Source organism: Puntigrus tetrazona, chromosome 20 (genome assembly GCF_018831695.1).
Source record: "Puntigrus tetrazona isolate hp1 chromosome 20, ASM1883169v1, whole genome shotgun sequence".
NCBI classification, from domain to species: Eukaryota; Metazoa; Chordata; class Actinopteri; order Cypriniformes; family Cyprinidae; genus Puntigrus; species Puntigrus tetrazona.
In genome coordinates this window covers 8,560,349-8,626,658 of record NC_056718.1, presented here as the reverse complement: position 1 = coordinate 8,626,658, position 66,310 = coordinate 8,560,349, and the positions used below count along the sequence as shown (strand labels likewise).

Below are 66,310 nucleotides of genomic sequence, written 5' to 3'. Positions count from 1 at the left end.
TATATTTGATGTTTCAATTACAGTTATGTAGATTCTGAACTAATACCAATTTCCACGTTTGCCTTAGCTACATCTAATAATGCTGTGAAATAGAAAATATAGAAAAATTGCATTTACAGTTTTATAAGGCCAAGAGGTTTGGTTAGTGTAATAAAATGTCTTCTTTTACACCTTACTTCTTCTTACTTTTCCCCTCAGGTGGTGGACACGAGGAGCATGAACCCTCATATTGCCAGTCAAAGGACATCCCCACTTTTGATGGTGGGAAGAAAGTGATGGAAGTAGAAAGAAGAAGAAGTAAGAACACACTCACAGGCTGCGCGTGTTCATCAGTGAATCAGGCTGCCTCAAGTGTTTCAGCCCCACCTGCATCAATGCTCTCTCCACAGCACTTCCTTGGACACACTTCTGCTTGATTCCTAGAGCCCGTTTCTTTCCTTTTGGACATTCTTCTATCATCCTTCACATTGCTTTTTCTTTGCTTATAATACATTTATTTGTGTGTGTGTGTGTATTAGCCAGTGTGGCTGTGTGTGTGTGTGTGTGTGTGTGTGTGTGTGTGTGTGTGTGTGTTTTTCACGTACACATTTGTCAGTTCAGATGGTAGAGCTCAGTCACGCTACCTTTGAGGCCTGCACACGTGTAAGCTGCTGTAATGGATTGTGGTACAGCTACAAATGTAACTAGACTAGAAAGCTCATGCTCCATTAGCTAGACAATTTTTTCCATCTGGCTAAAGTATATTGAGTAGGCCTTATGCGTCATTAATTGCATCATGAAATACACAATAAAACTAGGGCTCTCAAGAAACAACTCTCAAATAATTTAGGTTCATCTAAAACATATAATACATGAATCAAAAAGACTGAAACTGGAGATTTGGATCTAGATTTCCTTAATATTTAGGTCAGGTCAGTGCTATTACACCAGCCTGGGCTGCTTGACCTAGAACTTTCTCGAAAAAACAAATTGCGAAATCAAATCTAGGAAATGGAAATATCTCTGCTCTGTATTTATAGCTGCAATGTTGAGAGTGTGTTTTTCAGGTTGTTTTGCCAGCTAGTAATCAACTGGCTAATGAATAGCTTTTTCTCCTCAAAAGGTCTTCCACGCTAAAGGTCATGACAGCAGCTGTTGATGGTTAAAATGCAGCATCTGTACAGACAAATTAGTACGCCGTACTATGTGCATGTACATAAAGAGATAAGTTATTCTTTATTTGTCAGTGCTGTAGTTGACAGGTAAGACAAGCCAAACTGCACTTTACGCAGCACCTTCATACCTATATACCAGGTAAGCCCAGTCCAAAGGCGTGAAAAATTGGGCTAGTGATATATGTATGCGATGTTAATGTTAGTTTCAGGTCAGTCTCTGCACACTTCATCTGGCAGCCCTCATCCAGTCAAAAAGGTCAAGAATTTCAAGAATAACTACGCTTCTATCGAATGTGGGGTGAATCTCTCGTGGCCAACAATGGGCCAAAGATGAAAACGCCAGAACAGCATATGGGCGAATAGAAGATAAAAGAAAGAAGGAATCTTTTTCACAATAAATGGGAGCAATCGTTTAATTCTTTCGTTACGTTTCTGCATCTGCAGTATTGTGGTCGTTTGAGATCGGCAATTATCCACTGTTGCAGCTTGTCTTTGTTTGTTTTCAGAGGCACATCTGCCATCCACAGTGGAGAATAACAGATCTAACAGCTACTGAACCCCTGCAGTACCAAGATCTGGTAGTCACTGCAAGATAAAAGAGGAAAGAACTGCAGCAACTGCTCGAGACAATGAAAAGTGCATTTACACTAGTTATCAATGCTATTTGACAAAAGTACTATTAGTATGTTGGAAACTGACCTGTGGTGACCTATTTTTAAACAGCATTTTGTTAGTTTTTATAATTGTTTTGCCTCTTAATAATGAGAGAATTACAGATTGGCTCACATGATTATTTAACATTTGCTAATCATAGTTGTGCTTCTATCAATTAGCGTAATCACCTGTTATATTATAACTATCTGCTGAGATAGTTTAAAACAAATAAAAAGTGTCATACAGCCAGTCCTGTAGTCATTAAATAAAGCTGTAAGAATGCAGAACAGAGAATCTCAATTATAATTTAAGAAATTGCTGGCTCCTGAATAAATGCATATACATTTAAATATACTGTTTCAGCTCTTATCCTTAAAGATTTTGCCATTTCCATAATTTAGAGTGTGTTGATGTATATGAGCTGATGTATCATTCCATTTCTCAGTGTGTGATAAATGATCTTGATTGCATGTATAATTGGCCACAATAAGACTTGCATGTAATAATAATATGAGTTGGATTGCAAAACACAAAATTAACAAGTGTAGAGTAAAAAAAAAAAAAAAAAAGTACTTTCAAAACCTTAAAAAGAAATGTTATTTGCATCTAGAATATATTTGTAAAGTAGTTTTTTCCTATTGCCTTTGTTTGTCTTTTTGTATTTACTTTTGTTTCTTAATATGAAAATAACTTGCCATTTGTTTTCTTCTATCTTTTTCTTTCAAATATAGGTTTGTTGTGAGCTCTGACCAATCCAGGTGGTACAACTGGATGTTACAGAATTCGAGTTATTCTCCTCTACACAAAAGATTTCCCTTGTGTCCATAAGTGACAGGTAACATCACTCCACATAGCGCCTCAAGTATTCCTCCTGATCAGGCACTGTCACGGTATGTTGACTGGTCTCCAAAGCAGAAGTTAGTTTTGTCCCGGCCAGCCGCCCAGCGCATCTCACTGGTTGCGAGTGAAATCTGAGGCCTCACTAAATCTCATTTGTCCAAAATACCAATACCGCGATAAATCTGAGACATATAAGTTGAATCCGTTGCCATTCCATCTTCACGATTATGTGTGCCTGGATTTGGGAGACTACGTTATATAAACTACAAACTTAACCTTTTCTTTAAAAATTGTTTCTCAAATTCAGGTATCAAATAATACGTGGATCAGAGCTGGGCACCTTTCATGCCCGTGATGAAGCGCACCCGTGGAAAACTTCCCTGCAAGACTGACAACTCTCATAAATATGTCAAGATAAAAGTAGTGCCAGTCACTGCGATTTAAATAAAGCTACTTAGAGTGAAATTTCATGAAGTGGAAATTTTACAGAAAGGCGTTCATCACCGTGTTGCAAGACAGTGCACGAGTGCAGTATTTTTTCCCATAAGAAGCCAGGTTGCTTGATGAGCAGATAAGTTGATAAATGGCTGGTTAGCTGAGAAAAAAAAAAAGGTTGTTTATTAGACTGGGAAAAGAATGCCGGGGATAAGGCATTTTTGCGTTAAGCATTAAATACTTAATAGCATCAAAGTATTAAACAGAACTGTAGTATCATTAAAAACATGTCTCTATAATCTGCAGCGTCTGAGCACATCAGGAAAGAATCCACACACCCACGATTGTTTCTGTCACCTGTGAGTACAAATAGCAAGCATTATATTAACAAAGTGCTGTTTTTAAGAGGACGAATAGAGGCAGGCAGAGAGGGAGCAAAGATTAAGACATATGAGGAAGCGTGCCTTCCCTCCAGGGCCGAGAGTCTCGCGGCTATGGTATCTCTGTGTAATGTACTGCACCCTTCACACATTCCCGCAGCCTTTTAGAGATTTGCATGCAAGGTTGGTTTATCTGTGCTTGAGTTGAAGCAGCGTCGGCAGAGCTCACATTCGCTTTGACATTGCTAAGACAAACTGCGAAAATAGTGCATTATTACCACGTGACACACATGCCGGAGTTGCCAGTGATTTATTGGGAGTCACGATGCCGCCATGCTGCCTTAAACCTGTTCTGCACCATGCTTTTGTGCTGTTTATTATTTGTGTTTTGTTACTTATTTTCCTCCTTATCTTCCCACTTTGTACTCCTAGTACAGCCTTTGTAAGCTCTATTTAGCTTTCTGCTACGTGGTACTGCTACTTTCAGTACAGGCAGAACAAACAAGACCGGTTCAAAATACTGCCACAGCATAGATAAAGTCATATATACTGATCTTCCCTCTCTGTTTTCTTTGTTCCTGCTTTCTCTGTCTTCTCCTCCTGCATGTAGTCTTCATCAAATACATAAAAGTTAAGCGCTCTTCTCTCTTAGTTCCACGGTGCTGCCCGGGTGGCAGCTCTACTTCACTGTAAAGCGTGCGAAAACAAATGCATATTTTCTCCCACACTCCACCACCCAGAAACATCATACTTTATATACTTCAGCACTGTTTGATAATGTTTGACATTGTTAGGACATCACTAAACTAGACATTTGACTAAAATAAGCCTTTGTTTTGTGTATGGATTTGTTTGGAAGAGTGTGTTCATACGATTATTTCATTGTATTTTTGTGAGTTGAGCCTACTCTCCACTTTGAAAACTAGACATGTAAATCAGCTCTCAGCCTGATCAGAGTATGTTTAATTCATATTAATTGAAAGAATGGGAATGACCTACAGACATGACCTTCCAGCGTCATTATTTCAAAGGGACAAAAATGGTACTCCTGATTGATGTTTAAAGGATATGTGGTACAGTACCATTTCAAAAATACACATTTAGGAGGTTTTTGAGTGTCTCTTGCACTCCAGCATTACAAATCTTATCTTGATCAAAAATGCAATTTAAAACCTAAATAAATAAAATAACTTGAAAATGCAACCAGAGTGGTGAAGCTAATTTCATCAACTGATCATAAATATTATCAGCATTGAAAATAGTTGTTTGCCTAATAGTTTTACAATATGTAGCGCATTTGTTTAAGAACAGGCGTTTATTTACAGTTCAGAAGTTCATAGCGTCATAAATGTCTTATCAGTTGTCATCAATTTATTGTGAAAATTCTATTTTGAATGGGATTATATGTACAACAGAGCGTTTGCATACCCATGAGGTATATTTTTGGTCTAATGCATTTTTGTTGCAGCTTCATGATATAAATTATCTCTTTATATAAAAACACAAAAAATGGATATACAGAGACAAAAATTCTACTCCTGCCTCAGGCTCATATCAGACCCGTTGCGTTGGCAGGAGATTTAATCTTGATTAGAGCCCATAAAGGGAGCTGGCAGGCTCTAGCTCTATGAGAGGCATACTGTCACTGTAAAGGAAATTACTGTATGTACACAGGAAGGCAAACGAACCTACAGCCAGATATAAATGAAAAATAAAAATCCTTTTGCTGCGCTTGTATAAACAGGTACATTAGCTTTCCCTTCTAGCTGTAACAAATTCAAACTGAGAATCTAAGTAGCGACTCTCTGGTCGTGTGTCATGATACTTAAATTGTATTATAAGGTATCATGCTTGGCAGCCTTAATGAATCTGCAGGTAACATATATTCAAATTCCTAACTTCCCCTCTGATCTGAAGTCTGCTCATTTCACTGGAGCATCTCTGGTGTTCTTTTTCTTCGCTGCCATTGCTCCTCCTCCACGTCACGTGGCCCTTGAGGATTGAAGGGCCTATAAACATCTTTTTAAGGCCCCCACTAACTTCGGGCAAAGACGGAGTGATTATAGTAGTTCTGTATAGTGGCAGAGATAAGTTTGTGCTGATGATAAAGTAAACTGTATGTGCCTTTCTGGCCGTCTCCTGTCTTTAGAGAGTCTGTTTGTTCTTCACGATAATACAGGAACACGCTCTTGTTACATAAACACTCCCTCCATGTTTTTTAATCCTTTTTTTAATACTTGAATTTTTGTATTTGCTCATGTGCATCTTTTGTGTATTTCAGGGTGTTTGGCACCAGTATGGTAGAGGAAGTGTGATAGAATAGCCGACTCTCAGTGCGTCAGAAAGGCAGTATCTGGATGAGGAGCCTACGGTGAGACCATCTCTCCTAACGATAGCTCTGAAAGCTTAAAAGTGCTGTTTAATGATAAATAGATACCTGTGGCAGAACAGTCAGACCTAGGGCAGGTTTTTGTTTCTGTTTGGCAATTGCATCGTTATGTGTATCCATTGGCTAACGCTGTTATCTTAATTCCCAGGCGTCTTTGGATTACCCACTGGCTACCTGCCCTCAGAGGACAAGACGCCGAAGAATCTGCTGGGCTCCGCCACTAGTATGTACTGTTCCTCCGTATTTCCACGAATATTTTGTCTGTAGATGCCCACGGGCGTCGGCTTTCAGTCCTGGTTTAAAGAAGCTAAACTCACGAGCAGAAGAGGATAGCAGACGTTAGAAGTTCAGTTTATTGTTGCGTTGCACAGATTAAAGCCGCTCGGCAATCCCGTTGGTTTATATTCCGGTTTGTTCAAAGCTGATTGGCAAAAATGCCAGTAACTTCATAGATTTCTAAAGAGGAAGTGGCGTGCCTCTGCCTGCATCAGATCCGTGTTTTGAAAATCCATGATAAGGTTGTGAAGTCAAAAATGTACTCGTCCACACACCCTCTTGATAAATCCCTTTTTCCTAGTTGGAGGCTAAGCTTGGAAGTATGTGGGTGTGGTTAATGCGCTTCAGTTGCCAGTGGGAATGCTAATGCTAATCAGTAGCGAGTATTCATAGCAGGATTTAATGATGATAATAAGAAAAATAACCATATGGCATTTGCAAAGATAGGATTCTTCTGCCCCTAGTTGTACATAATAAGCATACTGGTGGATTATCTTTAATAATTCAGAAGCTCATCATTTTGTGACAGTCATTTGTATTTTTCAAACATTGTGTTGGTTTACGTAAGTTCAGAAAACAATTTATGTAATATTGACACTGTGTGTTGACTGTTTTTAAAAAACTCCTCTGGCTTCTTTTAGACGCCATCCTGAACATAGTAAGCTCAACATTTGCAGCAAACGTGCTTGGAAAGCGGACCTGGAGGACGGAGAGCTGAGAAATGGAAGAGTCTGTGGACCTGATCTCTGCTTTGTTCTTGGATATTAAAACAACCCTGTCCTGAGTCTTTACTAAGAAATTACTCCACTTATTTGCTCCTCTTGCTTGGCCAGCTGTTTCTCTGTGACTAGTGAGGGCTGTAACCAGCTAACAACAGTGCATGGAACTGTGAGTCCTTGATGAAAAAGCATGTCTTTGATAGGTTCTGCAGCTGCACTTGCAGCATCAGACTCTCCAGGGTGTGTGTGTGTGTGTGTGTGTGTGTGTGTGTGTGCGCACCTTGGAGGCCCCAGAAAGGCACTACAAAATGCTGTTTGGCACATGTAACTCCTAAAAGCAGAAGTGAAGTTTAAAACACCCTGCTTCACTGTCATTACCATAAACAGTCTGACTTGCAGTCTAAGAAAATCTGTTTAACAAGATATTTTTACCATGTAGCGCCAGAGGATTGCAGTGATTGGATGGCTGAGAGTATATATTAAGTTTTTTTTTTTTTATCCTAGTATTTTTAGATTGTAGTTGAAGTTTTTTTTATTTTATTTTTATTAATGTATTTATTATTATGCTCCAATACTGATATCTAGACAAAAATAGTGATTGATAACTGATGTAATACCAAACATTTCAAAATGAAGCCCCTCACGGTTTATACCAAATTTATACCAATAAATGAACTGTTATTTCGCTGTGATGGAACATGCAGGTTTGTCTTAGACCTTCGTATCAACATGCACTTTATCGAATTTAACAGTAATTTTTTTAGCCAGCTATTACATTTTAATAGCTTTGAAAGGTTTTTAGTTGTTTAATTGAAGAAATCGCAGTTAGTAATAATAATTACCTGCACCTTTCAGAAAACTAGGTGGGATAAAATGATCATCCCTATTTAACCATGAAATAAAACCGACTAATAAAGTTACAGGTGTCCTTCTAATCTTTAAGATGATTTTCTACTTCCCTCACTATTTATAGGTTTGCCAACATGCATAATGAAGTAACTTCCATTTTTATTCACATTTTCTAGATAATGTAATCTTTACTGTCTCAAAGACAGAGAATTTAGAAATGCCATTGTTTTTTTTTTTATGCCCTTTTGTGGTCTGGATAAACTACGACCATTCCCAAGCATTATATAATTTCCTTGCTCTCAGATCATCACCTGTTGTAGTTAAGAGCACATTTTTGTTTGTGTATTTAATCTTGAGTGCACTACTCGAACAATAGCCCTCTTTGTGTTGAGACGGCATTATGGAAACCAGTGTTCATATGCTCCTTTTCCTTTTCTCACTGTCAAAATTTGTTTCTTTCTCTCATCTTATTCAGGAAACGTTTCCTCTGGGACAGAAAATGTCACCCAGCGTCAACAGAAACCACACTCTTCTGCAGAACCTACAGAACAGCCCCTCTACGTGGAAGTCTCATTCATTATACACACACACACACACACACACACACACTGCTCCTCCATCATATTAAAACCCCAACTGCTTGCTCAATACTGAGCTGGCTAATCAGCGTGTTAGCACAGATGGTTTGAATTGTTTGCTTACCAAATCAACCACTGAATCAGCTGCTAATGCAGTACAAACATAAACTTTACAATTAACTGTAGCTGCGCGCAACCGGGCTTAGAGTCGACTCAGTCTGCTGAATTATGTAGAGAGCATTTAAACATAGTAAAATGTTCAATTGTAGCTAAAATCTTGATCAAATTGGGATGTTAGTTCTCTCATTTTAGTAGATCTCTTACACCCTTACGCAACACATAATTTTTTTTTTTGGTTCTTCTAAATTCAGTAATGTACATTTTGCATGTAGGTTTCTGGGAGTATCTTTAAGACATGCTTGGATTCTTACTGCATTTAGTCTGTTTTAACCTAACTACATGTCCTTTCAGACAGACTGACTGGCCTATTTGTGAATATTTAGAAATGTAAACTAATGTTTTCATTTACTGCCAAAGAGAAATAACTGACTGAAACCATGGTAAAATACTAGTGATATTTGCCACCACTATGAGAGTCTTTTTCCTGTTGGGCCTTTTTCATGACCTATTCCTATCTGAGTCCATATTTTGTTTAAATCTCCTTTGCTTATTTTGTCCAATTATACACACATTCCCATTAATATTCCTTGTCATGAGTCATATCTTATTTGTTCTTTAGTCATATACTGGGAATTGGATTAGATAATTGAAACCAAAACACAGAGCTAGCATTTTAAAAGAAAATCAACATGCAAGCAGTTGAGTTGTGAGAGGTGTTCAGTTCTGCAGTAAATGAAGAGCTTCGTTATTAAATGCTCATAACTAATGCAATCATCAGGCAGCTTTGTTTGAAAATGAAACAAGAGATTTGAGAACTTAACATTCTCTGCCGTTATCTTCAGGCTGGATGTTCTTGAGCTGGATCACTGTAATCAAGGGGACTTGAGGTTCCTGTTTCTGAGGCTTCTTCAGAGACCTCCCCTGAGGGAGAACCGTATCGTCATCCTCATCGGGAGGAGGAAGGGCCACCCACCAACAGGTGACCTGCTGGAGGGCGAGAGGAGGAGAAAGGGCTAGAGGAGGTGGGGCGGGGCGTCGCATACTGCATGACCACCTCTCCACTTTGTCACCTGTTTGGCATCTTTGCCACAGACACTTCTGCCTACCACTGCTCAGCAGCACTAGCACTCTAGCGCCAGCGTGGGACCCGCCCGTCATAAAGCTACAGCACCCTTTTTACGATGCAGATATAGACACTTACATGGTCCCTCGACACCACCTAGCAGAGCCCCCTCACGGCCTCGAGAACTTCCAGAAACAGGCAACCATCTCAGGCACAAGCGAGAAGTTTCTCCCACCGGCAGTGGCTTCTCCGCCTCAGTCCCTCCTAGTGGCGGAGTCTGTTGTCACCAGAACAGAACTCCACCTGAAGACCATTCTGTGGGGCCAGCGTGCCTCCACCGCCCCCACACAATACCTCCGGCTTCCACCAAACATCCAGAGCCTCTGCGGGTGAGCCGTGGACCAGCGTCCTCGTTGCCTGGTGGACATCCCAGAAACCCATCGGCGCCAGCAGCGCCAGCCTTATCCTCTCTCCCCAGTGCGTCTCCTCTCTCCCAGTGCTCTCCTCCACCACCTACCTGAACCCCACAGCCCCAGAAACCAGGCTTCCCAAACTACGACTCCCATCGCACAAAACAAGTAGTTCAACCGTGCCCCACCCACACTCGCCCATGATACTCCACCTCCTGCTGAACTTCCTGTTGCTGCTGCCGGAGTCGGTCTCGTCAAGACTGAAGATCCTCACCACAGGGCTGTGGCTTCCCAGCCAGAGCTTTCTGAATCGCCTCTGCTCTCAACAAGAGAGACCACGTTAATGACATCCTGCTGCACGCGCTCTGGAGGGTTTCTGCGGAGCAGCAGCATTGGAAATGGGCCACGAAGATGGAAAGCTGGCAATGGAATCAGGTGCTATGGATCAGCAGAAGAATCGGTGTTCATGAGTTGAACAACAGGATTACGCACTGGAAATGAACATGTCCCTCAGATACCTGGAGGAGCTCAGCCAAGAATTCACAAACACACAGATGCATGCCACCATACCTAAAATTACCGTTGCCGACACTTATTGTTCGATTGATGGTTCTGCTGTTACTCAGTATAAGTAAACAGATGGGGAGATGCAGCGGGCTTTCAACAAGACCATATCAAACTGCAGAGCCTCCAGAATGCGAAGAGGCAGGTTATTATCTGATCCCACTCAACAGAGGCGACTGTTAACATTTATTGAAGATATTTTCTTTTATCTATCAAATATCCATCTAACACTTACACTTTATGCTGTAAAAAGTATGCTTAACACCTTCTATTCAAAAACTGCCGTCTTTAGGAACCAGCTGTAACATTCTGATGTTTTTTACAGAGATAATGTGGTAACTATTTATGCTTGGTGTGTGTGTGCGTATTTAGGACCAAGAAACAGACAGAGTCTACTGGCTGTTGCCAGGAGCCAGCTGGAGAGCCGCTACCAGGATCCTTAACTTTGAACCTGTCTGTCACTGTTAACCAGCTATGTTTGAGAAGTCTGCAAACATGCATTTTATCATCTCATTCGGCCGTCAGTTATCACCCGATAATGTATATTCATGATTAAAGCTGCGTGAAGTATACTGGCAAGCGACATGGGTATCAATGGGCAGGTTACCTGGTGCCATCTCTGATCCTGTGTCTGGCGCTGGGTCTGCTGCTGTGCATAGTTGCAGGAACTCGCCAGTCACAACACCAGTTCAACTTCATTTCCCACGAGCAACCCTGCAGCCTAAGAGAGTTGGTTTGCTTACCACTACATGTGCACAACTCCTAACAATACAAGAACATCTACAAAGCAGCCATTTTTCCAATACTTGATAATAAAGTTCTTCAAATTGGCATATTACAATTGTTTTTGTGGATAATCTGACACCATAGAATGGAGTAATGATTCCTGTGAAATTCAGCTTTGCAGTACAGGAAGAGTACCGTTTCTGGTGATATATTCAAAATATAAGCGTTTTTTTTTTTGTCACGTGTTATTTTTATATATATTGTACAAACATTCCTGCAGTACATTTGTTCATCTGTATTTTGTACTTGCATAAGTATATTTCAGCATCGTCCTTTTCATTTCTCAGTGTTTCCTCATGATGAGTCACAAACGGAGAGTTTCTTGTCTCGTTCGTTCAAGTCATTTCAGCTACACATCAGAAGAGTAGAGTCACCTTTGACCCGAGAGCAGTGATGCCGAGCTCTCTCTGTCTATTTCTCTTTCTCTATCTCCTCCCCTTCTCTCATATGGTGTTCACATTGTTTAACAAGCTCCTGGTTCATGTGCTGTCCTGTCTTTTCGAAATTGAACTCTCATTTCGGATAATGCCCTTCGCATCCACCTTCCCGCCCAACATGTAAATAGTTGTTTAACTTTCATTTTGGCTGCTGCTCTCAGAAAAATCATGCCTTTTGTATTAAATACCACACAGATCCGCATTACAGCTTAGTCTAGTTTTGGGTCCAGCTGTCACTAGTTCCCACAGTGCCTGGCGATAATTCAATATCAATTATTGGCCTATAACTGAAACTTAAAGTGTGATTTATGATTGGATGTCACAGGTAAATTACTCATATGTCTGGCACAAACGGTCTGATCAGATATGAGTGGTAATAAGCAAAAAATTGCTTTTCAAACCAAAAACAAAATTTAAGCGTTTAATTGGGTGTAATTTATTTTAAGAAAGTATGATTAATGGTATTTAAATATTTTTAATAATATTGCAATGCATTACAATGGCTTTTCATATTAATAATAATTATTATTTAACCTAACCATATTTAATATAATATGTAATAAATGTGTAATATTTAAAAAAAAATCAATTTTAAGTCATTGTAGAAATCGTCTGTTAGATGACAAATTTAATTTTATATAAATATATTAATACCAAAAAAATAGGAAAAGTTATGATAACTACATTGTTTATTTTTGAGAATTTCAATTTATTTATAGAAGTGATGTATGCAGTAATTGAAAATGCCCAGTTAAAAAGACCAACTAATATGAAAAACATGCTAATTCAGCCAGATAAACTCAACCATCTTCACAGCGTCAAGTGCAGAATCCTCCTGTACTTCTTGTTCCATTTTTCCCCGCTATATATTTTTACTCTCACATTTTGCTGCAGCATTTTGTGTGTGTGTGGAGTGCGTAGGCCTCATCACTGGTTAGTGTTCACTTAAGGCAGAGGTTGGATATTTTTAGCACATGATACTTTTATTTGGCACATGTTGGACATCTGCAAGTAGTAACAGTGGAAAAATGTAGGTTTATTAGGTTACAAATATTTCAACTACAGATTATCATTGCAAATCAAACTTGATGCTCAAGCGCCATTATGGCGACAGCATTATGCAGACAATTGGTCTTGCCGCCAGCCCGTTATTGCCACAAAGCGGTCTTTGTTGTGGCGAAGGCAGATTACAGTTAAAGAACAGTTGCACCCGTGAGGGCTGTCTGTTTGTAGCTGGTGCTACTACTTGCAAGTGCTTTTCATGCGTGTGACGCCATACCATTCGTTAACCTGCACCTCTCTCCCTCTTTAGTAGGTCCACAGTGACTTGTACATTGTAGAACCTTTGGAGTTTTCTCCAGAAAAGGTGTGGAGTTTGTTTGGCGCTGTGTGTTCATGGCCAGTGAGTGGGACTGAGGACAGGTTCAGAACCACTCACCAACATTTAGCAGATCTAAATAGCTTTTTCCAATTTTCCAGTTAGGTTACTAATCTGCAAAACTTACTATCAATTGCATAAAGCTTTTTATTAGTAAGTGTTGAGAAAAGCAGTGGAAGTGTTTTAGAGCGCGAGCTCTCTCAGTTGAGTCTGTCTGCTTGAGCCGTGAAGCTAATCGTTTCTCTGCTGACTGAGGATTTAGATTCTATTTTAACAACCCACGTTTAACTCCTATACTCCAAAAACAACAAACAAAAACTGATTTTTAATGCCACCATTATTTACACTACATTTTTTTTTGCACGCACCCAATCAGTAATCGCTGATCTCAATTAAGTACAAAATTAAGTAGTTCATTTCTGAATTTAATGTATGCTAACAATGAAAGAGTCTATAGGTCTATTTAGCCATATGTTAATTCAGAACCAATATCACATAGGTTTCAAGACTGGTTTATCTGCTGACCCAGTTTTATTAGAAATAATTACTTAAGTTGGGGTTTTTGGTAGGGGAGTTTAGCTTGTTAAGCTGAAGAATAACGCATAACCTTTAACTTTGGATCAATAATGATGTATATTTCTGTCCAATGCCTTTACAGTGTTTTACTTGGCAGCGTGTTTTGTATGCACAGTTTGTCTGTTTATACCAATGCAAAAAACAAAAATTGAAATTACTGCAACTGCTAAAAGTTAAATGGTATTTTGTATTTCATTAACCCGTTCAGATTCTTTTACTCTGTTGTGATGTGTTTTCTCTATATCAGTTTTCTTTTAAATACAATTAATATATTATTATAGTTTTTGTTTAATTTTGTAGTATTTATTTTTCCACCTTAATTATTTAACGTACTTTTAATAAATAAAAATGTTATACTAAATAGACATGAGAATTATATATATATATATATATATATATATATATATATATATATATATATATATATATAATTATTTTTTTATTTCAAATCACTTGCCACTTATGGTTTTATTTTTAGTGAATTAAATTATTTTCCTCAAAACAGATAAAGTTAAATGAAGACTAAATGATTGGGAACAATGACATTTGTTGCTGTCACTTCAGCCAAAAATCAGCATTTGGACCAATAAAGCTGAGTCCTGGTTGCCAGGTTATGTTGCCCACTGTGATGGAAAGAAGTTTAAAGCCTTTCGCCTCATAATAAAGATTGTGCAGGCTGCATGCATTTGCAGAGATTACGTTCAAGTGCTCCAGAAACACCACTTATGTTGGTGAACAGGCCTCAACTTTTCCACAAAGCAGTCCCTCGATTGTCCTCCACACCCTCATAGGTATCATCACGGTCACATAGTGATTGTAGTGTTTATAATTTCTTGATTTCTATTCAGTGTCTGCTAAAGTGTTTTCCACACACACACACACACACATGTATGTATGTTATACTCTCACTCAGCAGGCAGTTGCGTAGCTTTGCACAGGTGTTCGTAATGCCACTCAGAGCATCATTTCAGACATTCAATAATTTCCCCGTTTGCTCTTTCAGAGAAAGCGTTGCAAGACAAAGGAGGCGAGTAGAGGCAGCTCGGGCCTCAGTCCCTTCCAGTGAGCGGGTAATGCTGGGCCAGATTACCAGCGGTGAAACAACATCATCATCATGCCTTTCTCTTCCAGTTCCTGCCGTCAGCGTGCAGCGCTACGCTTCCACCTCTTTCGTCAGGGACTACTTTCGGAGGGCAGCTCGGGAGAGCTCGCCGGCAGCTGTCGAGAGTCCCCTTCAGCAAGCGCCCCTCCACGTGAAGGCAGACACGGCCCACCACCTGTGGCGAGCGAGCGGCCAGAAGCAAGATGGAGAAGGAATACGAAGCCGCGCAAGTCAAGCGCGCCGAGCAGGAGAGCCGGGCCACGTGGGAGACTGCTGCGCTTCCTGCCCGGCCGTCATGCCCGTGCTAGAAGGCTCATCAGGAAAGCGGACCTGGCGCTAGCCGCGGGAAGGGCGGCTGTAACCGGGCCGGGTTTGAGTTTTCACGCGCCCGTCTTTTTTTCTTATTTCCGCTACGTTTAGAGTTTTTGTGCAGCGCTGATCCTGGCGCCATCTTCCATACATCTCCAATTCCTCTGAACTTTGGTTACGATGCCTTTTTTTGTATACCCATTCAGGATCGTTTGTTGTTATTTCCTTTAAGTTTTTTTATACTTCTGAGAAGCTCTGGCTTGATGAACATATTGTCAAGTATAGGCAGGAAAGCTTGGCTTGATGTAAGTAGGCGCACCCGTGACCAGAGAGTTTGGAGCCGATTCCAGATAGAGGGCCCGGCATTCATGCACCGTGTTCCTTTGCGCTAACATGACCCTCAGGTCTCCGTCTTTTTAATGCTCTCACTCACTCTTTTACGTTTCACTTCCTCGTTGAGATGTGGTGGCTATGCATGCGTGTGTGTGAAGCTGCACACTCAGTCAGTGTCTGTGATTGGTTTGTAGGACCAGTGATGTCTGCTAGCACAGGACTTCCAGTCCAGTGAACAAGAGCCTGAATGAAGAACAGATCCAGTCTATGCTGAATTAAACTTTTTCTTTCTCTGCTATTCAGATCGTAATCTAGTTTGACCATTGAGTCAGGCTGGAGCCTGAGCACACACACACACACACACACACACACACACACACACACACACACACACACTTTATACGATACATTTTATCAACTCACCCAACATCTCTTCAGTATATCTTTACAGCTCATCATCTTCATGTTCAATGGAGCAGTATTAGTAAGACTTGTTTCAAGCACACTTATGTACGGGGAGTTTGTAAGGAGACATTTCTATTATTCCTGATGGTAATTATTTGTATTTATTTATTTATTCGTATGACCAGGGCTCTATGAGATCCACGGTCATGTGATATCTCCAAATACAGCGACCCCTCAAACCTCCATATTACAGATACACACAGTAGATGTCGGACATCAACTTCTGTTCTTATGTTATTTGGAAAAGCTGATTCCACTTTTGCCTTCTTTCTTTTTTTTTTTAAAATCAAGCGCGCATCAGATAAACCTGTTGCGATACTCTGCCATGTGATCGTAAAGAGATGTACCGCTTCTGGCCGCTCTTCCCTCACTGCTGGATCTGTTGGGCCGAGCTTTGGGTTACTGGATTGGGTGGAAGTGTAAAAGCGGCCGGGCTCTCGTTGTTGTGCAAATATTGTGCATGGGTCAGCAAAGCAACCGTCTGGTCTGTCCTCACCTGCTCATGTACCTGTAAAAGATTGTATGTGGTGTGTGTGTGTGTCCAGCATCTTTTCTTCCACCTCCATGTCCCTCTTAACACACTTTCCGTGTCACGTGCGTGTGTGTGTTCGCTGCTTTCTTAAGTTGTATTTAATGCACCCAAGAGACCGTTCCCGACATCAGTGGGGGATTTCTCTGTGTATTTTGTAAGATTATAGTATTTTCTTTCATGCAGCGTCGCGTCATTGACCTTTAATGGGACTAGTGGTATAGGGTAGGTGAGTTAGAAGAATGTGAATTCCACATCACTAATTTCAAAAAAAAAAAAAAAAAAAAGAAAGATCAGGATGGTGTGCCTGTGGACCGTCTCCGTGGATTTCCATAGACCATATTTCCCTCTTTTTCCTTTTGAATGGTAGCCAATGCCTCCTTGTGGAGTTAGTGGATGGCGGCATACTCATCCAGTGTAGCATGTGATGACTCTCAGTACCAGAGACTGCTGCAGTGTCTCTCCTGGCCACTTTTTGAGAGAGCTCCCATGCCTTTGTTTTTTTCTACACCACACGCCAGCCACCCAGAGTGCTTTTTCACTTGACCATTAGTGACGGCGCCCTCTGGCCTGCGGATGCCTGGTTATTTAAACGCGTCCGCTGGTGGCGCCCAAGTAAAAATCTCTTCGTAATCTGTGAGGACAGACACGCACAGTGTTGATTTTTGTTTTTCCCAGTTATAACTTCTGGCAGTGCAAAGTACCAGCTAAAGCTATGAATTTATAAATAAAACCTTTTATTACTCTTTGTGGGTGCATTATTACTGCCACTATAGTGTTTGTGTTTTGTGCTGTATGTGTGTGTGTCCTGCATTGGATCATCTCAGAGAAATGCCTAAATATTAGAACTATTAATGTCTTTTATTTGATTTAGATTTTACTTGAAAAAGCGGCTTCTTTCAATACACAAAATGCTAAACTTTGACAAAAATGTAATTTCTCCGCCAGTATTGTTTGATTTCATGATATGCTAGACTATGAATCCCAACAAAAAAGTTGTTCAAAGGAATATCTCACTAGTTTGAATCAAATATCAAACAGTGAACCTCTACCCAGCCCATCTACTGGTAAAAAGTTATTTTATTATTTTGAATTTACACTACACCATCTTATATTTTATTAAAGGATGTAAGGAAATGTAGGTCTTTTAGCATGTTGCATTTTCTTTTGTATAAAATAACCTATGTAAAAAATTATTTATATACATTTTAAAAACTATGATAAGTCCTCCTAGTATAAATCCTCCCCCACCCACCCTTTGGATTATTAATTTTGTTTTGTGAAACTTTTTGTAAGAATGGATTACTTGTAAGTTTTTAAAAGATTTTAAAAGTTTCTTTGTATTTTGACTGGAGCTTTCAATGTTGTTACGGAAAGAATGAATCTGATTGGTTGGAGGTCTTGTCATGACCCGCGGTTATCTCAGCAGCATTCTAGAAAAGTTAGTGTTTTATCAGAGTATTTTTTGGCAAAAGACCTTCATTTAACATTGCATAAGAATCAAAGCATGCAGCTGTCTTACAGCTCCAGAAATGAAACAAAATGCCCATGTATGGGTTTTTATTTTTATATTCATTACACTAACAATATGCTTCTTCAGAGCAACCAACAGTGTGTCTGTTCCTTGAATGAATCTATTTTGAAAGAATCAGGTGATCCAGTGAATCAACCCGTCCATTCAGATGAACTTATTCACTGCACTTCAATTTATAGTGCCTGCTACTCCACCCTCCTTAAAAGTATTTTCAAGAGCTACTAATATTACTTTAGTATTCCAAGATGGATAACGCGTGCACACTGGGACCACAGGGCGCTTGTTTCATTATAACTGAAACTGATTCATTTTAGACAGATCTTTTTTGATTCAGAAAGGATTCAATATGTTTTTATTAAAACAGGAGAAGCACTGCCACATGCTGGCAGTTTTGTTTTATTGCCATTTTGTTTATCCATGCCAGAGCTAAACCAGCCAAAAATACATGAGCAAAATATTCTTTTTTTCATCAGTATTGCCCCAATTCCTTTATTTCAAGCTTTGCAGAAAAAACAAACACCTAAAATGAACTCACCGATAATATTTCTTTTAATACACCATTACATATCATTTAAAAAAATGACACTTATTTTTGTAATCAGTGTATAAAATTAGTCACAAGGATCCATTCAATAATATCGGTCGAAAGTGGGGCGAGGACCTTTGCATTACCAACGAGTGTGTTCAGCAGCCAGGTTGATCGTTCGCATCCTTGTTCTCTTCCCCGCCTCTCACAGATCAAGCTCACTGGAGTCGGCAGTCGCGCTGGCGGGAGGACTTTATTTTTGAAGCGTGTGCCGCGGCAGGTTGATCAGTCTCAGCCCTGCCTCTCCACGAACTCGCTGACCGATCTGGAGCTTATTAAGGGTATGTATACTTCATCAAATACACTCCGAACGTGCGCTGAAGACTGTTAAAGTAGCACCTTTAAAAGCCAAGTGAAGTGTGCACCTGGATGTCACGCGTTAATTTTAACGCACGGATTTTGTGCATGTTTAGATTGACGATCCGTTATCAGACGCAGGCCATCGATAGACTATCAGATCTTAAAATCTAAAACGACGCGTTCAGGGGCTGTTTAAAGCAGCTTGATTGGAGTTGTGCACCTGAGAAGATCCAGGCTGAAGAATCGGTGAAATGGGAGTCAGGCGATAAGAGACTTAACACCCAGTAATCCTCAAGCACTCCTGTCAGCGCAGGACGTTTAACGACAGCACGCTCGGCTCTGTCTCTCGACGGACCTTCACTTCATCCAGCGCTTTTAGCTTTTAGTAATATTCAGGTTTATATATTTTATGTATGTATTATTATTATTGTATATATTCATACACTCATCATCATCATCATCATCATCATTATTATTATTATTATTATTATTATTAATAATTTTAAGAAGCACTTTGACTCAACATGATAGACAGAGTTTGCTTTCTTTCTTTCTTTCTTTTTATTTTAATGCACAGTCATCATTATTGGAGAAGAAACCCATGAAAATGACCTTTGACCACAAGCCTGCAGAATCAGACTACCTGTGTTTTTGTTCTTCTAAATAAATGTTAGTGCTTCAGATAAATGTTATTAGTGCTCACTGTATTATGTTAGAATCAATTGGAATATTTATGATTTTACCTTTTGGGTTTTTGTCAGTGTTTTAATTCCAGATGCTAAATGAATGAAGGATTTGAATTAATTAACATTGAGACTCTACTCAGTGAGGATTTTTAAATTTTTACATTGAGATTTATACATCATCTAAAGCTGAATAAATAAAGCTTTCCATTTCTTTTTTTTTTTTTATTAGTATTTAATACATTTGTCTTAGACATTAATATTTGAAAATCTGGGATATGAGGGTGTAAAACAAAACAAGTAATACTGAAGAAAATCATACCTTTAAAGTTTTCCAAATAAAGTCCTTAGTAATAAGATTTGTTAACTTAAATTACATTTTGATAGATTTATTTTAAAAAATTAATAAAATATTTGAATGGAACCTAGGCTTTACTTAAAGTAAAATAAAATAATTAAAAATATATTTATGCTATTAATGATTTTTAAAAAAAAACTTTTTTGACAAAGTATCTAAACCTCTTGTCGTGTCATATTTAAATGATTTTATGCTGCCGTCCTTTCCACTTTATGCATAGCTGTGTTGTACATCATTTGAGATATAATCCATACTGCGCATTGATCCTTACGCATTGATTTGATATAGGATGGCTGGACATATCAGTCATGTGACTGTTTTGTATCTCTGCCTCCGGGTTCGAAAGAAGATTCACGTGATATTTGGTAAGAACTCTGACCGGCCGAGAGATGAGTGCAGGAGGTGGTGTATTTCCCAGCATCCTCACACGCTCCGGATCTACATTGGAGTGACTTTTTCACTGTGTTTGAGTGGTCTCCTAAAATGCCAGCCTACATTTACGTCATAAATGCATTTCAGAAAATATCGCTTTATATTTCTCCTTCAAATGTGGGGTTTCTAGTTGCTTAGCCAACCATGGATGATTGACAGGTGGTTCTCTTTCCGTGCGGTGCACATACATATCCATCCTCAGAAGCAGAGCAGACTCATAGGGTTGTTCTGAGAGCAGACCAGCAGCTCTGGGGCTGAAATGAGGATGAGGGCTAGGTGAGCATGGGGTGTGCATCCCGGAGCAGGCGGTCTGGACCAGGAACCTGTGGATCAGAAGAGAGCTCTGCTGGGAATGGACCTGGTTCGGTGAGCTAGAAACAAGCAAGCGTCTTTATCTTCCTGCTCTCCGGTCTCAAGTTGATCGGCTGATGTGTGTATTGTGTGTGTGTGTTGAGGCTGGGTCTGGGCGCGGGGACAGCGCACGGGCCGCTCTGAGTGTGATCACGCAGGTCTGCTGGGGCAGCTACGGTCAGGGGCGGAGCCTGCAGAGGACCGCCCAGCCCTTCCAGCTACCATAACACCTTCTTACTGGTGGACCGACAGGAAGCCTGGAGTCCTGGAGACTGCTGGGGAAACTCTGGGCTGCACAGAGAAGTCTGCAGGTGAGGGAAGATGATTCATGGTCAGTGGTAGAAGGCATTTTCTGAAGTGTGTGTGTGTGTGTGTGTGTGTGTGTGTGTGTGTGTCGTGCACTTGTACAACCCACAGTCATATGGCCAAAAATATCAGCACCCTTAGTAAATATGGTCAAAGAAGGCTGTGAAAATTTGCATTGTTAACCTTGCAGATCTTTTTTATTTAGAAAAACTAAAATATTTTGTTGGATAATACAAATTTAAAATGGAGGTTGCCGATGTTTGCCCCGCATGACTTTATCTTTGTGAGGGCTAGTTAGTTCTGATGGGTAGGTTTAGGAAGTGAGGAGCTAAGATTGCATTATGTCAATGTTATTGAATTTATTGATTGATTTCTATAAAAAAGAGTTAAAGTAGCTTCTCTAATCTTTTTGTTTTCTTTTAATTGATTTAATTTTTAATACAACATAGAAAAGAAGAAAAAGCTTTTTTCTATTCTATCAGTTTTTCTTTTTCCATTATATAATAAAAACTACTACTATATAGCTACAGTTAACATTACACTAATTGATTTAGTAATTATGAATTGGCCTCTTAAAGAGAAGACCTTAGACAGATTAATGCTTAGTAAAAAATGCAAGTTTAATTTTATTAATATGAAAAATGCACAAAAATGTTTCATACAATTTGTATATAAAATATATTTTTATTTACTATAGTTTTACCATGTTTTACTCTCACCATAGTTCTATTCTTTCAGGAGCATTTAACCTTTTTCAAACCATGTCCTGATTTGTTTTTTGTTAGTTTTTCCCACACACAATAATAAAATTACAATATATTAACATTTAACCTTTTATTGTAATATTACATACATAAACAATACTACTACTACTACTACTACTACTACTAAATAATATCTATGTATTTTTACTATATCTACTGGCTATGTTAAATTTTGAAATCCATATTATATATCTCAGTTGTAAAAAAAATTACATATGGAAAAACGTATTGATATAATAGTTTTATATCTTAAAAAAAAAAGATCCATGTCTAAAAATAAGAGGCTAATGATATTTGTTTTCCAGAGGAGTAGAGGAACATCTCTAACTTGAGCTGACGATAGGCACGGAGATCTGTCTGCGGAGCACCCGAGCTGCGTGCTGTGGCTCAAGCTCAGGGCTGGTGGAGGTGAGAGGGGGACTTCAGCTTCTCTGCCGTCTTCAGCCCAGCGACCCCCGCCAGGATGGAGATGGCTGCCCAGCGCTGCAAGGCGGCACAGCCCTGCTCCAGCAGCACCACGATGCACGTCACCACTGAGGAGCGCCTGTACTTCCAGGAACCTCAGTGCTGTGTTTAGGAGTGTTTTGGCTGTGGTACGATGCAGAGTTCCTTACTCTTTCTGCATTATTTTGAGTGCATTTATTAATAAAATGCTAAATACTGCCATCTACTGTTTAGACACTGCATTTGCAGGTATTGCTTATTTAAAGTAATTCATTAGTAAAAGCATGGATGACTAAAATTATTTTTTATTACTTTTTTTGATTATAATATTATGATTTATTGCGGTTTCAAATAATTTACAAAAATAATACATAACAATGTATTTTATGTACTGAATGTAGTGGATGTAACTATGTAGCGTTTATATTAAATCATGTAACTTTTTCTTTTTCTTTTTTTTTCTTGGATCCTGCTCCTGTAATTATATTATGATATTACAATGCCTTATAATTATTACAATACATTAATTTGTACCATATATTTTTATATAGTACAAATATGCTATTATTTTTTGGTTTTATTATTAAAATGAATAGAATGGGTTGTTTCTTTATTTTGAGGTGCACTTTTGGATGCCTCTTTTTCATTATTTTTATCAAATACATAATTTGCACAATTACACAATCACTCTGACTTGTACGTTTTACAGGATCAGTATCTAATCTACACAATACTCAATAAATTGATCACAAGTGACAAGATTTGTACAGCATTTGAAATAAATCGTGCTCTTTTGAACTCTCTGAATGCCAGTGAATCACGAAAGAGAGTAAATTCAGCTTTGTCATCATGGGAATAAATTGCATAAATGCAGTATTTATAAGCATGAGGACATCTTCCTGATTCCGATCTTTTGAATGGTTATCTGTGCGCGTTTGCAATACAACCCACGATATAACCTAAAATGTGTCACTTGTATTCATATGTTGTTCTAATATCTGATTTAACCTGTCACACGTTTTTTCTTCTTCTTCTCCACAGGCTCGGTGACGGCCGAGGTGATGATGAGCATCCTGAGGGACAAGGCCAGCGGGATCTGTATGGACTCGGAGGGCTTCTGTACCACGGCCAGCATGGTGTCCATCCTCCCGCAGCCCGGGACATGCCTCCGTTCGCTTCTTCACTGCCACGCCCGACCCCTCCAGGTGTGACCTGAAACGTCAGCCCGCACCTGCATTTCCAGGGCAAGCCCTCGCACTTGACTCTCTTGCAGGTCTGTATTCAAGCCTTTTATCTTCTCGGAGAGCGTGAGGTCCGTCAACATGGTGAGGTCTCCTCAGTCACGCCCAGACGACCCGTTAGGGCGCAGGCCCGGTTCCAGCGCCAGGTGGACCGGAAACACGAGCTACAAAGCCCACCAGGCACGGCACTGACCAGTCCTGTAAGTCTGAGAAAATGGGCGCTTTTACTGATAAAATCTGCTAGGAATCGTCCGGTATTAAAAGTGAAGAGGTACACATCCTTCAAGTGTAATCCCTCGCATTTCAAAAAATTAAAAACCTATTACACCCAAACCTACGATCACGATTCATGTGTGTATTTTTGATTTGAAATCTTACTGCACGATTTTTAAAGTAAATGTAAAAAGCACATTTTATTGAAGCGAATGAAATTTAGCAAGTGCATGCGTCATTTTATGTCAAAATGTTAAATGTGAGAATCAAACATGATGCATCAAATTTCAAAGGGGACATTTATTTGCAAATCTGTCAAGTATCCTTGAATTGCATTATGTTTTCTCCACAATAAAATTAAGCTTTGATCACAAAACATTTTAAATGTCATAATTTCATATGTAACCTTGGACCACAAAACCAGTCATGAACAGCATGGCTGTATTTGTACCAAACTTACACAAATTCATTTTTTCTGACAGGCTTGTTTAAAGAGTGTTAAGGATTCTTGGATATTCATGCTAATATCAGAAGAAGAATAGTCCTCGATTTCCTGAAATAAAATAAAATAAACGTTTAAGTGGTGTGCATAAAATGAGCGTGGTTTAATTTTAAGTTTTTAGATTGTTTTATGGCAACAAAATTGTAAAATTGGATATAAAGAGATTTTTTTAACATGGATTTTGATTATATCTTGAGACTGTATTATTCAAACAGGATACTATATTATATATTACTATATTATTAAAACTTATTTCTAACAGCAATAGTTTGGCTATATTAAAGCTACCAAGTGCCTTGCTGCGACCCGTATTTTTTTCTAAAAGGTCGAACAAGTGGACATTACTTTTTAGTAAATATAATGCCAGCACCTCCCTCGCACCGACTCTGTCGTGTTCCTGTGTGTTTAATGCGTGTCAGGATGCCGGAGTCTCCTGCAGGAGACTATGAGGTTCCTGGAGTCTCAGTGTCTGGAGAGATCGAGGCCATGCTGCGGGGCGAGATACAGGGCCAGGAGCTCGGGGATCTGTTCTTCGACTGCGTGGGCGCCGAGATCAAGTTCTACCAGTGAGGCGGAGCAGGTAAACGGAGAAACGTCAGCGTACCTCTCGCACCTTGACTTCCACCGTCTGGCGTTGCCTGTGACTTGTGGCTGTTTGCAGTTGTGTCGTTGTGAATGCTCACTAGTGCTTGCTGATCTGCCTGGAGAGAGAGAGAGAGACAGTCCAGAGCGCACAGGTCCCGCCTGCTCGAATCCTGCTCTCCTAGTTCCCCTGATGCCATGCCAAACTAATTGTGATGTCCATGCCACACTAACTGTAACTTAAAATAAATAAAAACACACACACTAGCTGTTCATATGCAGTGGATCCACCATAATCATGTGTAACTGTCGCACAGGGCGGTCATATACATCACATTAACAGGTTTGATAGATTACTAAGGTGTGTGTGTGTGCGTGTGTGTGTGCTGTGGGTAGATGTGTGAGAGAAGATGTTAGGAAAAACACTTTTCTTTCCTGTAAGAGATGGGCTCGCTACCAGACTGTCCCTCTGAGGAGAAACGTAATAAAATTTCATGATTCAAAATGTCTGGCTTCTTCATTTATTACTGAAACACGGGCGAGAAAGCGCAGAAAACTGCCGTGACCAGGTTTATCTGTGGATATAAAATATGCTCTTGTGTTATATAAAACACGAAAAGCTAAAAAGATTTTTAGATCACGTAAAGCGTGCTCGCTAATATTTTTTATTAGAAAGATGGAAATCAAGTTCTCGAGAGGAATGCTCATTTATTTTTGTATGTGCTCATCTCTGTCCGTGCTCATTTCTAATATGCATGAAAATGATTAAATCAAAATGGGAACTAAATTATAAAACTAATTATAATACGCTGGAGAGACCCTTACTTAGTATGCTTCTTAATATAAATTGATGCTTATTTTAAGAACGAATGCTTAGTGCTCACTCTTTTTCTTCTTCCGTGGACTAAACTAGATGATAAAGTTAGGTGTGTTGTGCTGTGTTGTACTGAGATCTCACGCAGCGCTGTGTTTGATCTGTGGTTCAGTAGCGTCCTCCTGCCGCTGAGTGGCGCTGTGACGCGCGCTCCTCCCGCGCGCGCTCGCTCTCGTCCGCCGCAAACATGGCAGACGAGGTGGATGTTGTTGACATCGAGGGAGATGAATGTGACGAAAGAGTCGGGTAGGACGTTTTTCTCTCACTTCACACAGTCTAGGGATTATCACGCGCCTGTGCTGTGATACGTTTGAGGTCACGGGTGAACAGAAGCGAGGCAGCAGCGATAGAAAAGCGACTGACAGAATTAGTATGAACTTCTATGGCTAGTCATATAAACAGTTACACTATTATAACAGCAGCTATGAAGCGAGTTTAATATAACGGCGGAGATTCAATTGCTTGCCAAATATACCGAGTAGTTGTCGAATCATTTTATAGCACGATCTTGTTCAGCAGTAATAATGGCTTGTTACTCACATCAATGTACTTTACGACCCCGGCTTCGGTACAAAACCAAACAAATCTGACAAATATTAAAGAAACTAACCGTGTATGTGAGATACGTTACTTTTTTAGTGCTTTAATGTCGATGTGAATCCAGTAAGTTTACTAGGAAAGGACTGTTTGTTTGCATAGACGAAATAATGCATAGCTGCTTGCAACTTACTCTAAATCAAAGCCCTATTAAGTACAAATTAATTAATATTACTCGGTGCTTAAATGGACTGTTACACTGTGAAATAAACCAAAAATGACAACAGGAGTTACAAATGTAGATATGTTACATTATCAGAAGTACATCCAAGAAAAACACACATTTTGTAAATAAACAAAAATTTTTGGGTTTTAAATCTGTGATAAAGTACTCCATCGTTGTCTTTTGTGAATTGCTGTAAGCGTTTTTGTATATAAGCAAGCTGTTTCTGGTCTGGTCTCCTAACAGGGACCTGAACAGTGCTGAGATTCTCCAGGATCAGTATTTACAGTCTGCTTGGAAGACGAACAGCAGTATACTGGTAGAGAAATATGGATTTTAACACTTATATGTGACCCAGGACACACAAAACCAGTCATAAGGTACATTTTTAAAGTTTGTAAATGAAGATTTGCATCATCTGAAAGTGTAATGAACAAGCTGGCTGAGATGCAACGTTTGAAAAAGAGGATGCGACAAAATGACAAGATGGAGAAAATCACCTTTAAAGTTGTTTCAAACTAAATGTCTAATGGAAAAATAGTTTTTATGTATTTAAGGTAGAAATGTACAAAAGATCTTCACGGAACACGATCTTTGCTTAATATCCTATTGACTTTTGGCATAAATAAAAAGTTTGACCAATACAATGTATTTTGGCAAGTCGCTACAAACGCACCGTGCGACTTATGACCAGTTTGTTATCGAGGATCGTGTAAAGATGCCGTGGATGTGATGTGACGTTGTTATTGTGTGTGTTCAGCCGTGGACGCTGGACAGCTCCATCAGTGATGAGAACAGACAGGCCATTGAGAGCATGCTGCTGGAGGAACAGTATCCTTCACTCTTCTCACGGCACACTGATTCATTCTCATTTTCTTCATGCTTGGTTTTCGCATCTGTGTGATCATTCATTAAGAGCACATGGTTATTTTCTTAAAAGAAAAGGTATTATTTTGCCGGTAAAAAGCACCAAAGGTGGCGTGGACCAATGAGAAGACTAAAGTCAGAAAGTGAGCTTCCTTCTTTTATCCCTCTATGTTCATGAAGATGTAAACACCTACACAACCACGGTTTTTAATACCAATAATCCAGCAAGAACAAGCAAAAAAGATAGTAAAGACTTTAACATTGTTATGAATGTCCGTGTTGCTGTAACAGGAATAAATTACAAATGAATATACATTAAAATATAAAAATGTTACTTTCAATAATAATATTTCACAATATGTTTGTTTTGCTGTATTTTTGATTAAATAGCCTAGATAAATGTAAAAGGCTACAAAAAATATATATTTTATATATATATATATATATCTAAGTAATTAATCTTTGTAGGACGTTGGTGAAGAGTGCTGGAGCACAAACTCGTTGGGTTGAAGAGGAGAAAGATCTCTTTGAGAAAGGACTGGTATGTTTTCTGAGCACAGGAAAAACAGTTCTCTCCTTCTCATGTAAGGATTTAATTTAACTTTTTTTTTAAATGGTTTCTAGGCTCAGTTTGGCCGCAGGTGGACAAAAATCGCCAAACTAATCGGTACTAGGACAGTTCTACAGGTGAAGAGCTATGCTAGGCAGTACTTCAAAAATAAGGTATGACTTTAGCCCATTTCCACTAGTAATGCACAATATTGGATTTGCCGATATTTGTACATTTATTTTGGTCGATACCAATGCCATTTCGATATATTTCCTTTAATTTGAAACAACAGCAAGTCTCTCTATGCAGAAAGAAGCAATTGATTTGTTTTAAGTTTTTTTTACAGTACTTTGAAGCTTTAAAAGTAACTATAAATAAACTATATATCAATCTCTACATGTTCCATCAGAAAGATGGATTGTTAACCCTAGCATTTTATTTTAAGGTTTAACATTTGTATATGTAACAAAAACGTTATAAATCAATATATATATATATATATATATATATATATATATATATATATATATATATATATATTTATTTAAAATTTAAGTGTCATGTCTGTCATTTTTTTCCTGTAAGCTAAAGCGTCTGACCTTTAAATCAAGACATACTCATTATTTTATTTATTTTTAAATGAAACACTTTTAACATTATGTGTAAAGGGTATTTTAAGGAAGGCAAACACCTCCCCTACAGTATTAGAACGCTGCACCTAACGGGCATTAGGACCCGGGAGCCTGCCACTTCTCTTATTATTACTGATTACGGTCCAAAACAGTCAATCTAATTATGTTGAAGACAAAACTTTGCTTCAAGAATGAGCCACACGTGATCTTACCATTAGCACACCCCTGAGCACATCTGTTTTTCAACAAGCCCGATCAAAAATGAATATTAATTCAGAAATATGAAACATGATGACACCTCATTGTACAATGATGTACAATATTAGAACATTGTATTCAAATAAAAGAGTTATCTTTCAGTAAGCATTTCTTTATCGGTAGTATTCATTATTCAGTACTAGTAGTCATTTTTACCTGTGTCTGAACTTCAGTCTAAAACAGACGCACCTGCCAAAGCCCCTCCTCTAATGAGACCTCAGACACCGCGCTGCTCCCCTCGTCCCAGCCTCATGTGTCGGCCCTGACCAACGCTGTGCGCATCGAGCAGCTTTCTGACGATGAAGATGTTGACATTACCGATGGCGTTAGCGGCAGCGGCCTTCAGTCAGAAAACCAGCTAGAGTCCCCAGAGTGCAACCACAAAGAAGAACTCAGTCCACCGCCACCTCCATCAGGCGTGATTATAAACCCTCTGTCAGAATCTGGAAGCACAGCTGAAGACGGACCCGCTGATCCAGGCACAAATGGGTGCGCTGGCGTCACTCACATTGGGATTGATCCGGAACCTCTGGAGGAAAGTGGCATGAACTTCTTCTAAATCAGACAGCCCAGGCAAACGCTGTCTGTCTGAGGAGGAGAGCACTGAAAGATCAGGTACATCACAAGCGCTTCAGTTAATCTCTGTGCCTGTAGCAGACTATTAGCATTGCAGAATTATGGGTATTGTGTTTTTGTACTCCAGGTAAGACTGAATCAGGTGAAAGTCCTGAGGGACGAGGAGGAGGAATACCAGGAGGAAGAAGAAGAGGAGGAGGAGGAGGAGGAGCTCAGAGCACCTGACCAGGAGGTTCTTCTGGACCTAAACACCATTACAGAGGAGGAGAAGCAAGCCATCCCAGAATTCTTTGAGGGGCGTCCGTCGAAAAACACCAGAGAGATATCTAAAAATTCGCAATTACATCCTGGATCAGTGGTGAGATGTTCTCTGCACTTGAGGAATTTCAAGTTCTGTGTGTGAGCGTGTTTTTATAAAAAAACAACAAAACCGTAAAAAACCATAATGTGATACACACACACACACACACACACACACACACACACATATATATATATATATATATATATATATGAGTTACTGTCATTTTTAACCAATTTAGAGCATCCTTATTGAAGAATTAATTTCTAAGCGAATAGTATATTATTTTAAAAACTTGACCTTTCTTAAAAATGAACTTCTCTCTTGTCTCTTCAGGGAAAGTAAACCAAAGTACCTGAACAAGACATCAGTGCGCCCAGGACTGAAGAATTGTGGGGATGTCAACTGCATCGGTCGGATACACACCTACCTGGAGCTCATTGGAGCTATTAACTTCAACTGTGGTAATGCTCATTGCTCAGTCCGTTTTTGTCTGTTTTCCTGAGTACAGTTTTCCTCCTTAGTAAAATCTCTTCTTTTTTTCTGTCTTCCTCTGCAGATCAGGCGATCTATAACCGTCCACGGCTGGTTGATCGCTCTCGGCTGAAGGAAAACAAAGACAGCCTGGAGGCGTATCATCTTGCCCAGAGACTTCAATCTATGGTGAGAAAGAGCTCACTGTCACAGTTCTCATCATCATTATCTGTTGATGTTTATCCATTACAACTGTTTTATTTATCTGCTCATTTAATGCTTCTTCCGATGTGTTTGGTGGTGTGTGTGTTTTCAGCGCACAAGGAAGCGGCGCATTCGGGACATGTGGGGGAACTGGTGCGATGCTAAAGATCTAGAGGGTCAGACGTATGAGGTACTGAATCAACATCTACAGTGAAATATAATCTATAGGGAACCACTCCAGGAAAGCTTTTAATTTTTATGACCCGATACAGTTAGTATTCATTTTTAAGACAGAAAACATGCCATTCAATAACTCTTTACAATGATTAATAAAACATTGTGTGTGTTGATCGAAGCCTAAATTGAAATCTTTACACTTAATACATTTTTTAAATGCTATTAGAATATGTAGTTTTAATGCTTTTCCTTTTAAGAAAATGCTGTTTGTTTGTACTTTGTTATTGAGCTCTGGTTTGTGCGGGTCTTTTGTCATCCAGCACCTGAGCGCAGAGGAGCTGGCCATCAGGAGAGAGGAAATGAAGAAGATGGGACCGAAACCGTCGAAACTCCCTAAACAGAGAGGGTAAACGCGCTCTAACAAAACTGAAACCTTTGACATCTAGATCGTAATAACATTAATAGCTTGTTTACGGGCTTTTGATTGATAATTCTGGATTCGTTCCTTGACTTTATCCCCTGCAGCTCTCTGATTGATCCATTTCAGCTCATTCCATGCAAAGCCTTTGGAGAGAAACAGAGGTGATTGTTATTATTCTTAACAGCATCTTTTAATGTACACGGATGTGAACAAAGTACAAGTAATTAAACAAATATCATTAAATAAACACAATTAATCATGCCCCCTCACCCTTGAGACTGGAATGCAGATTGTAAAACGGCCATCATACACACTTGTCCACTTCGTAAATTGCAGATAAATATAACAATACAGATCATTTGTTTTGTAAATTTCAGAAATAAGAAGTTTTCTATCATTTGAAACAATTCTAGCATGTAGTGCCAACAAAATGCTTGTGTTTTCCACGCTCCACTGTAATTCCTTTTCATAATTAATTTGTTCGTTAGGGTTATTATAGTTAATTAAAACTAAAATCATAAAAAGTTACTTGAAAAATATAATAAACAACATTTACTTCAACTAAATAAATGATAACCACTTATTTCAGGTAGTTGATTAACTTTTTATTTTGATTTCTCATATGAATTTAGTTTTTAATCTGATGTGCTAAAAACCTGAAACTGAAATACAAATGAAGTAAAAAATAGTAAATATTATTTTGTTTGTCGTCTTATTTTATATATATTCCAACATTTTATTTCATTTTCTCATTTCCATTTAGTTTGAACTGAAAACCCCACCTGAAACAGAAATGAAAATAAAGGGAAAAAGGTTGTTGTTGTTGTTTGTTGTTTCATAAAAAAAAATTAAATTAAATTTAAAATAAAAAAAGAGAAAAACTAATTCAAATATTAATAATAAAATGTATAGGCTGAACATATGTGCCATTTTTACAGGACACGTTCAGTAGTTATAGAGAAGGCTTTCGTATCGTTCTCACAGTGCTTTGATGTGTGCAGCTCTGCTTCAAGTCAAAGAGCACACCCAATATGTACACATTCATTTGCATCACATCGACCGATCTCTGTAGAACCCACCTTCTAACGCTCCACGATTGATTGGTTAAACGCAATGCTTGCATGTTATTGGTCAAACCACTTCTCGATCATTACCTTAAGCACTTATGAAAATATAAACACAAAAACTAAATCTGGATGTTTTAGACTATGGAAATCCTGGCCAGGATGTGTTCAATATAAATAACACATACGGCCACCTTGGAGATAACTAGGACTAGTTTATGTTGGAGAAAGTAATTTCATCAGACTTATTTTATCTGTTGTGTCTCGTTTCAGGAGCCGTACAAAGTGATAGTTTGTGCTGAGGCTCTTGTTGTCATGGATATAGTAAGTGTGACGGAGTACTGGTTTCCGGATTTGCATTTTCATTCATTCCTCAGTGTTGTGTTGTGCTGATAATCAAATCCTTTCCCAGCATGCTCATGTATCGATGGGAGAGGTGATTGGCCTTTTAGGAGGAACATATGAAGAGGAAGAGAAGGTGTTAAAGGTCAGTTAATTTGTGGATTTATTCATCCGAGTGTTTTTTCAGTCAAAAACTCCGTCAAATGACTGTTGATGAGCTTGTAATTTTTCCAATGTTTGTGTAGATCTGTGCAGCAGAGCCATGTAACAGCTTGAGCACAGGTCTGCAGTGTGAGATGGACCCCGTCTCTCAGACCCAGGCATCAGAGCTGCTCGGGGTCAAAGGTCACAGTGTGGTGGGATGGTACCACTCTCATCCAGCCTTCGACCCCAACCCCTCCCTCAGAGACATTGACACTCAGGCCAAATACCAGGTAACATATCGCCGTATTATATTATAGTCGGAGTAGGTGTCTTGATTACGTGTCACGTCCTCTCTGTCTGTTTCTATGGCAGAGTTATTTCTCTCGAGGAGGTGCTCCGTTCATCGGGATGATTGTCAGCCCGTATAACTCCAGTAACCCGTCTCCCCTGTCTCAGACCACCTGCCTGCTGGTCCAGGAGGAGACCGGACCCTCTGGACCTCAGAGTATGTCGCAGCTTCTAATGTACAGAATAAAAAAGGCCCAGAGACAGCTACACCTGGAGCTGAATCGGTTTGTGGTTGTTTGCGTTTCAGGGTTTCCGTATCGATTTAACATCCAGCATTCATCCGAGCTCCCTGATTGGTCAGAAGTGATGAGAAGAGCAGAATGGGTGGTGTTCAAGTACAGGCTGTCTCATGGGTGAGCTTTGTGTTTCATGTGTGTTTGTAAGAGGTAAGCAAGAATGCATGAAAATATTACGTTACTAGGGCTGCCAAATGATTAATCACATCCAAAATGAAAGTTTTAGTATGTACTTAGTACGTTTATTATGTGATATAATAGGGGTGGGAGAAAAAATCGATTCTCTGATGCATCGCGATTCTCTCTTCAATCGATCCTGAGCTTGTTTTTTTTTTTTTTTCTCTTGCATATGGCACGTGTGTGCTCTCGAGACACATGCATGTTGCTTGAGAGCGTCTGCTTACACTCACTGCGTTTTTATTTTAGGTATGCTTTCATTTATACCGTTTGGAGCGCAGAGCTATTAGACTGACAGACTTTCACGTGTGCTTTGTATAAAGTTTGTCCTAAAGATCTGCGGTTAAATGCACTTGCATTTTCGAATGCTTTTATGCTAAGATGATACAGAGTCAATTACGTTTTCAGAGCAGGACAAAACATCCGACATATATTTAAAGAGATCCGTGCATAAAAAAAAGAAAAACTCGTAACTATTGTCTGTAAACATTCAGATACAGAACACTTATTTAAAATAATTGTTTTAAAAAGTAGCCGGTTTATATAATAAAAAATGTATATTTTGCGCAAAATGAATGTTATTTAAAAATGTATATTAAATAAATTCCACAGGGTCAATATAAATGGCCAGGCTGCGATAGCCAGACCTTTGGTCACTCGTACCAATGCCAAACGTCACTTTCAATGGTGCCAGCAGCGAAAATCTTGGGCCGTAGACAATGTGAAACATGTATTGTTCTCCGATGAGTCCCCCTTCACTGTCTTTCCCACATCTGAGAGAGTTACTGTGTAGAGAAGAACCAAAGAAGTGAAAAAACATTGTATCCTGAAGGCGGTGCCGTGTATCAGGATGATAATGCACCAGTGCGCACAGCAAGACCGGCGACAGTTCTGTGATGAACATGAAAGTGAAGCTGAACATCTCCCATGGCCTGCACAGTCACCAGATCTAAATATTATTGAGCCACTTTGGGGCGTTTTGGAGGAATGAGTCCGTATGTATAAATGTCTATAGTTGGACCGCCATAAAAATGACAAAACACTACACATTATTTAAATGTTTGATAAACTAGCCTCAAATGGCATTATATTAAAGGGTTCTGTCATTAATTACTCGCCCTCATGTCGTTTCAAACCTGCAAGATCTCCGTTCATCTTGAGAAAACAAATTAATATCTTGTGTCCCAAAGCTGAACGAAGCTCATATTTCATTCCTCTTTCAGGAGCGTACCAATGGACAGGCTCTTCCGCAGAGACTCTTCTCTGACTTGCCTAGAAAAGGTAATCATCTCATCTCTTCACATCACACCCACTCACGGACCAGTGTATATTGCACGTGAAAATCGCAAAAGATTTCAGGCTAGCTGGGTAATCTGATTGCATGGCTACCTAGAAACAAGGTTCTCATACTGCTGTCAAAAGCACTTTTGAGTGCACTGGAGGATGGCATGGCCTACATGAACTGATATTCATTGTTTTGGTGCAATTAGCAGGATGCAGGATATCCACAAAAAAACACGATTCTAATGGTTTATGTGCATTTATTTGACTTGAATGAGTTGTGCTAAATATGTACATTTATAAAATGACATTTCTTTGTAATTAAAAATGATTTATTTTGTCTGTTTGTAGATGCTTGCATCAATCCGGAGGACTTTGGAGCAGGTCTCAGAGATAGACATAGAGACTTTCCTGGTACAGATAGAAAGCTTGTTTAAAACACATTTTCTCCCCGAAACTGGCTCTTCCTCCTGTCATCTTCTTGAAACAGTAAGGCAGCCAGAGTTACTGTCTTTCGTCTCCTCCGAGCCAATCAGCAGCAGCCATGCCACGGATGATACGTGCGTTACCGAATCTGACAGCCCTGATGAAGAAGAGGACGCTGCCGTTACACAGTCTGTCGGAGCAGAAACTGTGTAAATAATAACAATAAGCCTAACGATCTGAATGTAAAAACATACCATAAGGAAATCTGCCACTGCAGAGGACACATGTATCATTTATACAGTGTACAAAAGTGTGTGTATCATTGCATTCATGTAGATTGTTATTATGTTTAAGTTTTATAACATACTTTTCATACAAGTTGAGTTTAACCACAAAGTTGTATTGAAAATTTAAACGTTTAAAATGTAATTTTTTTCTAGTTCGATGACATTTTGTAATTCAATTTGATCAGTGTTTAAGAAAGTGTTTGTGGCTGAAGGAAGACTCATCGAAATTGGAGTAACACAGTTCGAGTAAAAACAAAATGTTTACTCTGACCTAACTGGTAAAATCTGTCCTTTTTTACTGTTTAATTTTGATCACCTAAGCAGTTGCATATAAACACCGACATCCAATTTTGGGTATTGCACAAGATCTGTTAAAACGAGTCAATTTGTGTGACCGCAGGTAATAAGTGAGCGGAACCACAGTGAGGTGTTTCCGTTGTCAGGGGGAGTGTTTAAACTGTAGCAGAGAAGTACACGGAGGAGAGTTTCGAGGGCATCTTCACAGTGAAGAACTTCTCAAAATAGACGGATAAACTTTTGAAATAAGCAATGTCTATAATTAAGAAGTTGTAGCAATGAAAATCTAGCAACTGCGGAAGCTTTAGCAGTCGGTGAAGTTGTAATACCACTCGTCCATCACACTTGCTAGATACTTTTATAGACTTCCTATTTTGCTTCAAGACAGCGACTTGTTAAAGTCCCACATTTTTATATAATCTACAAACTATGGCTTAGCTTATCATATTACACTTAGTACGCAAACAAGGGTAAGGTTACATTTGATCAAAGCAATGGAGCAGATCTGTCTTCGCCTGGTCAAACTCGACGTGTTGAGCAGCATAAAGTCGTTAAGCCGGTTTGATTCGGTGTTCAGACGGTGCGGACAGAGACCGGGTCCGGCTCGGACAGACTCACCCGTCTCTCTGAAACCCAGAGGACCTGTCACAGCGGCTCCTGCAGCTCTCTGCCCGAGGTCGAGGTCGAGACTCTGTGTAACAGCAGCCAGAGCTCCGGGTCACCCGTCCGTCGTTCACTTCCACACCTCGGCCAGGCGGAGGGCTTTACCCGCTCCTCTGATATGGATGCTGCTGAAGCCTCTGCAGAAGCTCATGGCCGTCATACTGGGCAGGTGAGTTGTTTTTTCTTAAATACTAAACCTTTATAAGAATGACCCACCTCCACGTCTACACCCATCAGCCTTTGTCGAGAACTGGTGAAGCTGATGAATCTGAAGGACAGGATGAGGAAGTGTTCAGGATGTGCTGGAAACTTTGCAGAATCCCATTGATTTTAGCCAAAAATGAATGCCACTCTCGATGGAAATAAATGTTATCTTGTTGCATTACATTGTTGAAATAATGTATTTAAAGCTAAAGGTGGTTTGAAATATTGGAGTGTTTGGTCTGGCAGTTAAGGTCACCACTCTGGGGGGTTTATAATTGGAGCCTGATGAATCTTTGATTTAGCAACTTTGAATATGAACACTTGTACATTTTCTAATGTTTAAGGAAATTAAATGTGTATATATATATTTATATAAATATATATAAATGATAAATGAACATGATGGCCCTGGATATTTTCAATTTCTAAAAAAAAAAAAAAAAAAAAAAATAAATAAATATATATATATATATATATATATATATATATATATATATATATATATATATATATATATATATATATATATATATATACTATATATATACTATATTATGTTTAAATAACATACAGAGTGGAGCTATATTTTTTTGTAAATATAATTTAAACTGTATTTCCACTAAATAAAATTAGGGTAGGTTCGAATAGACACACCACACGGTCGAAAACTGAGTATCTGCAACAAAAACTCAGGCCAAAAAATAATACAAGCGTAACTTTTTTTTTTTTTTTACAAATCCATTGCAATTTTTTTTAAATAAACGCAGTTATCAAATAATCCTTAAAATATGAGAAATACGGACCACTGAAACAGTTGTGAAATAACAAAGCCTTGTTAACTGATCTCAAATGATTCACAAGGCCTTCAAAGCTTAAGGAAGCTTTCTTCAGAGCATTTATTCAAAGCATTCGTCAAGTAGTTAAATACAGATGAATGCGTTACATACATATAGCAGTAACACTGTAAAACGTTATTGTCGTTTTTGATCTATTTAATGCATTCATGCTAAATAATAATATTCTTTTATTTAAAAAAAAGAACAATTTACTAAATTCCGCAGCGTTCTGCATAACCTGCAGAAAATCCACCAAATGTTCTGCAGTTTTACAAAAAAAAAAGTCCTCGGCGTACACTGTCTCCATGCACCTATAGAATACTGTTGTTACTAAATGCAGTGCATATGGCAGGTCGTGACGCCAAATTCTGGTTTGAAGCGCGTCTCTCTCCCCGTCTCTAGGAGTATTAGGAAATGGTGGTTGGCTCTGCCGGGCAATAAAAAGCAGCTGTTTCGTGAATGGACATGGCGTCGACGCTGGCACTTTGTGGGAGCTGGGGCAGGACTGCTGTTCTTCGTCTCCCTCTTTCTACTCACTCATCTGGACGAATCTCCGGTCACAGGCAGGACCCGACTGCTGGTGTTCAGCAGAGACAACTTCACGCGGCTGGCTGAGTTCACTGCAGAAGCGGTACGACTCGTTTTCTGTGGTTGCAGTCGGCTCAGTTCATATAGATATATGATCGAGAACAACATGCCTCAAGCGGGCCCAAAATGGCTCGCGTGAATTATTATTTTTTGATATTGGATATTATGGAAACGAAATGTGGCGTTTCATTTCACAAACCATTTAATTTGATTCAGTTTTATTGCATTGCTCGTCCTTCTCTTGGTTCTCTCTCTCAGTACATGGAGGAGTTTAAGGAGTCTCTGATCGCTCCGTCGGATCCCAGGCATCAGGCTGTAGAGTTAGTGCTTCAGACTCTGGTCGAGAGGAACCAGGACATTGCTGAGATTTCCTCTGTCTCATGGACAGTCCACGTGGTGGAGGGCCCTACAGTCAATGCGTTCGTTTTGCCCGTGAGTCATGTTTGGTAACAACCAAAGGATTTCTCTAATAAATAAGTCTATAAATGTTTTTAATTATTTAAATGTTTCAAGACTTTAAGGAGCAACCTGCACAAATGCACAAAAAATACACAGTGTGAGTTGTAATAGTAATATATTTAATCTATTTGAAATAGTCATTGCTAAATAAATAGTAAATTTAATTGCAACTAAACTGATGTGACGGTAAAGAAATTTCGGTAACATTTATGTATTTTAATGCATTATATGTGTATTCTTTAGGAATTATAATGAATGCAAAATGCATTATAAACACAAAACTTCATAATACGTTGTATCATCTCATGGATATCATAAAAACGGTTTTAATGTTTACTAATTTGTGGTTATAGCTTTTAAAAGTATGATAATTTATAAGACACAATGAACACGATTCATCCATTTAAGTTACAATGGATTATATTTCTCGTAGTTATAATGCATTATAAGTGTATAATATCTTGCCATTTTGTTATGTTACTTTGTTTCAAAAACATGTTTTTCATTGTGCACTCCAGTTCACCTCAGTCAAAATGCAGTTGAAAAAAGACCTGTTACAAAATAAAGCCAGATAAACACAATAAATCACTATAAAAACATAAAATGAAAAACATGATTTGTAGTTATCAGTTTTTGCAAATAATTATACGCTTTGTGTAGTTTAGTTCTCACATAGAGAAGCTATGGAGATTTTAATCCACTGCAGAAATCTTGAGACTGATTACTAGAAGAGAAAATTTCACATCTCTAATGAGTGTGTGTGTCTGTGTGTGTGTGTGTGTGTGTGTGTGTGTGTGTGTGTCTGTGTGTCTGTGTCTGTGTGTGTGTGTGTGTGTGTGTGTGTGTGTGTGTGTCTGTGTGTGTGTGTGTGTGTGTGTGTGTGTGTGTGTGTGTGTGTGTGTGTGTGTGTGTGTGTGTGTGTCTGTGTCTGTGTGTGTGTCTGTGTGTGTGTGTGTGTCTGTGTGTGTCTGTGTGTGTCTGTGTGTGTCTGTGTGTGTGTGTGTGTGTGTGTGTGTGTGTGTGTGTCTGTGTGTCTGTGTGTGTGTGTGTGTGTGTGTGTGTGTGTGTGTGTGTGTGTGTGTGTGTGTCTGTGTGTGTGTGTCTGTGTCTGTGTGTCTGTGTGTGTGTGTCTGTGTGTGTGTGTCTGTGTGTGTCTGTGTGTGTGTGTGTGTGTGTCTGTGTGTGTCTGTGTGTCTGTGTCTGTGTCTCTGTGTGTCTGTGTGTCTGTGTGTGTGTGTGTGTGTGTGTGTGTCTGTCAGAATGGAAAGGTCTTCATCTTCACAGGAATGCTTGAGGCTGTAGCAGACATCCATCAGCTGGTGTTTATACTGGGACATGAGATGGCTCACGCTCTGATTGGTCACGCAGTAAGTCCCGCCCACCCCGTCGGCCCTCCTCTCAGAATCACTCGAGCTCCCGTTATTTTTGTCATTTTATCGGGACCTTATTTTAATCCAATAATGAATTATGCTGAAAGCGGTGGAGTTCGTGGAGTTCAGTAATCTCCCCCCCTTAGGGTGGTTTTGATTTAAATCTAAACGTATAGGAGCATTATATGGTTTTCTACCCATCGTCAGTCGGTTGCAGGGTCTCCACACAGCCTCTGGCCTTTATATATCAAACTAAATTTGTACTTCCTTTGCTGTGTCCCTCAGCTTTTTTTTCTGGAAGTAAAAGACCCTTCATTAGATTCAAGTGCTCGCTTTATCTCTCTTTTGCGTGTGTCATGTTTTACTTTCATCTCTTCTCTTGGTTTAAATGAAGAGAAGGAGGCGTCCTGTCTCAGAGGCGCTGAGCGCTGTTAAGGGTTCGGTTTAAAAAGATGTTTTAGTTTCAGAGCTGTTGCATCACTGTGTGCTTGTGGGTCTGGTTAGGGCGAAGGAGCTTAACGCTGATATCAGGACTAATATGACGTGGTTATTTTTCTGTGACGCAGAACACGCTGTTAAACTCGTGAGTGTTTCTTATTTCAAATGCAACAAGCTAGCAAATGCTGGAACAGATTTCAAACCTAAAACAAAAAACCTGATAGCCGTAAGCAAGATAAAAAAAAAACTGTCCTGTAATTGATTGCCTTGCGCTATTTATTTGATTTGTTTGTTCATATTCAGCCATGATTTGTGAAGCATTATGCGACGTTAAACACTGCAGTAATTGCTGCTTAAAAATCTACTTTGTCATCACAGAAATATCAAATGTAATTTGTAACAATCCTTCAGTACCGTTTTACACTATAATACTACAAGTAATAGCAGCCTTGGTGAGCATAAGCGACAAAAACATAATATCTTATTAATAATTATTAATTTGTGTACGTGAAACACAAAATTTTCTGAGCAGCTCTGAAGTAGGTCTTTAGATTTTTGTTGACAGACATTGAAAATCATATATAAATTAATATATATTTTGTAAACGTGTGCCATAATATAGAGGACCAAACTTACAGGAAAAAAAAATCTTTAGCATTTATTTAATTTTCATATATTCATCTATATAAAAAAGGTTTGTACGCTTTTGTACGCTTGCACCTCACAATTTTGGCTTTTTTTTTAATATAAATAAAAATGTATATGCTATGTATATACTGCATAACATACATACTGTGCTAAAAATGAATAGTAAAAACCCATTACAGCATGCACTTATACCAAGCAATCCGTAATCTCAGAATGCTTCTTTTTTTAAATCATATACAGCTGTATGAGCACGAAGCTGACATAATTACCCACCAATCTGCGCCGTGGCACGATCCCAGCCACTCGTGGACACGTGTTCTGGCATATCTTTAGCCCTTCTCTCAATACCGCGTGTATCGCAAATACAATTCGGTGTGATTCATTATGTCTCTCGTTGCTAAATTGCTCGTTTCTTTTTTTGTTTGTTTTTCTGCATTGTTTCTAATTGGGCGTGCTGTCAAAGAACGGGCTGCTAAGCGAGATTTAAAAAGAGGTTCTTATCACCCAAATACAAACAAATTAGCATAGTAGATAAATGACGAAATCAACAAAAACAGAAGCGCATAATGAATTTCTCTCTCTCTCTCTCTCTCGTTTTAGGCAGAGCAAGCCAGTTTATCTCACGTGGTGGAGCTGTTGTCTCTCGTCCTGTTGACGGCGATCTGGGCGATCTGTCCCCGGGACAGTTTAGCCGTGCTGGGCCACTGGATTCAGGGCAAACTGGTGCAGGTGACCGCTGACCTTACGATCTCTCTCCTTCTGCTTTTTTAATCGATTTCTAATCTGTCTCCTTTCTAGCGACCAATGACGTGTTCCCACAGTAATCAAGCCGTTTTATTTTTTTATACCCAGTCTGTTCTAAATGAATAATTTTTGCTAATAAATATCACATTCGTCTTTGAAAAGCATTTTAAATCTATTTTATTTTAAAAAATATATCTAATTACATACTGTCAAATGATTATTGCATTAATTACATCCAAAATAAAAGTTTTTGTTTACAATATATATATATATATATATATATATATATATATATATACATACACACACACACACACACACACACACACACACATATATATATATATATATATATATATATATATATATATATATATATATATATATATATACACAAATACATACAGCATATATTTTGAAAATGTTTACATGTATTTATTTTCATATAATTCATATCACATATAAATATATTTAATATAGAAACTTTTAAAAAAATATATACATGCATTTATGTGTATTTAAATATACATAAAAATATGTATATTATGTAAACAAAACCTTTATTTTGGATGCGACTAATCATTTAAAAGCACTAATATAATTCAGTTCTTTCTATATATATGTATTTGTTGAAAGAAGGCTTAAGGCATTAAGGAATTTATTTGATCAGAAATACAGTAAAACAGTAATATTGTAAAAACTGGTTTCTGTGTTAATGTTTTAAAAATATTATTTAAAAATAAATATATGTGTTTAAATATATATATTTAAAATATTCCTGTGATGGCAAAGCTGAATGTACTTCACTTATGAATTTTGTTCCATAACTTCTATCATTTAATAATAATTCTATCAATTTAATATTGAGGAACATTTTTCCTTATTAACAATATTGTGCTGCTTAATATTTTTGTGGAAATAGTGGAGTTCTAGAAATAGAAAGTTTTAAAAAAGCAGCATTCATAACACATATCATTTTGTGTTAATATAATTTACTTTATTGTCACTTTTGATCAATATAAAGTGTGCTTGCTGAATAAAAGTATGAATTTATTAAAAAGAAAATCTTTTTACTGGTTATATGTGTACATTTGGATTAAATTTAGTTTGCTCAGCGTTAATCCTGAGACGTTAACGGTTGGGTTTGTCTAGTAAACACTCATTATTGATTCTAAAGTCCTTAAAAGACCCTTTAAAGGTGAATTATCCTCCTCTCCTCGAGCTCAAAGAAACCTTCTCAAGTGCTCTCTTGCTACCATTGCAAAAAACAATAACAGTATCTCAGAGGAGATCTTAATTTGGGTTTCTAAGGACTTCAATTTGAGGTTAGTTAGAATTCAGCTACGTTTATTTGCCTTCTAAATGGATATTGAATTAGCATTTTCTGAATCACTGTGTGGTGTGAAACAAAGGTCCACTTTAAATTTAATTGTACATTGGTTTTTTTTTATGGTGTTTTTCTTCTAAGATACCATGTACTTTCTTGCTGTCCTTTTAATGATATTTTCATTCCTTTTTCCCCTGTTTTTCATCGTCTTTTCCCATTACTTTTAAAATAAATTACATTTTAATGGTTAAGCTTTTTATCTGCTAGTCATTTTGTTCTCCAAATATGGTTCACTTCATTCTGTCCGTCTTCCTCTGTTTACTCAATATAGCTTCAGTGCGCTAAGTCAGAATAGCTCATTTAACCGCATATATCTCTCTCTCTCTCTCGTTTTCTGTGTCTGTCTCAGTAGTTCCTATTTGACCGGCCCTTCAGTCGTAAGCTGGAGGCAGAGGCGGACCAGGTCGGCCTGAAGCTGGCTGCCAAGGTGCGGCAAAATGTTATTGTTATCGTGGTTCAGCTCCAAGGAACGCACTGATAAAAATTTGTCCAGTTTACACCGAAAGCAACTGCTACATAATTTGCATTTATACATACAGTATGTTTTATGATTTGCAGTGCATGGATAGCAGAAGAAGCAGAAGAAAGCGTTTTCACATCCCGTCCCATAACTGAATTATAAACCTTATATAATAATTTTTATGTGTCGTGTTTCCACAAATTGTCACAATTAACATTTTCTGTTCAGAAAATCAGGCTAAATAAATATGATTTAAGCTCAGCACTGTGTTAGAATATTAAGTATTAATTATTAGTTTCAGTTTCAACCAGCTTCAGGGGATTTGTGAGTTATTTCAAATTGAGAAAACTAAACTACACTAAAAATTTCCTGAAACTAGTTGCATTAGACTTTTAAGTTGGGCGACTTTTAAATATTTTACAGTGTAGTTAGTTTAGTTAACTAGTATTTTTTTTTTTTACATTTAATTTCAGCTTGTTTAATTACTGAAAACTATTTTTAACAGTTTAAGTTAACTGTTATAGCTAGGATTTAGGTTTTGTTTTATGTATATTATGTAAATCATTTAGCATTCGAATATAAATGCGCATAATTTTTTAAAAATATTTTAGAGCACCTTCGATTCAACATACTTCTTATTCGTTTAAAATAAAATTATACTGCATAATTAATTTGTTATTTTTATGTTTCATGTAGGATAGATATAATCTGACCATTACATTTGTGACAGCATCTTATCCAAATGGATATTTATTGTATAGTTTGGTTCGTGCTGCTGTCCGTGAGAACACAACTTGAGATTTGAGCTCAAGAGCAGATTAAATCATGAACAGTAAGAAAACTTTTGTTAATGTCAAGATCATGAGAAAACTACAAATAAATGAACTTTTGAAGGCATGGCATATTTTACAATAATGTCAATCTAATAAAAGCTGTATGGCTAATAATTAGTAACTTCTTCTAACTAGAAAACCGGACAAATGAAACCGAACGCAATCCTTTGCTGCAGATTCTGCTTTTTATTAGTTATTTACAGTCACAGTAACCTACGTGACCTCTAGATGGCACTGTCTCTTCACAAACAGGAAGCGTTTCTCTGTACGTGGCAGAGATCTGATTCACCGTGTAGAGCTCTTCCTGACAGCATGTCTCCTGATCCCATGCTTGGCATCATTATGGAGAAACAGTCAATTCCCTTCTATCTCTTATAGTAGTAATAACGGGCCGCCTGCTGCTCGTAAACGGGCCCGGTTCCGTCCTGCCACAGCCGGCTCGGTGAAGGACACTGGCACGTTGCTGCGGTAACGATACGAGGCTTGCTAGACTAGTCATGAGTCATGCTGTCCGTGAGCCAGCCAGCTCTCGGCTTCAGATAATGACGCTGTCCAGAGCTTCGGGCGCTTGGTGTGTGTGTGTCATGTCTCGGTGAGCTTCCTTTGATGTGGTGGGGCTTTAACATGACTGGAAACCGTCTCTGTATGTGCGTTAATGGACATTCGTGTGTGTTTGTGTCAGGCGTGTGCTGACGTGAGGGCGGGCCCCGTCTTTTGGCAGCAGATGGAGATCTATGATCAGTTGAGAGGCGAGCCTACCGTCCCCGAGTGGCTGTCCACACACCCTTCTCACCAGAACCGCGTCAGACAGTTGGACCGCCTCGTCCCTGAGGTAAAGCACACGAAAGCCAAACACGTGTATCATCAGATATCGTTAGACGTGGCTACATGACTGAAATCTTACTAATATATAGCAGCTGAGAAGGCAACAACCAAATGGTTAAGGAATTGATTTAAAAGAAAGAACCCATCAAAGCCTTGAGCTAGCGTACTTGTTTTTAGCCACGCTAAGCTTTGGTCTCATTTCCCGTTTGCAGTGTCACTCTTGTTTTCCTCGTCCTTCCTTGTAATTTCAAATTTTGTTTAAAAAAAAAAAGAGTGGCAAACGTGCTGTTATAAGCTTGAGGACCTATATCGATCTCATCACACACTTTCCCTGATCTGAATCAAGGCATAAAAACATTAAAAAAAAAAAAAAAAAAAAAGTATTGCTTAAAAATAAAAAGTTTAAAATTAAATTTTTTTAAAACAAGTTTATTTTAAATATTCAGTATTTAAGATTTAAATTTTTTTGATTTAATTTTAATTAAATGGAACAGTAAATGTATAAATATTTTTTTTACATCCATTGTTTCACCTGAATTTAAGGCATATACAGTTTACTTTTATTTATTCATTTGACACTGGCCTTTCTTTACCATTTTACACATGGACGTTTTTGTTGGTTTTTATTTAATGATATATTTACACAGCTATCCAATTGCTAAATTATGGGTTTAGAAAATGCTTTCACTAATTTATTGTTATTGTTAAGATATTTAACTTTATATTTAATTTATATTTATTTGGCATTTAAAAAAATATAAAAGTGTTCATTTTTCCTTTTCTTTGTGTGTTTTGAATCAATAAAATCAGATTTCTTTATTCTTTTTAATAGCACACTTTAAAGTCCCCTTACTGAATAGCATTTTATTATGCAAAAATAATTTTACCTTCACTGGGGTCCAAAAGTCTGAGACCAATAGTGAAAATATTTAGCATTTCTTCTACTATGAGAAAAACAAAACACTTTTTTTCTTAATTAACATTTTTAGAACATCACTGTTTGGTATGTGTTCATTTACTCCGAACCCACAAGACCTTTGTTTATCTTCGAAATGCATATTAAGATATGTTTGATGAATTCTGAGAGCTCCCGGACCATCATAGACGAGTTAGAGCTGTTTTCTATCTTTAATTTGAGGTATATGTCCTGGGTACACTGTTCTCTTGATTTGAGGAGTATCTATCAGAAAGGCTCGCAGACGCATCTGAATCCAGACCGTACCAAAGCTAACGAGACGTCAAGAGACCTCTCTGCTCTGGAGCAAACTCGGCCCTCTACACGCATGCCTTAGACCACGTTCATGGTGGAAACGAACACATAAATGCTCTTCTGCTGGAAGGGGAAAACCAAACCCAAGAGCTATGAATCGCAGAGATGTCAGAAAACGCTACATGCGTGTGGAGGAATGGTACTAGCAACCACAGAAGAAAGCCTTCGTGAAGCGACTGAGGCTAAATAATTCACCACGTGAAGCGCTATGTAGCACATTAGGATATATAGTGCATCGCTTGAAATGAATTGAACTCGAAATCAAAATCTCATGTTTGATTCTGTATACTGCATATGTTATGTGTTATGTTCTGATTCGCCTGTTTTTTTTCCAGTGGTTCAGTTTTTATTCACGAGATTTACACGAGAAGGAGGAAACGTTGGCGTTTCAGGCTCACAGTATGTTTTATCACGTAAAGGACTAGTTATTATTTAAATATACCAAAAAAAAAATTTGTTTCTAAACCTGAAACATTTGAACAGAAGTTTTTACTGTTACTTTTAATTTATTTAACGCAGAATATAATGGTCATTTAGTTATAATAATAATAATCGTACAAAACATAACCTGTGTCTGTCATGTAAAACTGATAAAAATGATATTTTTGTGTCCCGTAATGCATGTTCACGTGTAACTGTAGCGTTTATGCATTTACATTTACATTTACATTTAGTCATTTTGCAGACGCTTTTATCCAAAGCGACTTACAATTGAGAGTACAACAGCGATTCATTTTTAGAGAGACAAACAGACAGTGTAAGTGCTTATAACACCCAGTCACAGGAGTGTTCAAATTAGTACATGCCAGAAGGGAAGGAATAAACAAGGGGATAAGAAGAGAGACAGAGACAGTGAGAGTGAGAGTATTTTTTTTTTTTTTTTTTTTTTTTTTTTTTTATGATGAGGTCAGGTATTGCTGAAAGATGTGAGTTTTCAGCAGTTTCTTAAAGATTGACAGAGATCCAGCATTCCGGATATGTGCGGGAAGATCGTTCCACCAGCCAGGAACAGAGAACGAGAAAGTTCTGGAGAGTGATTTGAGCCTCTTTGAGATGGTACCATGAGGCGTCGCTCGCTAGCAGATCTCAGACTTCTAGAGGGTGTGTAGATTTGTAATAGTGAGTGGAAGTAGACCGGTGCGAGTCTGTGGTTGTTCTATATGCAAGCATCAGTGCCTTGAACTTGATGCGAGCTGCAATCGGTAGCCAATGTAAGGAGATAAAGAGAGGTGTAACATGGGTTCTCTTGGGCTCATTGAATACCAGCCGTGCCGCTGCATTCTGAATCATTTGTAGAGGTTTTATTGTGTTCGATGGAAGTCCAGCCAGAAGAGCATTGCAGTAGTCCAGTCTAGAAATGACAAGGGCCTGGACAAGTAGCTGTGCAGCTTTCTCTGTTAGAAAGGGCCTGATCTTTCTGATGTTGTGTAGTGCAAACCTGCAGGATCGAGCAGTGTTTGCAATGTGATCTTTGAAGGTAAGTTGGTCATCGAGGATTACACCAAGATTTCTGACTGAGGATGATGGGGTAATTGACGAAGAACCTAGCTGGATGGTGAAGTCATGCTGTGTAGTTGGAGTGGCAGGGAATACAAGCAGCTCAGTCTTTGTCAGGTTGAGCTGTAGATGGTACTCTTGCATCCATGTCGAGATGTCCGCCAGGCAACCCGAGATCCGAGTAGCTACCGTTGGATCGTCTGGATGAAAAGAGAGGTAGAGCTGTGTGTCATCGGCGTAGCAGTGGTAGGAGAAGCCGTGAGCCTGTATGATGGGGCCTAGTGATGTAGTGTAAATGGAGAAGAGGAGGGGACCAAGAACCGATCCCTGAGGAACCCCAGTGACCAGTTGATGTGCTGTGGATACATCTCCTCCCAGGCCACCCTAAAAACCTACCAGTGAGATAGGATTCGAACCAACGAAGTGGGATCCCAGAGATGCCCAGTGATGAGAGGGTAGACAGCAGGATCTGATGATTCACAGTGTCAAAAGCAGCGGATAGATCCAGCAGAATGAGAACTGATGATTTGGATTGAGCTCTTGCAGTCCGCAGGGCTTCCGTGACTGAGAGCAGCGCAGTCTCAGTTGAATGGCCGCACCTGAAACCTGATTGGTTATGGTCCAGTTTGTTGTTTTTCGAAAGAAACAGTGATACCTGGTTGAAAACCACTCTTTCAAGTGTTTTCGCTATGAATGGAAGAAGAGAGACTGGCCTGTAGTTATCAATAAGAGAAGTGTTTAAAGTGGGCTTTTTGAGCAGTGGGGTTACCCGAGCCTGCTTAAATGCTGTGGGAAGGTACCTGTGAGGAGAGATGTGTTGATGATGTGCGTGAGTGCCGGCAAGACAGTGGGGAGATTGCTTGCAGGAGATGAGAGGGTATGGGGTCTAGCGGACATGTTGTTGGATGGCTGGAGAGGAGAAGTTTGGATACTTCTGTCTCAGTGAGGAGCAGAAGGAGAAAGTGGAGGAATCGGTAGTCGATGCGCGGTTGGTTGAGGGTTGTGCGTTGGGGGCTGAGAACTGGCTGCTGATCGCTTTTGTTTTGTTTGTAAAAAATGTGGCAAAATCGTCAGGTGATATTGAGGTGGTGGGAGGTGGTGGAGGGGATAGAGCAGGGAGTTAAATGATCTGAAGAGCTTACGTGTGTCTGAAGTGTTGTTGATCTTGTTTTGGAAATATGATGATTTGGCAGTGCGGATTTCGGCAGAGAAGGAAGAAAGCAAAGTCTGATACCTGCTCAGGTCTGTCAGATCTTTAGATTTGCGCCACTTTCTCTCCGCTGCCCTGAGTTTGACCCGATGCTCACGGAGAACATCAGACAACCAGGGGCTAGAGGTGGCAGTCCGTGCTGGCCTGGAGGAGAGAGGGCAGATGTCGTCTAGACAGGAGGTTAGAGCACTGAACAAGGTATCTGTAGCTGTATTCACATCCAAAGAAGAGAAATGGGTAGGTGAGGGAAGGGAGGAGGACACAGCAGAGGAGAGAGATGGGAGGGAGAAGGGAACGAAGGTTACGTCGGAAAGTAACCGGTATAGGGGTTGGTTGCACAGAGATAGGAAAATGCAGTTGAAATGTAAGAAGGAAATGGTCAGAGACGTGAAGCGGTTGTACTGAAATGGTGTCTGCAGTACAACTGCGTGTGTAAATTAAATCAAGCTGGTTGCCTGATTTGTGGGTGCTTGTCGTGATGAGGCGTTTGAGGTCAAATGAAGCTAGAAGGGAATGGAAGTGCGTAGCGTAAGGTTTGTCAAGATGAATGTTGAAGTCCCGAAGAGTAGGAGTGGAGTGCCTTCGTCTGTAAAAGATGACAATAATCCATCCAGCTCCTCTAGGAAGGTGTCTAGAATATGTCCAGGGGCGGTAGATTACCACTATGTGGAATTTTGTCGGAGTAGTAACTGTGATAGCATGAAATTCAAAAGAGATGTAATGACATACAAGTGAGTTGGTTGAATATTTCCAATTGTTTGGGATGAGCAGACCAGTGCCACCACCCCGGCCAACCTGACGAGGTGTGTGTGAGAAAGAGTGATTGTTGGCTAGAGCTGCTGGGGTTGCTGAGTCTTCTGGACGAATCCAGGTCTCCGTCAATCCCAGAATGTGGAGTGAAGAATGTAAAGAAAAAGCAGAAATGAAGTCAGCTTTGTTGACCGCTGACTGGCAATTCCACAGACCAACAGAGAAAGATAGGGGTGTAGTAGAGGATGTAGGGACAGAGCGTAGGTTAGTAGGAGTGCATTGTCGTCTGCGTGTGTTGTTAGGGCGAGGACGAGAGACAACCGGAATGAGTTGGAGACACATGATAGAGGTAGAAAGAGGAAGTGAAGATGTGTAAGAGAATGAAGGAAAATGTACTTAAGTGCGTTGCTCCAGTTAAAGTCGCGCAGTAAAAGTCGTATGTCTTTACTCTCGTAGTCTTCACACGAGGAGTCTGAACGCGAGCACTGGGCGCTTCCGCTGGCGCTTTGGCGCCAGCGCACACTCAACAAATAAATACAAAGTGTATGCAGTGGAAACAGCGAAAAGCTAGTTCTAATTTGCCCAGGCAGTAGCCAATCAGGAGGTCGCTCAGGAAAAAGCGAAACTAACGCCTTCACACTTAAGTGCTCTTAATAGCCCGGAGGCAAACAATTTACAACCACTTAAAGTACAGCACAACTAAACTACACACTACAAATAAGTAGGGAAACGCAAATATTCTCTCCAAACAGCAAGAAATAATTTGAACAACACACAGCAATAGGTATAATAGACTTACGCGCTGGTGTCCGTCTCTTCTAGCCTGAAATCGCTTCTCTTATGCAAGTATCTTGTGATGTTAGGCAGCAGATGGAAAATGATAAATCGATTTCACGCTTTTAAGAGCCTTCAAAAAAAAAAAAAAAGATCAGACACCGGAAAACATCTACCATGAAATGATGAAATATTTGCCATTCGCAATGTGTTGCAAAAAACCCCTCCCAAATAATTAAAATAACAAATTCCCTCAAAATTCACAGCTGCAGCCGTCAGCAGAGAAAGCCAGATGGTGTAGTTACTAAATCTACCAGCAGGGGCTAACTAACCGGGCGGCCCTTGACCACCTGCTTTAAACGGAGAACTCGGGTTAACACGCCGGTTATAGACTGAACCGTAGACTGTAGAGCAATGGACAGCCATCTACAGGAACATGCTCTCTCCCCGTCACGCACCAGTGGCTACACAAAATGGCTGTCTAATATACGAAGCAAAGCTGCGGCGGAAGGATGCGTGAATTTTACTTAACCTTGAGCTTGAACCCTTAACAGTCCTGCTTGCGTACTTCAAACACAGAAGGAGCAGATGGCCGGGGCTCTAATTGTCCATCAACTGTAATGCGTGTGTGTTTCTGTTGAGTGGAAGCTATTACTCCTTCGGGAAGTTACTTTAAAACGCCCTCCATCTCTCTCTGTTCTCACCTCTTTTAACCTGAGCCAATGGAGACTCGTCCTCCACGTGCTCACTAATGAGAATTACCATAGTGGAGTGTGTGTGTGTGCGGACTACTCTCTTAGCCTCCTGATGCTTTATACATCAATACAAGTGGATTTTGTAGTCGTTGCCTTTTTATAAGAGTGACTGTTTGAGAGTGACTAGTCTGATGAAGGTAGGATTTCCAGAGGCATGATGACGTGTGAGATATTGCGGCGTTTTATGTGAGAACCTGCTTGAAGACCAGTGTGTCAGGGTGTAAAAGACCACATGGAGTTCATTTAACTGTATAAACTGCTTTATTCTAAAACAATCATCACATTATTTTAAGTTTAAATCAGTTTTAAAAATTTTAAATGGACACTTTTTTTATAATTGTGAAAATGTATTTTTGTAAAATAAATATACATGAGATATATATATATATATATATATATATATACACACACACACAATTCAACCTAGTTTGATGCATTATTGGCATTGTTTTTGAAGCACAATTAATAGATAATTTATGAACAAAAAAGTAAAAGTAAATCAGTATAAGTGTCACATGATCCTGATATCAATGTTGAAAACAGTCAGATTATTATTTTTGATATTTTTTTATACCATTTAAAAAGTTTTCGCTGTCAATTTTTATCAATTGTATATTTTCTTGCAATTTAATAAAAGTAATAATTTTCTCTTTCTTAAAAAACCTGTACTGACACAGAACATTTGAATTGCTTTAAATATTATTGCATATCATGTTTTGTATCGTTAAAGTATGATGATCATTTAGTTTTAAAGACATAGATCAACTATTATACTTTATTATTATTTCTATTGCTATTTCCACATTTATATTTAGCGTTCAGCCTAGGTTGTCTTTGACTCCTTTGACAGAACAATTTTTTTTAAATTGTAAAATCAATGCATGTTACTTTTGAAGAATGCATCTGCTTTTTAAAAGTATTCAGCGTCACACTGGCCGTAAGTATGCGACTGACGTGTCCCTCTTGGGTAATTGTTCTCAATAAGCTTTGTTCCAGCCACTCTTTCATCAAGTGTCATTTGTTTTATAGAGTTTCCCTAATGGCCTGATTCTCAAACATTGCAGTGTTGCTTAAAACGACCCGTCTTCCTGGTTTGAGAGAGTGTTTAGCAGCTCAGTCTGATATGTTCTCCCCAGGGCAGGTGGTTCAGAATAATAATTTAGCTGGAAAAATATTTTACATTAAATGTCCTTTGTGTGCTGGTCGCTCGTGTCTCACGGCGCGTTATTGATCCAGTGCTATGAGGGCTTTTTCTCCATCACCCTTAATGGAGGTCAAAGGTCATAGTTCAGAGGTCACAAACAAAACGCAGTAAGGGACGTGTTTTTGTCAAATCAGTCTTTGTTAAACAGCCTGCATGTCTTTAATGCAGATGTAGAAGATAGCCTAGTCCGTGTTCATGCATTCAATAACTAGTTCAAATGATCCATTTAGATTTTTGATCACTTTCCATCATTAATCCATTTCTTTCAATAACTTTTCCAGTTCATCAAAATTCATTCTTTTTTATTTTGAGCAATTATTCCAATTCATCCAGATTTCCTATCACTATTTCCAGCCGTCGTCCATGTAGATTTCACGCCACGGTCACTTTCATCCCTCCATCCATCTAGATTTTCTAGACTATTTCCACATTTCAGACTTTATATCACTATTTCCATCTCTCTATCCAGATTTCATATCCATCCATCATCCATGTAGATTTTGCTTCTATCCATCCTGACAGATTTTATTATTCCTATTTCCATCGACCGTCCATTTCATATCGCTATTTCTTTAAACCCTTGAAACCTTTTCCATCCATCCAGATTTCATATCACGATTTTCATCCTTCCATCCATCATCCAGATTTTTATTACTATTTCCGTCAACCATACATCCAGATTTCATATCGCTACTTCATCCATCCATTTCATATCATATCACTATTTCTGTGAATCCAGATTCATATCACTATTTCCGTCCATCCGTTTAAAATCGCTATTTCTATTAATCCAGATTTCATATCACTATTTTCTTATCCATCCATTTCAAATCACTATTTCTATTCATCCAAATTTCACGTCACTATTTCCATCCATCCATCAGTTCTTAAAAAGCAGCGTCACCCGGGTAAAGATAAAGAGACGGAGGTGATGGGTCAAAGGTCAAAGCTTCAAACGCATCTGCATTAATCTGTGTCATTCTGTGTTGGTACAGGCCGTGGAGCTCCGCGCACGCTGTGGCTGTCCCGCCTCCCCAAAGCTGACCCCGTGTCGTTTTCCACCAGGCTGTTAAATTGCTTCTTGACAACACTGAAAAACAAGAAAAGATTGCACAAGAGGAAAAGAATGAGAAACGGAGAGCCGGAGTCATGCTGCCTCCTGTCCTGACTCCAGGGTCTCAGCCTCAGCTGGGAGGAGCGCTGGCCACATCCACTCTGCTTAGTAAATGAGACTTGACGAAACATGACTGACAGGGACAAATTCAAGCTTTCCTTTTCACTTCTCTTTTTCCAGTCCAGTAGCTCTGAGCAAGGACTGAGAGGATTGTCAGATAGAACCAGACAGTTTTTTTTTTTTGATCTGTTTGATTAGCTGTCGCTTTGATACCTACGTCAGTTGGTCTGTGAGATGTTTTGAGTGGGAGCATGTACATCATTTGTGTGAGATGCTTTCGCGAGTTTACGCTCCTCCTTCCGAGTCGTGTTAATAATGGAGCAATTGTAAATGGGTTTTTGATTGGTTTTAATGATGTTATTAGCATAAGACCCCTGTAAAGTTGAATGCATTATTGCGTACAGTACATTATTCATCAAACATCTGCTTCTGCTTTAATGTCCCCTATAGGTTCCAGGCTGTAATGTAACTACTGCATAGCAGCTAATGTCACCGTGTTTGAAGCTGGTAGGAGCTTTGGACACACTACATTATTTAGAGGATTTATCAATAGGCAGCTGATGCTAAGTGAGCCCAACACTTGTGTTCTTGACAAGTGTTATATTTATTTTAAATGCACTTTGTATGAATGCTATGAATGTAAGGAATATGGGACTGTAATTACATACAAGATCAACTAATTTACTCGTTTTGGGTGTGCATTTTTTTTTTAAAAGGCGTAGTCAAATAAAAAAATAAAAAAGTGATGCATGAAGCTCCGCTCATACAAAAGTCTCTTTCAAACCAACCAGCTATTAATTGGTCAACGTTGGCAAATTTGCAGGATGAGAACATGAGGGAAATTACTTTTTGCATCTGGATTTATTTCATGCTTTACAAATTTCCCAATCATGCAGAAACCTACTTCATGTTGCAGCCCTTTGCAAAGCTTTTTTTAAGGGACGGATACTTGGTTTAAAGGAACAGTTCACCCAAAAATGAAAATTCTGTCATTATTTACTCGCCCTCAAGCAGTTCCAAACTTGTATGAATTTCTTGGCTCTGCCAAATACAAAGGAAGATATTTATAACCAGGCCGTTTTGGTTCACCATTGACTTCCATAGTAGGAAAAAAAACCATGAAGTCAATGGTGGCCCAAAACAGCCTGGTTACAAACCTTTTTCTGTTTTTGTTTTTTTTTCTGTTTTTTTTTAAACAATGCATTTTTGTAAAATTGCTGTTGAATAAGTTACATACCCATTGTATTTTCATAAAGCAGTGATGTCCAAGCCTGTTCTGCAGACTTAATTTCCAACTCTGCTCCAACACACCTGCCTGTTATTAACAAGTAATCGCCTTGATTGGGTTTGGAGCTGAAATCTGTCGGACTATAGCTCTCCAGGTTCAGGGCTGGAGACCTCTGCCATTATGTCACTCATTTAATGTGCAGATTGGGTATTTAACAAGAATAAAGTAATTCAGGAACTTATTGGACCAAATCTAAGCGAGAATTTGGTGGATTATTGAAGGCTACACCTGACCTGAAACACCCCTGGAATCTACTTTTTGAGGTTTTATGATCTGGAACCTGAAGGTTAGTTCACCATCATGAGCATCACAACGAATCTATTGCAGTGCTTCCTTTTTAGTTTTATACTATTTTGCTGCATCTTTGTTGGATTGAAATAACATGAAATTAGCATTCATGCTACTGATTTTAGAAATGCTGGGTTATTTACAACAGTATCTTGAAATTTCTGTGCAGTTGCTGAGTTTGAGAATATCTTTCAGCATTATCTGATTCAGGTGATTTCTTTAGAGAATACGCTGCAAAACAACCTAGACTATGCATGCAAATACGTGCAGTCATCTTTATCTGATTTTACAGATAGAAGTCAAACTATTTCATTAGTGCCTACTTTCAAATGCAAACCATAAAACATCCGAGCAAGCTGACATAAAGCCAGCCATTCTGCTGCTGGCGCTTCCTCCCCTAGAGGCCACTTTTTATAGAGTGATGTGCCTGTAAAGTGCAACATGTTTCTGTCTGTCAGACAAATGTGACGCTGCACTCTGGGTCTCTAACGAGGGAAAATGGATGAGGAGAAAAGCACCACATCAGAAGAGAAGAGTGATGCATTTGCTCTTACTGGGCGGATTTTTGAACAGATGGCTGTATTTGTCCTCTCATCCACCCACCAGCCATTTCCATACAGACTGAGAAAGACCTATCTCAGAGAGATGCCACTTTGGGGGTGATTTTACGGCTCTCTGTATATGTCTGCATTTTATTGACTCTGGGCTGGTTATAGTTCAATTTCACAGCAGAAGAACCACTGAGGCCACACAAAGAGTCTGTGAGTTTGCCAGCGCAAACTGTTCTGGCCATGCACCATAGACCATAGGCGTGTGTAGGTGTTGATCGGGTGTCCAAAAATGTTTGGTTTTTTTGCAGGTCAGATCTTTATCCAGTAGTTATATATCAAAGGCGGTTAATTAACTGGACTGGGACCTGGTTGAATTGGTATTGCTTAATATTGAGCTCTCTGACCACCAACAAACAAGCTATTTTCTATCAAACAACTCGACCACTATAAATTGAAGACCTTGGGCCTTATTTTAAAACTCTTGCGTATGCACAAAACAAACTTGACAGGAAAATTTTCGCACATGCACGCAAACTCTGACCCATGCTTACAAACTTTTTTACTGAAGTGATATGAATGAATAAAGTCAAAGCAGTGATTTTAAGCTCTGTTTTCATGCCGTTATATACATTAAATATTAAACTTTCACTAATGGAGATGAGCACTGAATTACATAAAGTCATTACGCAGAAGTTAAACTAACGTTATATGAATTTATATATAGTAGATTGGCTTATGTGAAAATATTTTTTAGCTTGAACAATGTTCTTATTTCGGTATTGTGGCGCGCACTACTGGATTCGGTGGCTGAACGCTCCATTATTAGGATTGAATAAATCTAATGATAATAGCTTACTGTACAGCTGTAGTGATGGTGTTGATGTCATGTGAAGGCATCTCTAAAACATTATGAAAAGTACCGCTACATGAAGGGTAGGCTTCAACTTGATTTAGGCTACAAGTTTTCTTTTAAAATGCTTTGTTTGTGACGCAGTCAGATCATTTTCACTGCATATAGTGATATACAGGCGTATCTGTTTAAAAATATGTTCACCTTATCAGCAAAACTGCACTAATGTAGTTTCATTTGAATTGTTTAAAACAAATGAATGCCTATTTGGCCAGTGAAAGAATGAGATAAACACTGTTCTGATTTATATTTTTATTTTTATCTTGATTTTTTTTATTTTAATACATAACAAGGATATTGGATGATTTTTAGCAACTAAACTGAATGTATGGCACAAATAGCATTTATTTCATATTTCCTTAGTGTCCCGTGGATTAGAATATGCATTGAAATTATATGCAGATGAGGTTACACACAACTAGGCGTCGTAAGCTCCATATATGGTTATTTTGGGGAGGAGTCGGGGTGGATTTGCACATATTGCATGGTTTTATAAATCTAAAAACTTTTGTCTTTATGGAAAATCTAGCTTTTGACAGTACTTATGCTTTTAGAATGAAATCTATACAGAGTTTTATCAATGAAGCCCCTGGTTCTTCCAACCTGGCGAGAGCATTTCTACTTCTGCAGAGTGTCTACAGGTATGGGAACTACCAGTGATGGTTATTGGCTAAACACACATGAAAGACTGGCTATTTTTAAAAATCTGTGTAAAAATATTTACTCCATGAACAAGGTAAACGCATAACTGCATCCAGCTGCCAGTTGTCTGCATCGCTGTGTCCCTTTCTCTGTGATATGTAACACTGCAAGTTGTCATAGAGCATTTAGTGAGATTTTCATGCCTTTTCAGTCACACAAATTGTGCGTTTACATTTCATCTCTGTTATCACGAAGCCCACAACAAAAACGGTTCCATTCAAGGGGTTCTCAGTTTCCAGGTTGTTGATATTTTTTGCACAATATCAAGACTTCAATGTCGGGCCGCTTCAGAAATCCTGCTGCTGGTGCAAATGCAACCAGGAAATTGTCTGGACTGGTTCCATGCTGTGTGAAAACCCCTCAACTAGAGTACTACTACAGGCCTCTTCAACTATAGTCTTGGAGGGAAAGTGTCCTAGACTGTAGTTCTAATTTTAGGGTTAGTGCTAAACGTAGCAAAAAACACTAGCCTTCCAAAACTGGAGTGAAAGGAAAAGTTGAAAATAAAAAAAAATTCTCATCATTTACTCACCCTCGAGTATTTCCAAACCTGTATTAATTTCTTTGTTTTGATGAACACAAAGGACGATATTTTGAATAATGTTTGTAACCAGGCTGTTTTGGGTCACCACTGACTTCCATAGTAGGGAAAAAAACAATACCATGGAAGCCAATGGTGACCCAAAACATTCATACAGATTTGGAACTACGTGAGTAAATGATGACAGAACTATTGTGTAGTGAACTATTCCTTTAAAGAGCCTTGATCTACTACCTCTTTATTTTACAGTCCTGTTACTATAGTACATACTATGTGCTTATTATTGTAGTTACAATTACTAAGAAATATTTTAAGGTATTAACCCTGAACCTACCCCTAAACCTAACCCTATCCTATGTAATTAACTTAGATTGCAGTATTTTCTTAGGTCGGCACACTGTATGTAAGTAAACAGTGCAATATACTGTAAAATAAAGTGCAACCGAAGACCATCTTGGTCAAGCTGGTAAGAGCTTGTTGATCACCAATGAGCCAGCTACAATGTTGCATAAAACAGCTTGACCACTGGTTTGACTGTTTTCCAGCAAAATGACCAAAACGGACAAGCAATATAGCTGCCCATTAAACTAGTCTGACCTGGTATTCCCAGAAGGACCTCCTTCTTGGTTGACCTCCAACAAAAAGCTTCTAACGTATTTAACAGCTTGAACATAAATCAAGTTTCTCCGTCAGGTCCTATGACCCCACGAAGATCTACTATCTTGGCCTGCTTCCCACTTTTACTAGTACTCTGGCTGGTTAACCATCTAAACTGGACTGAACCCGCTAGAAACCTAAAATTTTCCACCAGTTTCCAAAATTTGGGGAAAACAGTGCAGTACCACTCCCACACAACTGCTGTTAATCTGGAAGTTCAAGCCACCATCTGTGGAAATGAAAGCAGAAAACATGTTTTGATCAAAACGCAGTCCGAAACAGCAATCCACGACTCATACCGCATGTGGCTGACATAATTATCTACAACTGTGCCTCCCTCCAGGCCCACTTCAGTTTTCTGAGTGTATGCTTAAGCATGCTACTTTCTGCTCATAAGTAGGACACATCTGTAGTTTTGCTGCTGTTTTGACATTCATCGTCTCTCGTTCTTAACACTTTTTATCCTGTTTACGTCTCTTTGACTTTCTTTGTCTTTGCTTTTAGCTTAATCTTACATTACGAATGAATGTGCTAAAGTGTCCTTCAATGGTAAAACAACATGTAGAGCATCCGCTCAGCTAGTTTTAGGTGCAGCGGCGCCTGTTTGTGTTACCTGTATAAGCAAATGTCTCACCATGGCCTCTGGGGCAGAATTCTGACCCACTTAGTAAAAATACATCTTCTAAAAACTCTCCCTTGATAGTGGAGCCCTTTGAAGGTGTGGTTGGAAAGTGTGTCTGTTTAAATTTGGCGGCTGTTGCCATGGTTTTGCGACCTAAACCTGCAGCCTATGTTCAAATTAAATGCAGACTCAACGGGATGTCGGACGAGTGTTTAAACGCTCAAAGCAAGCGTCTGAAGAGAAATTCTGCATTTACCTTCTTTCGTACTGCTCTGATATTAGTGGCCATTGACGTGCACGCGCTCTGAAGGTGCTTTCTTTTCTCGTGTAGGGTCGTGTGAGTGTCACTGGTTTAAGTTATGAACAAGCCACATCAAATACCGAACATGTAAACCAGATTGGCTTCGTAACATTCTCAGTATAACCACCACCAGGGGGCACCATTTGGACCTCCAGTCGTGTATATACTGCATTGAAATACTCTCTGAGACAAGGATCTTGAAATCTGAATGCTCCATTTTGCTACATGCATTATAAATGTCCGTCTATAATATGTCTTATCAGACTCTAAAACTGCACAGCTGACAGCCATTATCGTTTTTTTTAAAGATATCTACTATCTCACATGAGCACATTCACATTCTCACATTCCCCATACTATTACAGATAAGGGCAAGAAATTTAAGTGTGTTTAGCCATTGTTCAGAGATTAATGATGCTATGCTAGAGTTAACCATTTTTTAAATAGAATATGTCTGAGGTCTTTCGTGAGGCAATGTGGAAAACCTGTTTCTAGTATGTCGTGTGGCTGTTCGGAAAGACATGACTGTCTATGCTTTTCTTTGCATGGCCTCGGTGCGTTACTGTAAGAACAGACAGACTTGTACTTTTAAATATTTACACTGATATATTAATGAATGTGTATCATAATTACCATTAAGGCCTTTGCACTGCGAAGAAAGATGTTTAATCTCAAAAGACTATGAAATGGTGTCAGATCGAAAAGAAACAGTCACCCATCCCCAAAATACAGTTACAAATATAAAACTCATTCCACAGACTGTTCCTTTAAAACCGGCGACTTTGGTAAGCGAAAGACAAGCCAGCAGAGGTCAAAGATGGAGTGGAGCGCCACCGGACAGTCTATTTTCTTTCTTATTCTGTTTGTGTGACTTTCCATCTGTGTTCAGCAGAGCAGTGATGCGGTGCAGCAAACTTCAGAGCGTACTGGTCCTACAGGGCAGTGTTATGAAGGGCATCTGAGAACACACACAAAAACTGACCATCACAGACAGACACAGGTCACTGGTGCATGTTTACAGCCCAGAACACCTCATTTCTCCTGCAGCCATCGCACTGAGAACAGGCAGCAGAGACAGAGCCCCGAAAGCTCTCCATATAGCACCGCTTTTTATTGTTTGTCTTATTCGGCACGTTAAAGACTCAAATCCAACTGTTATCCATGTTTATTAGCGTGCTAGTGTATTCCCTGATGAAAAAACAGCATAAACCAGCATCCCAGCAAAAACATACCTATCCAGCATAAGCTGTTTTTTTTTCAGCAGGGTTCTTAAAAGTTTTGGCAAAATGCTTTATTTTGTTTTGTTGATCAACATGTTATTTCATGGTCAGTGAACGTGGGTCGTAGCAGCAAACACACTGTGTGAGAAAACTGTCACTGTTATTTCACTGTCAGGAAATAATTAAAAGCTATCTTTGCTCAAAAGACCGTGACAATGGCCGGCTTTGAACCTCTCTCTCAATGTATGACAGTACTTATGAGTCACAATCACAGAAATTGCCACAATGCCATTTTTCATCTAGGGCAGGCAAAACTTGTGCAGTGTGGCCATTGATATGTTAATGTATATCTAGAAGTATGTCTATACCACCCAACCTCAAAACCAGTCCATGTCTGTTAGCCTTGAGGCAACTGAAATGCTACTGCTATAAGTTGAAAAAATACGGACATATTTAGAGTTGAACACTTTTACACTTTTCTCATCCAGAGCAATAGAATAATTTTCAAAATTTCAGTCTTTCTCATACAAGTACAGAGCCGAAACAATGAAATTATATATTTTTATATTTCTCTATTATTTCATATTTAAGAAGTAAAATGTAAAATGTCTTTCTTTTATAGGTAAATTGAATGAAACAATTTCATCATCTCCTTTTTTACTATTTTAGTTACATGGCATATCAAACCCCCATGACTTTAAATTCTGGCATTAAGTCCATATATATTACCTTTGAGGATATCAGTTATGCTAATATACTCCGAAAAAATGACAAAATGTATACAGATTTAGGCTGCAATTTACATTTTTTTTCTCTTCCAAGTAAATTTCTCTTCCATATCACTGCACACTTCAAAAGAAATGAACAATTGAGGCAGTGAAACGCTGGCACTTTTTATTCCTTTTCACTCAGGTTTACAGAGTTTCGATTATTAACACAGCTTCATATCTGTGGGTTTTCATAAACACAAGTTTGTCGGGTATGCTTGGAGTTGGATTTGGTGTAGGGCATATTACCAACATGTTAGAGCATTAACTTTTAGCACCAGTCTACGGATATTTCAATTCTGAACCGCCGCAATACGTACCTACATCAATGTAATAAAACTGTGCTAGGGTTCACGTAGGGTTCACCTGTGTTTTAGCGCCGCTAAAAATAACTCGTGCAACCTTTAAGCTAAAAGCCTGACCTAATATTTTTTTCCCACCTCAACAGAAAATACAACGGGAAATAAAACTCCTCAGACCATTTCATGGCCTTCAAATGTGAGAAACGCATGTGAAGCGAACCTCGTCCTGGATCTTTCTTTTATCTTTTCAGATCACTTCACTCTCCCTCTCTACGGGGCAGTTTCTTTCTGAAACCCGCTCTGCGTATAGATTTTATACCCACTCACTTCATCAAAGTGCTGTCTGCTCTCTCTGTATCGAATAATAATCATTCTCCAGTCATGCCTCCATTCAGGGCTCAGTAATCACCTCCTGCTTTCATTTGCTCACTTTGCTTATTTCTCCCTCCCTCCTTCTGTGTTCCACGCTTGAAAACGTCCCTGAACTGAAGAAATAAAGGCCGTTAAAGTGTGACTGCATTCGGGGGGCTCGAGGGGCACCAAACTCCTTACCGTCAATGGCACCGGGACGAGGGATTTACATATGAATACATTTGAATAATTTCACATTAACCTTCCGAACGCTGGCGCTTTTGTTGTTTCCGAACACATATTCTAATGGTGACATTACAATTCAAAGCCTTGTAGAACAACCACAGCGAGCGGTAATGTCAAATCCCGTCCTCGCGCCGTTGTCGGGCTTTGCCGTACAGATGTCAGCGATGTCGCGTGTGTCGGTCTGATGAAATCTGGTTATTTTTTGAGGCGCTGCAGAGCTAAACCATATTCTGGTTCGGTCTGTATATGTCTGTTGTGTGATTTCTCCTTGGCTCTGACCACAGGAGAGGAAATGTACATCTCTGCATTCGTTTCATCTTTAATTGCAGCGTAAAGCTTTGCTCATTAATCCACAATGAGAGCAGGAGACTTTTCTCCCGCTGCTCGACTGCTTCAAAAATCCCCGCTCTGTGTCTAATTACCACACGCTACACACATACACAGAGCACAAAGAATTGGGCCAGCCACACACACACACACACACACACACACACACACTCAGCAGTGTGCTTGATTTCTTCCTGATCACCCTGGAGTTCAGAAAACAGCTCGTTTAACAAATCATTGATCATTTATTTTCAGATCAATCCAGAATCATTTGCTTATCGGTATCATTAGGCTCTAAAATAGCACCTAGCTAGCTAAGCTAGTGGATCAATTAGTTCCCGGAGCGATCAGAAATCTGTATGCAAGAGATGAGAGAGGAAACTGCTGTCTCAGGGCCTGTTAGTAGCTTATGGCGGTTTTAATGTGTTGATTGGTTGTTTCTCAAATGAAGGACACGCTTAACTGAGGTGAAGACATCTGCTTGGTTCTTGATCTTGCGGTCCACTTTGGTAATGACACTTAAAGGTGCAGTATGTAAGACCTGAAATTGGTACAAAGGCATTCTGCTCTGGAACACACACTTCAGAGAAGAATTGGTGGCTATAGCATTATTTTTCGGGGAAATAGCTATGTAAACATTATTCCTTGACTGCAATATGGTATGTTTTCCGACAGCTGGAAGTGTTGATGTTACTAAAAACAACATTTCTTTGTGTAATTGGTGTAATGCAGTGTTTATGTGGTTTAAGTTTTAAAAACATTTATTATTTTCCACATACTGTACATTATTGCTTCTCATCTAAGTCCCGCCTCCCGAAATGGGTCGAGCTGTGCAAAGGTCATTGTCTAAAAAAGTGAGGTGTGCTCTGATTGGCCGGCTGTCCAGTGCGTTGTGATTGGCCGAATATTACAAGCGTTTGGCAGAAACGTTATGCTCCTTACCATAACATGATACAGCATCCTGGCGAAATGAGGCAATCGTTGCATCCATTGGAAACATAATTACTGATTATCATGACTTGGTACTGTCTTTTTACACTTTGTTGTGATCAGAGAAACAACTTGTGTTTGAATAGCAAGTAGAGGATTATAATATGTTCTGGAACAGTGTTGTAAATACAACTTAACCACTGATTTCTAGTTGTGTCCTCTTTTGTAAGCACAAAGAGCACATAGTTTTCTTCTTTCTTTGTGTAAACATTTGGGCGGTGTTATGAAAACACTCGCCCCTCTGTGATGTAGTAATGTGGGGCGTGTTTAGCGAGCCGTTTTAGGGGGGTGTAAACAAGTCCTAACTTTTGTTTTGAGACTTTAGTCTTTAACGGACCTTTTATTGCACCAAGAGCTTGTAACACTCTAAAGAAAAAGGACAATTTGAAATCACGTCATATGACCCCTTTAAAGGTGCTGTGTGTAATATTGTTGCCAGCTAGTGGTTGAGATGGATACTGCAATTCAGGTGGGAATCTCCCATAAACGCACTTTTCATAATAGAATTACTGCATATAGCATTCCTTTTCGGAGAAATAGCTATGTAAACATGACGTTAACAAAATATCTACAAACATTATGGTATTTTGTGGCTTTAGAAACACCTTTAGAGGGAAAGTTTACCCTGCTCTGTATTCTTTTACTCTACTTTTTGTTGTTCCATGCCCGCCTTTCTATTTGCTAGTGTTCTCATTTTCACTGATTTGTGAATATTCATTTCATGTTTTGTTATTAAACACCAGAAACAATGTTGCATTGTATCAAATCTGGCTAAATATGTCTTCATATGCTAAATCTGACTGTAAGCAAATGCTTGAAGGTAGTGGTGTAGTATGAGTGTGTAATATGTATTGTCTACTATTATCATAACCTATGTGCCACTGCGTGATGATTACAATACAGTTAATTTAATTATGCAATATCACACAAGCAAGTGTTCTGTATTCCTGAATATCATTATGATTGCAAATGTGATTATTTATTTTAATTAGTTTTTTTTTTATATTGTCCATAAAGGAGATTGACAGCCTATTCACTTTTTTTTAAATATGTAAAAGGGAAAATGCAGTCAGAATATTCTTTGAAATTTTGCATTATCTGAATAAGATGAATGAGAAATAATGTTTTATTTTTGCTAAATAAATAAATGAAAAATACAGTTATCATTTAGAAGATGAATAAAAAATAGATTAGCATACTTGTGGAAAAATATACTTTATATTTAACTATTAGGTATATATGTTTTTGACAAGTTAATACAATTAAATTAAAATCTAAAATAGTATATTTGTATTATCTGGATGCATTTATGGTCAAATATACTTGTATTATTTCTATAGAAAATGTAATATAATGTATTTATATTTACAGTTATACATTTGTAATTATGAAGATGCAGTTTAGTACATTTAAGGTACAATAGCTTTTAGTACATTAAAGCCTATATTGACTTTTTATATTTAAGATATTAATGTTTATTATTAAATGTAAATTATAATCAATTACACCTCAAAATAAATACATTTTAAAGCATTTAATAAACACTTTTCATGTAATATTTCGAAGTGCATATTTTTAATGTGGCCTTGTAATTAAACAAAATTACGAGAAAGTACATTTTAACAAAATGTGCTTTTAAGATTTGAAGTAGGCTACGCTACAAGCGCACATTAAAAATCAAGCCCACATCCTTTAACGCAGTCGGTCCTCCTGCTAAACTATCGAGGAATAAACTGATTACGACTGAGAAACACCGCCGGAAGCTGTTATGTTTGGGCTGCATTTGAATAAGAGTCTTTACAGTACATACTCTTATCATATTTCTTTACATTGCCTAAAGCACAGATTTCACCATTACTATTCAAAGATAGCATCGAGACGTGTTGGAGTGTGGAGTCAGATGTAGCTCGATTCCCTTTCATTCGTAACGCGAGTCGCATTAGCCGACAGGACCATCTTGCATCTTATCTGTGTCTGAAATGTATCTCGCAGTGATGTGCGTGGACACAGTCACACGAAGCAGATATGCGCGTGTTGTTCCCCGCCACCCTGAGTTGCAGTACCTGGTCCCGTTGCCATAGTTTCCATTATGCACAATGTGTTTGTGATGTGAAGGACAAAGCAATGATAAGTGCTGTTAGGGGCTCTCTCTTCTCTCTCGCTGTCCTCCACCCACTCCTCATTTCTGAAATGTCAGTAAAACCTCAGAAAGCGGCCAAGAATGAGACCGAAGACGCTGCGGAAGAAAGGTCTCCTTCAAGAGTTCTGACTTCAGATCCCCGCGCTGTTTGCGTGCACTGGTTCATGTGCGCATGCTTGTGTAGGGAACTTTCCCTTATGTAGGGAAAAATTCGGTTGTCATTTATATTTATCTGGGTTTTTTTTCCTCGTTCCAAACCTGTATGACTTTTGTAGAGCCATTTCGTGACCAGTTACTATTTAATGAAAGTGAATGGGGACTGGTGCAGTTAAGCTAAAATTTGTAAAAAGCGACAAAAATTTGAATGCAAGTGGTCTGTATAACTTCATTTCTACATTTTTTTTTTTTTTTTTTTTTTGTAGTTTTAGTTAACAGTTGTTGCCGGGTGCCATGTTTGGTTTAAAGTTTATCAAAAAAAAAGTTTTAATAATAAAAATAAAAATAAATTTACACTAAAATTTTACAAACTAAAATTTACAAAGAATTAATTAAAAAGAAAAAAAAAGTGTAATAAAATTAGATGAAGACCTGAGGATAAGGCCCCATTGGTTATTTTTTCTTTGTTTCTTAATATTTAGTTAAAGCTGCAGCCTCAAAATGTAGCGAGTACAACATAAATC

At 38.8% G+C, this 66,310-nt stretch overlaps 2 protein-coding genes and 2 pseudogenes across 2 annotated transcripts; 3 read left to right on the top strand and 1 right to left on the bottom strand.

Annotated features, from left to right (window-relative positions):
- The window catches only part of LOC122325469, a 17,157-nt pseudogene extending 16,698 nt beyond the window's left edge, over window positions 1-459 (bottom strand).
- A 15,699-nt stretch (window positions 460-16,158) lies between these two features.
- On the top strand, window positions 16,159-24,664 carry LOC122325468 (annotated as a pseudogene).
- Window positions 24,665-25,703: 1,039 nt separating this feature from the next.
- Window positions 25,704-34,967, top strand: LOC122324857 (histone H2A deubiquitinase MYSM1-like). The gene is made up of 15 exons (XM_043219562.1): window positions 25,704-25,762; window positions 26,523-26,595; window positions 27,037-27,107; window positions 28,767-29,001; window positions 29,287-29,462; window positions 29,797-29,924; window positions 30,020-30,123; window positions 30,251-30,328; window positions 32,074-32,124; window positions 32,213-32,287; window positions 32,388-32,576; window positions 32,659-32,791; window positions 32,882-32,987; window positions 34,271-34,415; window positions 34,680-34,967. The coding sequence occupies exons 1-15, from the start codon at window positions 25,704-25,706 to the stop codon at window positions 34,965-34,967; spliced, it is 1,911 nt and encodes a 636-aa protein (XP_043075497.1).
- A 506-nt stretch (window positions 34,968-35,473) lies between these two features.
- On the top strand, window positions 35,474-54,107 carry LOC122325066 (metalloendopeptidase OMA1, mitochondrial-like). Its single transcript, XM_043219920.1, is given in 9 exon segments — window positions 35,474-36,170; window positions 37,444-37,672; window positions 37,888-38,061; window positions 39,348-39,455; window positions 41,145-41,273; window positions 43,028-43,102; window positions 44,651-44,800; window positions 53,249-53,295; window positions 53,297-54,107. Coding segments are annotated over 9 exon segments (1,437 nt in total). The 5' UTR covers window positions 35,474-35,832; the 3' UTR covers window positions 53,484-54,107.
- Window positions 54,108-66,310: the final 12,203 nt, after the last annotated feature.

Excerpts from the sequence above, each read along its gene's own strand:
- LOC122324857 (XM_043219562.1), top strand. The coding sequence starts at position 25,704 with ATGGCAGACGAGGTGGATGTTGTTGACATCGAGGGAGATGAATGTGAC. Across the intron at positions 25,763-26,522 it reads GAATGTGACGAAAGAGTCGG|GGACCTGAACAGTGCTGAGA; the intron begins GTAGGACGTTTT and ends GTCTCCTAACAG. Across the intron at positions 32,288-32,387 it reads AGGAAGAGAAGGTGTTAAAG|ATCTGTGCAGCAGAGCCATG; the intron begins GTCAGTTAATTT and ends ATGTTTGTGTAG.